A 72,089-nucleotide genomic window follows, 5' to 3' on the forward strand; every position below is an offset into this window, starting at 1 on the left:
CTCTGATCCTCAGGGTTTTCTGTTGTTGTAAAACCAAAGGGTTGCCAGGCTGAGTAGGACAATCAGAACATGGTACTCTTTTGAAATATTGTTTGCACGTTTGTGATTCTTCCGAAACACTTTCTAAAAATATGCAGTTCTAGGTTTGCAAATTGCGGTCGCCAGCCTCCAAGTAGAGCAGTAGATAGGGCTGATCTTTTGAGGAAAGGATGGGGTGTAACTTCTGTGACGTCAGAAGGCTAGATAATGAAAGACATTATGGCTCCCACTTTGCGATTGCCTGGATCACTCATCAATGAGAGGCAGCCACCATGTCATGAACACTCCAGCAGCCTTATGTAAAGGAAACGGGGTGAGAAACTGGGGCCTCCTGCCAATAGTAAGTCCTGTCTGGCCAGTGATTGAGTGCACTACCTTGGAATCCGATCCTCTGGATTTCATCAAGCCTCCACATGATGCAGTCCCAGCCACCATATTTGCATGCCACCTCATGAGAGACCTCCATCCACAATCACCCAGCTAAGGCACTCGGGAATTCCTGAGTTCCAACAACTGTGTGAGAGAAATCTTTAAAGCTCTTAGAAACAAACAACAAAGGGTCAGATGGATCCCAAGGCTTTGCAGCGGCGTTCAGGCCCTCATGGTTTAGTGGATTGTGTGTGAGGGTATTGACTGGCTTGGGTCCCACTCTCTTCCCCGCTCTTAAACCACAGCAGCTCTGCCTTCTGGTTTATAGATTGAGGGTCCATGGAGGACTCTTTCAAAGAAAGAAGTCTGCAGCCAAAACTAAATTGCAAAACACTAGATTAGATGGCCTCTAACACTCAATGATTTCATCCATCAGTACAAAAAAATACTTCCTGCAAACACATAGGCAGTATTTTCTTTCTTTTGGGGAGGGCGGGTACAGGAGAGACAGAGAATCTTAAGCAATGCCTATGCCCAGTGCAAGCCAGATGTGGAGCTTGATCTCAACACCTTGAGATCATGACCGGAGCTGAAATCAAGGGATGGACACTTAAATGACTGAGCCCCCCAGGTGCCTCAGCAGCATTTTCTTCAGGGCCTGCTCTTCTTGACAGGAAGCACAGTCCTTGAGCTTGGAAACAAGAGCACACAGTGTGCTGTTTACAGATAAGTGTGTCAGGTGCTGCCCTTTCTGTGTGTGAGGTCAACACAGCCAAGGGTGCAGAGGAAGCGCTGCTCTCTGGGCAGAGCCCCCATCCCCTGGGCACCAGCTGCCCTGCTGAGTGATCCGTTGCCAACATTCACTGGGAAGAATAATGGCAAGCAGGTCCTGAGTGCTGTGGGCAAAGCCCAGGATAGGGGCTGCCCATTCCACAGCTGGTCTCATCCCTGTTACCCCTAGGAGTTGGGCACCTTGTCACCTGGGGAAATAGAGAAGGAAGGCTAACCAGCTCGCCTGAATCGCAGATTAGGGCGAGGAGAGCTGCAAGACCATGTTCTTCTGCATCTGTGAAACCCTTTGCCTCCTTCATGTATTCCGGGCCACAATTCAAACCTGAGCAGCCCCTCTTCGGGTCTGAAGTACACTGATTTGATACCAAGAGGTTGTCATAGTTGCTATTAAGAAAAGCTCTTTGGGATGCCTGGGTGGCTCAGGGGCTAGGTGTCTGCCTTTGGCCCAGGGTGTGATCCTGGGGTCCTGGGATCAAGTTCCACATTGGGCTCCCTGCGAGGAGCCTGCTTCTCCCTCTGCCTATGTCTCTGCCTGTGTCTCTCATGAATAAATAAAATCTTTAAAAAAAAGAAAGAAAAGCTCATCATTGATTTGGTCACTCGTTCACACAAACGGCATCATTGAGAACCTGCCCTGTGCCCCAGCACTGTTTGAGGCACTGCAGATAGAAGCAAAGGGAAGCAGACTGATGCTCCCTGTGGCCCAGGCTGGGGCATTGTGTGGCTGGAGGAGGGCCTGGGAAGCCATCAGTTGTTTCCACTGCTTTAGCCAAACTCTAGGAAGGCGAGGGGAGGGGAGGTTCCTTCAGGATCCTGAAGACCCAGATCCCCTGGGAATACAGCTAGAAAATGCCTTCCAGGGTCAAAAAGACAGGTGTGACCTGGACCCAGATCCCAGAGAGCCATGAACCGCAAAAGTAGTCCCTGCTGTCCGGCTAGGGAGCCTCCTGCAATTGGACCCAGGCCTAAGCCTGCTGCCCTTGGCTGGGCACCTCCCACGGGTGTGCCTGGGAGCACAGACCTTGCCCAAAAATAGCTCGCTCGGCAACTACCACACGGAGCAGGGCTCAGCGTTGACCAACGGAGCGGTCTGAAGTCAGGTCTGCATTGTTCAGCAAGATTGTCGACAGCAGGTCTTAAACGCCTAAGTGATTCAATTAAATTTAGTTTTGCCTTTCAGGGGGTCTCATTATCTTATTAACAAGTCTGTTCTTTGGCTGGGATTTTGTCTTGGTGAAAGTCCAACTATTTTGTGAATGTCACTGGGAGGCCCCAGCAGCTGGTCAAGGCGGGATGCCGGGCTATGGTGTAAGTTCCACGGCCTCAGCCCCCGGGAGCCACGTTATTCAGGCCCAGGAGTCCACGGGAGAGCGGAGGCTGGATTGGAACCCACCCCCCTCACCCAGGAATGTGCAGGGGCGTGGGGGTCTTAACTCCACACGGGGGAGGTGGAGGGGGCTCCACACTAGGAAGGCATGGCCCGAGTATACAAAGACCCCGAGGGACCTGGGAGTCTGTCTGCGCCGCCTGGGATCAGTCCTCTGCGGGATGAAGCAGGCCCCCAAGGCTGGCCTCACTGCTCCTTCATGCCACCTCTCAGTGCCCCTGGCCCCAGGGCCACTGACAGCCACACACACCCCTTTTTTTGATCTTCAAAATGCAGAACAACTTTAATCCAGAGGCTTGAATTCTCCTCCCCTCTCACAGGCCAGGCGAGGCTCCTTCTCAGGGATAGGCTCTTAGCTATAACCGGAGTCTCCGCTTCGGAGGAGGGAACGAGGCTAGAACAGGGCCTTTTGACTTTTTTGTGTTTCCAGCCTGACTTTCAAATTATCTTATTTCGGTAGCTTTTCCTTTTTTTTTTTTTCTTAAAGATTTTATTTATTCATGAGAGGCAGAGAGAAAGAGAAAGAGAGAGAGAGAGAGGCAGAGACACAGGTAGAGGGAGAAGTAGGCTCCATGCAGGGAGCCCGACGTGGGACTCAATCCTGGTCTCCAGGATCACGCCCTGGGCCAAAGACAGGCGCTAAACCGCTTAGCCACCTGGGCTGCCCGGTAGCTTTTTTAAAGCAGGGCTCCAGCACACTGGCATCAGGCTGGAATTCCTATAAGCGGTCGGTCACCTCAAAGTTTTTTCCAAAGTGTGTTAAAGCCAGCCCTGGGCTAATTGGAGAAATAAGGTGGGGACGAGGTCAGAGCTTATTTGGTTCAGTTTACAGTAAAACGGTAGGGTGCTCTAGATGATTTAGAGAGTGACTGCAGAGATTTGCAGCCTAACCTGGGGTAAGGCGGGACTCACCTATCTGGTAGGGGAAAGCGGACCGCCGTGAGGAGCAGGTGCCAGGGAGACGGGCCCAGGCCTAGAGCTGGAGGCTGTGGGCAGCAGTGAGGGCTGGGTTCAGAGTCCCCATCTGGCCTAAACTCTGCCATGCGGGGGCACCAGCAGCCACTGTGGCCCAATGATCTAAAACCTTGGAGGTAGGGCTTACCTGCAGATCACCTGCAACGCAGGGAGGATCACCTAACCGGGGCTCCGGCCACCCAGTAATACTCAGCTGCAAAGCCATTATCTCCATGAAACCCCAAGTTCACTCTTGCCCGGCTCATCCCATTCCCAGCCTTTGTCAATTTAATTCCCACAAAGAAAATGTTACTAATAAAAACAAGCAGCAGCGTCCGTAGAATCAAACACAGACCTTTACTGGTACGAGCCTATTTCCAGCATGCCTCTGTCCAAGTCACACGAACACATGGCAAGAAGGGGACTGTCCATGCCACAGGAAGAGGGCTCTCACCAGAACCAGACCCGGTGGGTCCTGACCTGATTTCCAGCCTCTAGAACTGTGAAAAGTTAATGTACTGACCCCACTCAGTGTACAGTATTTTGTTAAAGCAGTCAGCACTCACCTGGATGCCGTCCGCCGATGCTGCTCTTCCCGGAGTCTAGATGATGAGCCTCATGAAAGCAGTTTTTTGTCAACAGTTCTCTGTAAACAATGATGCTTGGCAAACATAGGATTTTGGTCTTCGCAGGTAGGAGGAACAAGAAGGGACCTTGTGAAGTTCCAAATGGGCTTCAGTCCTCTCTCGGGTCTAACACACTGGCTATCAGCCTTGGCTGGGCCTGCAAACCTCCATGGCCTGGGGACACCCGGGGCCAAGTAGATGGGTCCCTGGGGTGAGGGCCAGACATTAGCAGCATTTAAGGCTCTCCAGGTGACTCGAATGCGCACCCACCCCAAAGCTAAATGGATGAAATCCCAGGGTGAGGGGTCCCCGGCTAGAGGGGAAGAGGTCAGGTATTCAGTCTTCTTGCCCAGCTGAGTGGTCTGCTTTATAGGCATGATGGGACGAAGGCTGAGGGACACAGAAGGTGCTGTGTTTCAATAAATCAAAATAAAACCAACAGCATCAGGTTCACAAAATAACTCTTTATTATTTCAGGCAAGAAGTCTGGATGAAAGGGCTACCGTTCCCGGTAGTCAAAATCCAGGTGTTAGTGGCACTATTTCAACTTTATAGATTCAACTTAGTCAGAAAAGGGTGCCAGGGTCCTACATTCCCCAGCTGGACAAGAAGAAGGGCAAAACTGGAAGAGACTCTAAACTGCTGATACTGCTCTTGAGACCCAACACTTCACAGGCCCGTCAGCAGGTCACGGACCCAACACCGAGGGGCAGAGGCCACTCTACGCTACATACGGGAGGAGGGACGTTGGGCACCTGGGCGGAGAGGCACCGACAGCTTCAGAACTCCTCAGTGAATGGATAGTCCTTGTGGGAGGCACAGCTGTCAGGAGAAAAGGAGGGACACGTCAGCTTTTCAGAGAAGGGATGTTGACATGACCAAGTACAAAAAGCAGTGGTGTCTCATTAGAGGCAGGAACACAGGCCTCAGGGGCATGCCAGTTCAGATGCACAGCCCTCCAGGCTCGTCAGCTGGCACAGGCGTGATGGACACCATCCTCCCCATGTGCCCAGCACTGTGCCTGAAGCGCATGGGGTGCCAAGACACGATTCCTGCTCCCTGGTCACTCGGTCTAAGTGGCAGGACCGAAGAGCATCCCACAGTCTAAGACTGTAAGAAGGTGACGAGAGAGGTCAGGCGTCCATCTATGTGAGAGCCGGTGCTCCGGGGACACAGAGGGAGCACGGGGCCCTCTGGAAGCTGCCTGGTGTCAGCTGGGTCACATGTGGGACACAGGAAGCAGGGGAGGAAGGAGGCTGGGTGCTGACCCAGGGGCAGAGGTGCGGGTGTGTGTCAACAGGCCCACAGGCCCACCCAGTTGGGCCAGCAGCTCGTGTAAGGAATGTTCTGGCTCTCATGCTGGGAAGACTGGCTGGGCACAACATGAAAGGCCCAGGGTGAGCCCAGCACAGGGCAGAGGACTCTCAAACCACCTGAAACATCCCCAGAGTCTGGCCCTCATTCTTGCGTTCCCTCAGACGGGGGTAGCATCACCCTGCCCCCAGCGACAGAGGCTCTGTAGAGCAAGAACTTCCAGAAAGCAGCCATGTACAAGTGTGTCAGCAGGAAAGCTTCTCAGGTGACCTGGGAATGCAGCGGCCAGTCTCTCCATCCCCCGCTAAACACCAGCAGCCCCCAGAATCACCCGACAGCGGTTCCTGGAGCAACACTGAACAGTGTATAGGGACCCACTGGAAAACCACTGTGGTGTCAGCCCTGATGCTCCAACATACCAGGTCAGCAGTGGGAAGGGCTCAGGGAATGAATGAATGACAGAGAGACTCTTAACAGACAACAGAGGTTACCTGGAAGATAACTCTCTACTCTCTCCCTCACCCACTCGGTCCCAAACTGGTATTAAAGCCTACAGGTTAAGCACCAGTGACACGAGTGCAGAGAGGGCCTGGTGTGCCAGCCCCACGCTCACAGACATGGTGACACCTGGTGCATGGGGGCGGGGCGGCTAGAGGAGGAGCAGGGGTGGAAGGCGGGGGGAGAGAAGGAGAGGGAGAGAGAAGGCTGGCCCCTGCCCCAGCTGAGGGCAAGTCCAAACCTGGCTCGGGAGACTATCTACCCCGGGAGACGGAGAAGAAACAGAGGCCCCACACATGGAGACAGGCGGCCCCAGGCCCGCCACACATGGAGACAGGAGGTTTCTCCTGGAAAGCAGGGAATGACTTTTAAACTTTAGTTACTGCACTGTAGGAGAAGGGAGGGAGAAAAAAAAAAAAAAAACCAGCAACACCTTCCCTGTCACCTCCCTCCAATTCCAAATTATAAGCGGCAGGGAATACAAGCAGCCAGTGAAGGGGCGCCGGGGCGGGGGGGGGGGGGGGGGACGGGGCATCGAGAGCTTTCCTCAGCGCGTGCACCAGTCTCCCCACTGAACCCCTTCTATTAAGTCAGTGTAAGGAAGACTCATGTGCGAATTCTTCTGGGAAGGTGGCACAGGAGCCACATGGGATCAGCGGATTTCAGAAGAGCCTCAAAGATTTGAAAATTAATGCTAAAAATAGAGAGTTGCTGCCAGTTGGGCCGACCATGTCCCTGGGCTGGGGAAGGTACCCAAGAGCACATGTCCTGGCATCTTCCCCACAGCCATGAGTGGCTCAGCTGACACGGGCTGCAGTGTTTCCTGCGGCACGTGGACGGGACCCCAACACCACGGCCTCCCCCAGCAGGCCCTCCCCCAGGCCTCACTCACCTCACCAAGGCACAGACCCTCCAGTTCCGGTTGTAGCTGAGTAAGGTGGTCATGTCCACACTACTCAGCTCAAAGTCAAAGACCTCAAAAGAAAAAAAAAAATCCAGTAAGTTCTTCAAAGAAAGGTCAGGCACAGAATACCCAAGTGTCCAACGGTTCTGCACAGGGCCATCGAGGAGACGCCGCCCTGCGTGGGAAGCCACAGTGAGGAAGACACAGCAGTGGGACTGACTGGGGTGCCCTTTGGAGAAGGCACAGCACAGGCCGGGTACCACAGCGAATGGGGAGAGACCCCTGCGCTTCAGGAGCTCCCGGCAAATGGTACTGTTAGTCCCACTGAGTCACTGTGGAAACCAGAGAATGCAGCACTTCCGTGACAAGTGCTGGTCGGGGGGAAAAGAATGGATCACAAGGGTTTCTGCCTCAGTTTACAGGGAGGCAACATGAAGAGAAAGATCAACGACTCCAACAGAAGCAATGAGTGCACAGCATGAGGGAGATGCCACAAAAAGCACTGAGGCTCCCAGAGGAATTGGGAACGGAGCCCAACTGGGGAGCTGCAGGATACAGAGGACGGTATGTGAGATGGGTCTATACTGCCAAGTAACAGCTGGACAGAGAGGACGACAAAGGTCCGTCAGGAAGGGGGGGCTCCCAAGAGGTCAGCAGGCAGGCCCAAGGCAGCACCCGGCGACACAAGGAGGGCCGTGGGGTTAGAATGTGCAGAGGGCAGCCTGCTGTCCACTCCATGCTCTCACACCTATGGGCATGTGTGCAAAGACTACACAGGTGTGGACACAGGCTGGCTCCCTGCGAGGTGACAGGAAGCTGGGGGTGCCACACCGTACAATCCAGGCACGACAGGAGGCCCTGTCCCCTTCTCCACTGAGAACAACTAGGCCAGCCAGCCAGGGTCTCACCTGAAAGTTCTCAGCAATGCGTTCGGGTGTCACGGACTTGGGAATCACGACCAAATTCCTCTGCATGGGGAACCGGATCAGAACCTGCGAACAGACGTGCCAAGTGTTCGTCTACGTTACTATATATAATCTTCTATGTGGTTGGGTCACTCAGTCTTATACGGCCACTCTCCAAAGAGGGAAGTTCCAGAACTTCACATGGGAGAAAACGGAGGCTCAGAGATGTCAGGGTCATCCCACCTACGTCAGCAAATGCTGCCCTTTCGGGTGGCCTGTAGAGGTAGTCGGAGGATGCTACCCTCCCCATCAACGGCAATCTGCTGGCTTCCTTGTCTGTGCCGCTTTCTACCACATACTCCAGGGCCTTGAGCTACACTTCCAAGGAGCCATGGCTAGGCTTGGTCGCCTCTCCCTCCCCACCGTGAATGCAGGGAATTCTGGGAACAGTCACGGGCACCTGCAGAGGACAGTACCTGGGCTGTTGTTTTATTGTGCTTGGCTGCGATCGCTTTGATCCGGGGATCCTCCAACAGGGAAGGGTCCTCAGGCTTGGCCCTGGAGACAAAGATGGCCCATGTGAGCAACCACCATCGCTTTCACTCAAGGCAGCTGGCAATTAACTGCCATTGACCTTAGAGGGCAGCCCTGCACGCCCTTCCTGATTTGAAGTTCAGGTACAAACTCCCAACCCGCTGGGAAAAGAGCAGACATCCTGCTACTAGAAATACCACCCAGGAAACCCAACAAGAGGCTCTGGGGTAGGTTTGCAAACGAGTGCCGGAAACATGTTCCTCGATGCTGAGTTTTTCTTTCTAGCATTTCTAACCTTCACCAACGGACAAGAGAACACGATCTGCTAGGAACCTCACCAGGGCCTGTCGGGGGAGCCAAGGGGACTATAGGCGGTCACCACGATGCCTTTGGCTTGGCAGTACTGGATTAACTTCTCCTGAGTGAGGTACGGGTGGCACTCGATCTGCAAATGCAAACACGGACAGATGCTGGCCTGTGGGCACAGGTGTCGGGACACACAGAAGTGCCCCCTCCACAGACAGAAAATGATGTCCAAACAACATAGTGTCTCCCTGATGAGCTAGAACAGCTGTCTACACTTCCCAGCTCCTGTCCTCAACAGGAATAACAATGATGTGCTCATGGATGTACTGTGGCCGTGGGCCCTAAGGGTTTATTTTGGCTTTGGCCATTTATCAACTGTGACGGGTCTCAGGATCTCAACGTCTGCAGGCTGATACTCTGGGAGGCCCTGAGTCATCACAAGCCAGTCTCAAAGCCTGTGTCTCCTGCAAGTTCGGCTCCCAGACAGGTTGTCATCATGCTCTGTCCCAAATCAGGACCTGCCTCCTGGCTGCTCCCTGGGTGACATGGACCTTAAGTAACTGCCAGGTTCAGACAGTAACAAAGCAGGCTCCCGGGCACACCCTTCCCTCAGGATGTTTACCTGGTTAACAGCAGGCTTATATTTTAAGCCAGGTTTGTTTAAGATCTTCTCAATTTGGAGATGGTTGAAGTTGGAGACTCCGATGGCTTTCACCAGCCCTTCATCCACCAGCTGTTCCATGGCCTAACAACAGAAGAGCGTGCATGTGCTGCTCACACGTGCCCAAGAGGACAAAGACAGGAAAAGCATCTCTGGCTCTGGTTTAACAGGTCCTACCCTTACTAACCGGAGCCACTGAATGAGATCTTTGAGAAGCCCAGAGACACCAAGACACAAGTCAGGCTGGCTTTACTAACACAGGGAGAACAGAGAACAGAGACGGTGACCAAATACTTGAATGCAGTGAAAGACAAGGCAGGGCAGAGCAGATCACTCACAGAAGAACGAGAACCAGAGAGGAAGGAGAAGACCGAGTCAGGGACTGCCTTACCTCCCACGTGTCCACAAAACTGGTGTCACTGGGAATCACATTGCCTTCCCCATCCAATGGGAAATATTCCTTCCCGGCCTGTTATAACAACAATCAGTCAATGACAGCCTTCCACAGACCTAAGTCTTTGAAAGCAAAGTCCAAAAAGAAAAAAAAAAAAAAAATCACTCTTAAGTACCAAGTTTTCCGAATGTAACCAAGGGCAAACCCATGGGCCAGCAGGGAGAAGAAAAGAGGCCCCAGACACTTGTCCTTTCAGATGGTTGCAGCTGGCGGTCAGAGGGAACCAGCACAACAAAACGGGGCTGGCTACAGGATAAACACTATGTGCCTTCACTCTGGCTGACAAAGCACACAATGGACCCTATGGCCAGAAAGAAGGCAAAGGATGTGATAACCCATTTCTTTGAGCAGAGACTCAGGCTCTGCCAGGGAACAGGTATGAGGCTTCCCCAGGATGGGGCCTGTGTGCGGAATGCATGACCGTACCCACGTGCATCAGGTCTTTGGGGCCCTGGCAGCTTATCACCTGGGCCACGTGTGTGGTCACAGTTTGCAACAGGACCACCAGCAAATGACAAAGCACAGTGCTTCTCAAATTCTGTAATGGGCAAATGCGTCTGTGGTTCACATTCAGCAGACCTGGGGGGCGGGGGGGGGGATTTCTAACAAGGGTAATGCCACTGGCTGCTGCTCCAGGACACACACACACACAGGGTGTGTTGCCCGGCTGTACCCGAGCAGAGGAGGACCTAACACATCACAGGCTGCACGGAGGGAGCACCCCCTGCCGCTTACCTTGAAGCCCGTGGGCCAGTGAATAAGGTAGAGGTCCAGGTAGTCGAGCTTCAGGTCGCTGAGCGTCTTCTGGCAGGCCCCCTTCACCATGCTCTTCTCGTGGTATGTACACCACAGCTGGAGCCAGTGAGAGAGCATGTCTTAGCTTGCGCGCAGGAGGCTGTATCCCAGCCGGGAGCCAAAGAGCTCCAAGACACAACCCACCCCTTTCACTGTGATGCTATGATGGCGGTGGGCGAGTTTCCATTGCATGCAGTGCATCCTAACTTTCCAAAGGCAGGCCAGATAATTAGGTCAGGGAAACTGCTCAGAGGGACCAAAGTGAAGGCATGATATAGAATGGACAGGTCGGGAAGGCCCTGGCCCGAAACACGAGCTCTCAGGGCCACTTTCCTACACGGCTGGTCCGTGGGGCCAGCCTCATCCTCCAACCCGGTGTTCCTTTGGGCCAATAACAGCCTCCAGGTGAAAGATGGTGCCAGCAGTGGAGGTCGTCTCCAGATGGAAACCAAGTTCCGTCTTCAAAGATAACTCCCTGGAAAGGGAGGCCCAACCCACCCACAATCGAAGTCTCATCAACAAGAGGCTCTAGCCAACAGTGCTACACAGAATGACCATCCCATAAAGAACAGGTGACCGGTGGAGCCTCTGGTCAACCCCCTGCCCCAGAAGAGTGGCCTCCTGAGCAATAACCATAGCATATTCAGTGGCCCCAGAGGATGGCTTCGGCACCTAAGCCGACGCTGCCACTGGACAGGTATGGAGTTCGAAGCCTATGGCCCAGGCTGCCCTGCAGAGTAGCACCTTGCTGACGATGAAGAGGTCCTCACGCTTCACCACCTGCTCCTTGAGCTTCTCCTGGATGGCCAAGCCCACCTCATTCTCATTCTGGTACACGTGAGCGCAGTCGATGTGGCGGTACCCAAGGTCAATCGCGACCTTCACAGCATCGGTCACTTTGCCGGGAGGGGACTGAAAGGAAGAGGAACAGGAGGCATGCCGTTAAAATAAAAAACGAAGCAGCCCAGGCAGCGTGAACTCCACACTATTCACTGAAGCTCCCACCCGTCTCCAGTGGCCTGTGGATATCTGTGGCTTAAGCAGCTTCCTAAACCATTCGCTCTCAAACGAGCTGGGGAACCGAGGTGCAATGCCGCGTGGTGTCACATTAGGATATCCTGGCCACCACGCAGCGGCAGCCTACACCACCTTCAAGAGATGTGCCAATGTGGTCTCGATTGCTTCTTTCCATCTGTTGATTTACAAACCATGGTATAAGAAAAAACCCCTACCTGCATCTACTGGGTTTCCAAGACAGTGAGGGGCACCGGCACGGTTTCCTCCAAATAGCTCAGAGCCTTTTACCAACTGCTGTACACATTAACCCACTGCCCCTCCGGTGTCTGAGCTGGCCCTGAACGCCCATGCTTTACTTCTCCTTTTGGGTGTAGATCCTGACATTGGCAATCACTCATTCTTAGGTGGTTCTGGGGGATCACAGTAAAGTCAAGCACGTTACTGATACAGATTCAGAGGCCCAGATCTAGTGAGACTCTGCCGTGAGAGGCAGGGGTGGGACAGGCCCCTCTGAGACATCAGCACAGATATGAGTCAACAGGAAAGGGAAACAGGAGTCGATAGTTTTTGGGCAGAGCCACACAGGGACTGCACAGCTGTCAGTGCCCAAGCCAGCTGCCGGCTCTGTCACCAGGACGGGACACAGGTTCCCAGGACAGACCTCCTGGGAGTGGGAGGAGGTGCTTGGGAGCTTTCAAGCTCTGCCCGCACCCAGACTGACCACCTGGAGGTTTACTCCGTCTCCTCACTGATCCTCTCAGACCACAGATGTGACAAATACACACGTGTGCAACAGACTGTGCAGTGAACACAGCGCATTCCTCCAGGGAGCTGGGGGAGAAGAGAATGGAAAGGAAAACTGCCCGGGGCCATGGGCAGCTGCACATGTTCACGGGTTTGGCACCAGCTGTTGGGAATGGGCACAAGGGGTAGGAAGGGGGACAGGGCACCAGTGGGAATGAGCGTCTGGCCAGAGCTGCCGGGATGTTGAGGCTCAGCCCCAAGGCGGGAGCAGGGCACATTCCCCAGGTACCTGCCACTGCAGCTGGCACACAGGCAGAGGCATGACCCAAGCCAGGCCCAGGAGACTCAGTCTCGGGAACCACCAGGCCAAGCTTCCATTCTGTGGGGGGTCTCCATGCTGGGAGAATGGGAGCCTGGAGCTGCTTGCAAGACAGTGGGGCTAGAGATAGCAGGATCCAGAGAGATTGCTCCTGGTGGCATCACGAGTAGCCCTGGCTGGTATGCCCATGGGCATCTCCTAAGTCCATGAATCCCCACCTCAAACGCACTGTTTTTTTTTTTTTCAAACGTACTTTTTTGTGTGCCGAAGATTAAGTTGGTTATTCGGTTGCTTGGAACCAGAAAACTGCACGCTAGGATAATCAAGGCTGCTGAGAGAGTGGCACAAAACTGGGAAAAAGTTCATGTTGTGTTTTCATAGAGAAGCCAAGGACAGAAATGACTCCGGAGATCAGCTAGGGACACATGTACTGGGAAGATGGCCACACTGCTATCCAAGGGAGAGAAAAACAAAAGCAAGAACTGTTTGGCATTTTATAAATTCAATTTGTAGAAAGAAGTTGTAGCAATTTGTGACAAGACTCCTGAGAATGGAAACTGTGTGCCAGCCTCCCCTTTTGGGGACACCTGTGCCATACGGGCCACATGCTCTGCCAAGGGAGGACTGACTGGTCTGCCCTGGGCTGGCCCTGAACAGGCCTTTTGGTTACCAGAAGGCATTGGCCTGGGCCGATCATGTCACTGAATGCAACCCAACCAGTGCGGTGTTCGGTACACACTGGCTCAAACTGAAAATATGGACGTTTTCACTAGTTTCAAACATGTTAGTACGCTGAATCTTTATCACAACCCCCGGCAGGTCCTGTTATCTCTATAGATAAGGGAAGTATGGCACGGAAAAGTGATGCAAGTGGCCCACAATCACAGTCAGTCAAAGAGGTCAGGACTCAAACCTTGGCAAAGGACCTGAGAGCCATGCTCTGCCAAGAGGTCTGTCCTCCTGTGTGCACCCCGAGAGGCACAGAGACATCAGTCACTGAGAGGACAAATCTGCTGGGCTTGCAGAAGCCATTCTCTGCAATGAAAATATGCCAGAATCCACAAACTACCTTCAATCATTAATCATCTCAATCTAACCCTTCCCAGAAACTGCTCTTATCACTAATGAATCAGCCAATTTAAGATTTGGTTAAAAAAAAAATTAAATTTAAATTAAAAAAAATCCCACAATAAACTTGGTAATGCTATGACGTGATTACACTATCTCTCCGTTTCATGTCTGCACTTAAAAACTCACACAGAAGGGAGCAGTCCAAACTGAAACTTTGAAAAGGAAATAAATCATGATATATTTCCAGACATCTCACTGCAGATCTGCAGAAAATCCTTCTAGGAAATGCTCAAATCACAAACGACCAAACTGTTTAAATCCTGTAGACTAAATCATGTTTTAACTCGATTCTGCCAACAATCCACCCTGTGACTTAGGCAAATCCATGCATGCCCAAGTCTCCTGGACCTTACAGCTCCAGAGCACTAGCTCAGGCACCAACCTGACTGTCTAGGCCGACGGCATCAAGGGAAGACAGTGAGAACTCCTGGCCCCGGCCCCCATCACCTCCACAAGACAGGCCTCCCTGGCTCCTCACTTTCTAACACCAGCAGCCAGCCAATACCAACTGAGACCATTATATTAGCGCCCTTCCCCTTAACATCCGCGCACTTTCAAAACCTCATCATCTTCCCTTTGCACGTAGCCCTGACCTGTCACTTTAAGATAATAATCCTCCCTCTATTCCTTCTGCAAGGTTCAACTCCAAAGGTTCTAAAGTGGGGTCAGTGGCAAAAAGATAAAGTATTTCAGACTGAATATCCCTTGCAGTATTAGCCATGGGGATTTCTGGCCAGAGGGGATTGTGCTCTTTCTGATGCATTTTTTTAGAAATTGCCTCTAGTTTGCAGGTATTACTTTTGCAATGAAAGTGGGGGTGGAGAACAAAGGGAACTTTACTTTGGGGAAAAAAAAAATCCCAGGTAAGATGTATGAGAAGTGTCCCAAAATAATCCTAGAGTAAGGAATAAGAAACCGTAACTTCTGACGCGAACTTAGATTTAATAAAGAAACAGGGTCATCGACCTCTGAAGCCTTTAAAAGTACCATGATCACAGAAAAGCTGTCCCCAAGAACATCATTTAACTTCTTCCACCTAAAGCAGCTTTTCATTACAGAAACTCAACCTGCATCTAAGAGAAACTCATCTTATTTTCTATTACTAAGCTAGTTTAAATACTAGTGGTCTCTCAATATAATTTTCTATTTTAAGTGTTCATTTAAGTGTAAGTCATTTCAACCAAATTCAAGTGTAACAGGCATTTGTGACTTCTCAGAATGTATGCCAAGTTCCAAAGAATTCGCTTAGAATCTTCTGGAACAGGACCTGGCAAACTTTTTCTTAAGATGCCAGACATAATATTTTAGGCTTTGTGGGCCAAATGGTTGGTCACAACCCTTCCACTGCATTGCTGCAGCACAGAAGTGGTCACAAATAATACATACGCATGAGATCCATTCTAATAAAACTTTATTAACAAAAAACAGGCTGGGGGTTGTAGTTTACCAACCCCTTTCTATGTCAGAAGAGCATACAAAGAAATGGGAATTAGGCAAGAGGCCCAAGCCTATTCGCAAATAAAATTTCTGGTGTCCGATTCCACATCGGGATAACAGAAAGTTAGGTATTCTGATACTGAACGTGGGTGTTTTGGGAGCTAAGAGGGTTTAGTCCTTGTTCTAATTTAGCCAGTTGACAACATAGTGTCAATCATATTTAATCATATTAAATACATGTCAATTATATATGGATTTTAGTTGATTTCAGGTAAATTTGAGCAAGCTGGCCTGCTCACTCTGTGTGGCACAATGCTCCCTCTCTGCACAAATGGGAGACTGCAGATCTAGTAGTAGTTTTGTAGAACACCAAGGCTTAAAACCTGCCACAGCCTTAGGACTCCAACAGACCAAGCATGGGGGAGAATCCAGAGGACCACTACAACTTGCTACCTTTCAGCCAATCTACAGTCAATAGAAAGTGCACTTTCCACTGTTTGGTGCAGATAAGTCAACCCCACTGGGCTCCCCATCAGGATGTCCGCATCATTTTACAGTTCCATACAAATAAGGAGTTGACTGCGCTTTTCATTTGCCTTATCACATAAAATCAGGCAATCTGGCTACTATTTTGCATCAAAGCTCATAATCTGGCTTGGCAATAAACACAAACTAATAAAACTGAAATAAACTTCCTCGTGCTCAACTCAAATCAGTCTCTGCTGAATTCTAAGACACGGAGCTCCCCACTTGGTTGAGACGGGGATGGACAGGCCCTGCTTGGGGAAGACTTATTTAAAGATGTTTGATCTTGAAGTGTGCCAGTCGAGGCCTGCAGGGGGACGAGGCAGGTGAAGGGTAAAACCAAGTTATTGTCGCAGCTCTGATGCCAGCACGGCTACCCTCTCCCCGAACCTGGGATCTTGGGGCCATTACAAGCTCGCTCCACTCTGGGAATGTGGCAGGAAAGTCTTTCTCAGCACATTTTCTTCTACTTCATATGTTCATGAAGGGGGAGATATCACCCTGGCAAAAAGTGGTTCAGTGGGAGCAAAATAATTCACTTATTTATTAATTAAATCTTAGCTTACACAATGGTTTGTGGCCCTTTGAAGGGCCCATACTTTTTCCCCCCAAAGTAAAGTTCCCTTTGTTCTCCACCCCCCTTTCATTGCAAAATACTTGCAAACTAGAGACAATTTCCAAAAAAAAAAAAAAACAAAAAAAAAAAAAACAACATCAGAAAGAGCACTGCCCCGTCTTGCCAGAAATCCCCATGGCGAATACTACAAGGGATTCAGTCTGAAATACTTTGTCTTTTTACCACTGACACCACTTTAGAACCTTTAGGGTTGAGCCTTGAAGGTGGAATAGAGGGAGGATTATTATCTTTTTTTTTTTTAATTTTTTTTATTTATTTATGATAGTCACAGAGAGAGAGAGAGAGAGAGAGAGGCAGAGACACAGGCAGAGGGAGAAGCAGGCTCCATGCACCGGGAGCCCGACGTGGGATTCGATCCCGGGTCTCCAAGATCGCGCCCTGGGCCAAAGGCAGGCGCCAAACCCATGCGCCACCCAGGAATCCGGATTATTATCTTAAAGTGACAGGTAAGAGCTACGTGCAAGGGGGATGATGATGAGGTTTTGAAAGTGTGTGTATATAAAGGGGAGGGGCACTAATATGATGATCTCAGTTGGTATGTTACATTTTATGTGGGGGGCAAGTAGGGAAAAACGTATCCAATGTTCCCGGGTGAAGGCAAGTAGGGAAAAACGTGTCCAATGTTCTAAGCTATTTAGAAGAGATAATGCAAAAGGGGTTAAGAGAAACACAGTTGTACTCCACTTCTCGGTTTGGAGTATGTAGGTGCATTATAATGACCATATCACCAACAATTTTTCAGCTAGATCAGAGCGTTTACTAGCAACAGGACTGCGGCTGGTGTCAGAAGTAATCTCTGCTTTAACAGATTCCTGGCAACACAGTGTTGGTAGATGTACTTCCTGTCTAATGGGGAAGGCAAGCTTCCCGGGGAGAGGGGAGAAACACTCGCTAAGCCGCACGGGGTCTGAGGCAGAGATGCTCACCCGTCTGCCTGAAAGCCTCCCCTCCAAAGACAGAAGGGCAAATTTAAGGACCTTTGATGCAAAAGCAGAGGAGACCACTAGAGCCCTGTGAAGGGTCTGGATGGTGCAACAGACGTCATGACAGGAGAGATCCACAAGAATAAGGAACCAGCTAGCCCCTTGCAGAGCCACCCTCACTTCTCACAAAGATAAGCAAATGCTACTTAGATCACTCCTTCTTTTGCCCAGCATCTGTGAAGAAATATGTACACACACATATGGGGGAAAAGGGAATAGCCACTCTCTATAGAACTGTTATACTTGGGGATCCCTGGGTGGCTCAGTGGTTTCGCACCTGCCTTCGGCCCAGGGTGCGATCCTGGTTGGACTCCCGACGCATGGAGCCTGCTTCTCCCTCTGCCTGTGTGTCTCTGCCTCTCTCTCTCTCTATGTCTATCACAAATAAATAAGAACTTAGTCTGCCAGAATGAATGACTTAAGTGTAGATTTTTATGATGCTATTTTAAATAAATATGTAGCACCTCAGGGCATTAAGTGCTGAGGTGCAGGATTTAAAACTCTCTTTATGAAGCACCTCAGTGGCTCAGTTGGTTAAGAGCCTGACTCTTGACTTCAGGAGAGTGAGATCAGGCTCTGCCCTCCGCGTGGAGACTGCTTAAGAATCTCTCTCCCCCTCTCCCTCTGTACCCACCCATCCAGCTTTCACGCACGCTCTCTAAAAGAGAAATAAAACATAGGGGCGCCTGGGTGGCTCGGGCGGTTAAGTGTTCAGATCTTGGTTTCAGCTCAGGTCACGAGTTCAGAGCCCTGGGCCTGAGAGCCCCGTATCAGGCTCTGAGCTCAACGTGGAGTCCGCTTGAGGATTCTTGCTCTCTTCCTCTGCCCTTGTTCGTGTGCTCCCTCTTTCTCGCTAAATAAATCTAAGATAATAAACAGAATCTTTTAAAAAATGTTAAGACCCTCTTTTTAACAACTTTATTCCTTATTCACCCTAGAGCAGTAGTTTTCAAACAATGGGCTATGGTCTGGCACATAACTTCTGAAACCACAAAACAGAATAAAGGTATCAGAATTCATCCCACCTAGCAATGTTTTGTGGATCTTTTGTTCCAGTTTTAGGTATATATCTGCATGTTGCCTGCATCAGTATATAAACTGTAATGATGGACTATTGCCACGAAAGTGTGTTTTTCACATCCATTCCAAGAGAAAAACCCTCAACAGATGAGATTCAACTCAGTATCCCAGTCATAATTTAATTATGCCTCCAGAGCCAACCATGCATCATTGGGCTTTTTGAAGGAAAACACAAATTATACATACGCTGATTACTTTGGCCAAGAAACACTTTGTGCGTGAAGCATCTCTAGGACCCTTATTTGCAAATTTTCATCTGCAGCTTTTAAGGGTAGAGGTAAACGGCACCCTCTGCTCTACATCAATTCTTTAACGGTGCACTTGACCCTTGGTCTCTCCTGTCCTTGTCCGTGTGTACATATCCAATGCCCAGGTCCTCATTCAAAGTTCCTGCAAAAACCTGGGTCATCACTACAGAATGTAATACCCCAAAGCTAACTTCTAAGGAGCTGTTATTTCTAAGATTTCTAAAAATGTACTCATGAGAGACAGAGCGAGGCAGAGACACTGCAGGAGGCGGGGCAGGCTCCCTGGGGCTCCCTCCCCAGGGGAGGGGGGGGCTGGGATCAGGACGGAGTGGAAGGCAGGCAGATGCGCACCTGCCGAGCCACCCAGGTGCCCCTCGGGAGAGCTTAAAAACACTGGGGTCCGTTCCAGCGCCCAGAACACCCCCGCGCTGTGCTGCCTACTTCGCAGATAACCCGGCCAGCCCTTTCATTCCTCACGAGGTCTCAACGCGCGGCGGGAAGATTCCGGCGTTGCTCGGCCCCCGAGTCCCCGCTCCCCGCCAGCCACACTCCCCGGGCAGCGACCACCGCGCGCCTGCGACACCCGCGCCCCGAGGCGGTCCGCGCCGCGTCGGGGCCCGGAGATGGGTGCATCGGGGCAAGCTCGTGGCGGCCAATTCAATTACCTGCAGTCGCCGCGCTCAGTGAGCGCTTATTCCTGAGAGCAAGAGCGGAAACAAAGACAAACTATTCGGGAGGGAGACGGGCGCGCGGGGCCGCCGGGGCGGCTGGGCCGAGGCTGGGCCGAGGCGGGCGCCCCCCACATCCGCTGCGGCCCGCGCCCGCCCCCGCCCGGGCTCCTCGCGGCTCCGCAGCCGCGGGGCTCGGCGCTCTTGGTCTTGGTCTTCCGGCCGGGGCCGGGGTCGCTTCCCAGTGCGGCCCGGGAGGGGGTCCCTGCCCCCTGCCCCCTGCGCCCCCCCGCGGCCCCCGCCCCCGCCCCCGCCCGCCGCCCCGAGGCCAGGCCCGGCCCGGCCGAGGACCGCTCCACCGAGGCCCGGGCGTGCCGGGCGGGGGCCGTGCCGGGCGGGGGCCGCGCCGGGTCACCGCGGGTCCCTTCCGCCCCAGGCCGCGCCGCGCCGCGCCCGCCGCGCCCCGCGGCTCCTACCTTCCAGGTGCCCAGCCCCAGGACCGGCATCTTTGCGCCGTTGCAGAGCACGAGGTGGCTGGCCATGGCCGTCTAGCTCCGCGGACCGCGCCCGAGGACCACGCGGCGCCGCCCGGCGCAGACCTTTAAATAGCCGCTGCGGCGGGCAGAAGGGGCGGGGCCGCCGGGCGCGCGGATCCGCAATGGCGGCTTCTGATTGGCCGACCTGGGGCGCCGCGCCGGCTCCTCCCGGACGCCTCTTCCGCTGGGTCCCAGAGGGGCCGTATTCTTTCCGCTCGGCTGGCTCGCCCCCGCCCCCGCCCCCGCCCCCGCCCGCCGCGGTGGAGACCTGCCAAGCCCGGGGCGCGCGCTGACCGCCCTGCTGCACCAAAGTGGCGGAGGTCCGTGCAGAAGTCGACTGGGAAGGAGCTCGGCTTTCGTGGTTTTGTTTGTTTGTTTGTTTGGTTTGTTTGTTTGTTTGTTTGTTAAGGAGCCCAGCAGGATACGTGTGTCTAATGCCCAAGCCTATAGCCGTGCTCTTTGACAATTGGACCGATGTCCCAGCTCTAACCTACAGGAATCATACCGACAAGTAGGGCTTAGCGCATTTTGCTTTCGGAAGGTACACACCAGGGAGATCTTGCAGCCTCGTTGCAGAGCACCTTCTGGAGGCCGCAGTTGACGCAGCCCGTGTGTGGCGGCCTGGGGCGATTGGGCATCCCACTGCCGCGGCGAGCGCGGTTGAACGGGTCTTCCCCAAAAGCCGGCGTCCCTTGAGGTTAGGCATCCCTGATGGGCTCGGTCCAGAATACACAGGAGAAGACGTTCGGTCTTCAGAAAACAAGACTCTTATCAAAACGGCAAGTTTCTGACTTTCAATAGGATAACTTAGCAGAACTCTCTAGAAGAGTGAATAGAAACCCGCCAAAGAAAAGTTCACTTTAATACTATAGCTTCTAGCATTTCAAAAACAGGAGATGCTCAATAATAGGTTGACTAGCTTAAATTGTCAGGTAAGAAGACATTATTTTCCAATATGCCCAAAAGAAAGTTACTGGAAGAACTTGGAAGATAATTTGGATTTCTTTTCAACAACCTCTCTCCATGATTCTCTATCCTACCCCAAAACGGCTCTTTCTGCTCCATCACCCTCTAATCTTTCCTAAGTATGCAAGATTGAGACCACATCTGCAGGGGACAATGACTCAGGAACCAGGGCTCACTAAACTCCATTCTGGTGATTTTCCACTTGGCGACTTCTAAAAAGTCGAAAAATTTACACACAACGGGTTAGCCCAGATACTTTTCCATTTGACTTTTATAAAAACTTGTTAGTTGGCAAATTCTGACCCTACTTGTCCCCAAACAATAGAATTTTAATTAGGACCTTCGGCTGGGGACTTGGTTTGTAATAAAACAGCAGTAGACCAATACTCTTCATTCATAACATTTCTGTTGATGGATTATATCCAAAGGATTTTTTTTTCCCAAAGGGCTAGTCCCTTGGGAAAATGACACACCTTAAATGATCAGGTTGGTATGCATGGAGGGGTCATCTGTAGAGACATGGACCCAATATGAACGTCTTACTGTTTCTGTGATGATTGAGGATGAAAGCTGACTGCATGAAGATATAGCTAAAGTTCTGACTTTATTCTGTGTGGGTTATGCAAATGTGAAAACTCATACCTGGGCATCTTCTGTAGCAACAATAGTACTATCATTGGCACGTATTGAAATAGTCTTCTAAGTGCCCCACTGCCTGTGTCGTCTCTGTAAAATGCCATAGTGCACGCATTAAAATTATGCTTCAAAAAACCTTCAGTGGAATCCTTCCAAGAAACATTCTAGTACTTCATATCAAGATCAGAATCTTCGGGATCCCTGGGTGGCGCAGCGGTTTGGCGCCTGCCTTTGGCCCAGGGCGCGATCCTGGAGACCCGGGATCGAATCCCACATCGGGCTCCCGGTGCATGGAGCCTGCTTCTCCTTCTGCCTGTGTCTCTGCCTCTCTCTCTCTCTCTCTGTGACTATCATAAATAATTAAAAATTAAAAAAAAAAAAAAAAAACATTTTAAAAAAAAAAAAAAAAAAAAAAAAAAAAAAAAGATCAGAATCTTCATGTTCTGAACCAGTAATCCCATCATGAGAACCACTAATCTCATCCAGAGGAAATCATGTAAAAGAAGCATATTTGCGAGTGCAAATACACGGTAGAGCCCTGAGACTAGGGTGAGGAAAGTGAGCTATCATTCAGATACAGCCTGGATGTGGGCATCTCCTTAGGCATGACTCCCTGAGCACTTTACTTGCTTTGTGTGTGTGTGTGTGTGTGTGTGTGTGTGTGTATGTGTGTGTGTATGTGTATGTGTGAAAAACAGTTCTAACCACATAAAGTAAAACTGTTAAGTGTCCAACTATAATAGACATGATATAGCCATTGAAAATGAACACCATATGTAAAGTGAGCCTGAAATAATACGAATGTGAAAGTAGAGAACAAAATGTAAATATGGCCTCATTTTAAGCATGAAAAAGAAACCCACGTAACATATAAAGTTAGGAAGAAGCCAAAGGAAATGGGAATACTGTATGTCAAACTATCATTAATCAAACGTGTTTTGCAACTACAAGACACTCTCCAATTAACTCTCCAATTCCCGTAGGATGCAACTTAAACTCCTTACCCTGGCATTCAAGGTCCTGTGAAATATGACATAACTGAATATATGAAAAATCACCAAATCATATACTTTAGTAGGGTGAGTATTATGGCACATGACTCCAGAAAGGTGTTATGAACAAACATACAAAGCTTACATGTGATCTGTGCAACACAGGCCAGAGAGTAGGTTCTGCTTCACAGTGTCACTCAAGGCCCTAGACTACAGGTTCTACTACACTATTTCCCTGCTGTCCCAATCCAAGTCTTCAGGCTTTGCCTTGGGAAAGCCAAAGAGCATGAGAGAGTCTCAAATGATCATTCAATGATGTGGGCCTGGAAGTGGGACCCTTCACTTCTCTCCACAGCCTACTAGCCACACCTGTTTACAGGGTCCTGCCTGTCTTCACTGGGATGGGGAAAGGCCACCTTTTTGCGTGCCAGAAAGGAGAGGAGAACAGAATGTAGAATACAGTAGGCACCAGAAGTCTCTTCCACCATGACAACCAGCCATTGAGTCTTTATTATATTTCAGGCACTGTCTTAGGCACTTTACATACATTATAGGAAGATGCGGCCTGCTGCTGGTAATAATATAATAGCTCACATCTGTTGAGCTTGCTAGTCTATAAACATTGTATGTATCAAATCACTTAATTCTCATAGCTGCACTTTGCAGTGGGTGCTATTATTAATTCACTTTACATATAAGGAAACAGAGGTGCAGAGAAGAGAGGTAAATTGCTAAGGTCTCAGAGAGAGTAATGGCATTGTCAAGATTTAAACCCAAGGAGTTGGACTAAAGCACCCAAATTCTTAACCATTGCACTGGTGGCTTTCAAATTATTTTACTGTGACTCATGTGACACAGCACACATGTAGGTAGATAGAAGAGAAACAAAACATTGACAAGGTAATTCTTATCCTTATTAGGTGTGGCATATTCTGCTGTTGCACATTCCAGATTATTCTCATGCTGGTCTCAATAATGGTTCACTCATAGTTCCATGATTGACAATTTCATGATCCGCTAGCAGATTGTGGCTTGCAATTGGAAAAACCTCTGCCCTCCATCCACTCTGTGGTCTTGCCACACAACTCCTCATCTCAGGCAGCAGGAAATCTATGAGAAACTCATGTCAGGGATGTGATGCCAGCTCCAGGAGAAATCCACAGCATGAGCCTTTCTACCCTGCCCGCAAAGCTGTCTCTCTCCCCACCTCGGCCCACTCCATTCTTCTGTGCCCTCTGCCAAGCAGTCGTAACTGTAGAAAGAGGACTGAGACTGGTCCTTTAGTAGCTAGAAGCAGGGAGAGGTAATGAGGCAGGAGAGAAAAAGTGTGGAAGCCTTAAGAACAGGACAGAAGCCTTAACCCCTGCCAGGGAAGGAGGTTGGCTTTAAAACCCCAGGGTGTCAATATTTATCCATAGTTGTTTGCAAGGGGAACTTTAGATGGCAAACATCATTGAGAGAGTTGTCAATATTAACTTTCCTCATAGATACTGGAGGATGATAGCAACACCAACAAAAAAAAAAAAGAAAAAAGAAAAAAAAGAAAAAAGAGAAGATGGAGAAAAAAATGAAAAACATGCTGTCCCTTTTAGCATAGCTACTCAATACATTCTTGCGAATAATAACATCTACTATTTTCTGGGTGCCTTCCACGCCTGAGACATTTCAAACACATTGCTTGACTTTATCCTTGCAAACTCCCGGCAAAGGCATGACCCTATGTCTGACGTTTTTCAGATTGAAGAAACTGAGATTTGTTAGTTATTGACTTGCCCAAGACCAAAAAGTTAGTAAGTAGCCATTCTTTAAAAGTTTCATATTTTGTTCATCATGGATTCTTCTTGTGTTTAGATTTTTAAGATACTGCATTAAAATAATTTATTTTGTTTTTTTGTTTTTTGTTTGTTTGTTTGAGAGGGAGAGAGAGAGAGAGAGAGAGCATGAGCAGGGGAGGGGCATAGGGAAAGGGAGAGAGAATTGGGAGCACGCTCCATGTGGGGCTCCAATCTCACGACCCTGAGACCACCAACCTGAGCTGAAATCAAGAGTGGGATGTTTAACCTACTGAGCCTCTCAGGTGCCCCTAGTTTACTTTAATTACTGATACTTGGGGTGCTCTCCCTCCCTTAAATTCTGCAGTGAGGCAAATGTCTCATTTGCAATCGCTTTCCACACTGCGGGGATCTGTAACCGCCCCGCTCTTCTGAGTGCAGGCAGGAGGACAAGTGTGAGCATCTCTGTGCTTCTGCACAATTCCCAGCTCCTACAGCAGTGACTCCACCCCCCCTTTTCTCCCAGTGGCTGAGACTCTCCTGTACCTGTGCCTTCTCCTTCCCCAGTGAGGGGACTTAGGATACTGGGTGGCCAGAAGGGAAACATATCTATACATCATTGAGGGGGGAGGGGAGAGGCGGAATAGGCCTTGCAGTGCAAATAAGTAAGTCTCCTGCACTCCAATCTAGGAATAGGTTACTGGTGAGATTGAGGGGTCTCCTTGTTTAACTGGGGTCCTGGTTTCGGTGGCAGTGGGGGGTAGATGGAGGGCAGTGAAACTACAGAATTGCAGACACAGGCTCTGGTATTTTAAGCAGTACACAGGAGCAGCTGGTCATTCTCATCAGCGTGGATTTGCATGAGGCCATAGATAACTTCTTGGTTGCTAGCTCCAATTTCATCTGTAACGGCCAGATCCACAGCTTTGCTAGGAAAATCTACTGTAAGAAAAGATCTCTGTGCACACGCAAAGTGCATGTGGTATTATAAAATTTGGCACCTGTATTCATTCAACAAATGCATTCATTTATCCAACAAATACTTACTGAATATTTAATACTACCAAGTACTGCTTTAGGTGCTGGGATTACAGAGATAAAGAGAAAAGTCTCTGATCACATGAAGCTTCCTTTCTAGAGGAAGAGATGGCTAGTAAACCAGCTAAAAATGAGTCAATGTAATTTCTGGCCAGATAATGATAAAGTGTATGAAGAAAACAAAGATGATGAGGACGAAGATGAGTACAGGGTTGGAGAGGGAGCATGAACCCCTGATGCATACCCAGAGAGACACATTCCAGTAGGCAAGAAGGGTTCTGTATGGACCTTAAGGGTAGAATGAGTTGAGCGGTGTGTGTATGGGACCTGAGGGCAGGGGGCGTGCAGGGGGAGCGGTGGGAGAAGCAAGGACATTTCTGTGGGTAAAGCAGAGAGAGTGAGCTGCAGGTTCCTAGGAAATGAAATTGGAGCTGAAATGGGGGAGGTAGGCACAGATCAGATTATCTAGAGCCTTAAAGGGCCATCACATAACAATTTGGTTTTATTTTGAATGTGATGAGAAGCCATTGGGAAGGTTTTTAACAGGGGAATGCCACAATCTGATGTTCACTTTTTTTTATATATTTTATTTATTTATTTGTGATAGACACACAGAGAGAGAGAGGCAAAGACACAGGCAGAGGGAGAGACAGGCTCCATGCCAGGAGCCCAACGTGGGACTCGATCCTGGGGTCCCAGGATCGCGCCCTGGGCCAAAGACAGGCGCTAAACCGCTGAGCCACCCAGGGATCCCTGATGTTCACTTTAGAAGGCACAAGATGCATCACCGCCTCCCAAAACCTAGGCAATAGTCAGAGCTTACAATTTAATGGGACTCTTGCTGTATCTGCTGGCAAATGTGACTTCATTCTGGGAGTGGCAAGATGCAATACTCTGTCTTTTCCTTTGCTTGGTTGAAATGTCCCAGAATGCCCCAACCACAGGACCCCCCCAAAAGTCTTACTGATGTGATATGCATCCTGAGTTACGGTAGGGTTTATCTCCCACCCTCTGGGAGGCATATTTATTTCCTAAGTCCCCAATGTATTAGCCCTTTCTTGCTCAGACAGTCCAATTAGCATGATGCCATTGATATAGTGGATCAATGTGGGATGTCCAGTTTTCAACTATGACAAAGGACAAGACAGGTTAACTTAGCCGGGGGGCACATCTGTAATTTGTGTTCTGTCTGAAGGCAAATTTTCTCTCTGATCCTCTTTATTGATGAGAACAGAAAACATTCATTTGCCAGCTACACAGAAATGCAAGGAGTAATTATTGGAATAGACCATGGAATCTAAGCTGGCTAAAGAGGAAACTGAGGATGAGAAGACGTTGACTGTCTAGGAAAGTGGTGATAAGAGAGTGAAACGAGATGAGGTTAGCGGGTTAGGGGTCTTTACGGTGTCAAGGAACTGATGAAGTCTGAGGGTTAGAGGAAATGAGATAGGGTAAGAGGTATTGGGGAGGATGCTAAAATTTGAGATTTAATTGTTGTAGATGTATTGGTAATGGCAGTAAAGACAAGAAAAAGTTTGTAGCAAGTGAGAAAGCCAGTGAACAGACATCAGAGGCACCAAGAATTAGAAGGATATTGTAAGTCACCAAGAATGATTACAGAGGGGGTAGTGGAAAGTAGTAAAATCTCTGACAACCAAGCCAGAGTGACCCTGAGGTCAGTGGAAGGGAAGATGGGGCACATAATGAGATGCCATGAACTTCCAAGTATTGGGATGTCGAGAGAAGAAATGGGATGAGATCTGCAGGATCCAATGGGGATATTTTCCTTACTTTTAGGCTCACTGGTATGAGGATGGACAGAGGAACACACCAGTGGCCTCTGTAGAGAGCAGAGGGGGAAAGCACTGTCCTTCTTGGAGCTCACACTTTCGCTTTCACTTATTTACAGCAAGTTCCTGAAATGAACATGGATATGCGATAATAATAGCCCAAGGCATCTGGGTGATGAGGTTTGTTGGCAGGGTCTGAGCATAAATGTGTGACAACCTTTATTTGTTTTGGGGGATGGGAGTGAGGGGTGGAATTCTGATTTGTAGTCATTATCAATTTCTCTGTAGTAGGTACTTTCCCCCACCCTCAACCCGGTTTTAAGCTGCCCCACCTGGGAGAGAGGGGGGGGGCAAGATCAAGGTGAGTCAAGTGAAGCCATCGCCTCAGGCTCAAAATTGAATGTACAGCCGAAACCCCCCTCAGTTACCATAGAAATAAGATTTTAATGCAATATTTTGAAAAGGAATGAATTCATTACATGAGTGGAAACCATGATTCCACTTAGGGGAAACAATATTGAAAGAGTTAAAACAGGGTAACTGAGTGGGGAGTGCTTGGGAGTAGGGGAGGGGCTCCTTTGGTCTCTGAGGCGGCTCCACATTTCCTTAGAGATTTTCAAGTACTCTGCGAAAATCCTGAAAGAAGTCTTGTTTGCTCCTGCAGGCCTCATCAGTTTCATCAGAATCAGGGCTTTGAGTCACCGTTGGAATCACAAGATTTTAGCTAGAAATGGGAGCACACTCCAACTCACTGACTTTGCAGAGGCCTTCTGGAGGCACATGATCAAACTTCAGGCAGTTTTTTCCCTTTTGTTAAGAGGAAAGGAAAGCCCATTGTCAAAACAATTTGCCAAGCTTGAACATTTATGAGAATGAAGGAGTCATTAATTATCGTATATATTTTTAAATATTAGTTCTGTGAAGGAAATGCATTTTCAACGCAATAAAAAAAATCCATGATTGTACAATTTGGAGGATGTTTTTATTGCATTTTTCCAGGAAGGAGTTCAGAGCTTTCTTTCAGATCCTCATATGAATTTTTGACCTCCCAAAAGTTAAGATGATCAGAGAGCAGCTTCCGTAAAATGTAGATGATAAAAATACACACTATAAACCCACAGATTGCCAATGGCTAAGTGACCGTCCAAATTGAACAGTAAGACTGTCAGCAAATCTTTAATACTGCTTGGGGAAAACATGTCTTTTGAGACTATATGATCAGTTCTGATTTTTAATGCAGAAAAAATCCCTAGCAAGTTTTATAGGAGGTAAAATTATAGTTGAGAAAATGTTCTAATTCCACGCTAAACAAGCAAAGGGAATTACGTTTTCTAGGAGAAGATTTCTTGGTAAACTTAGTGGCTGTGAAAGGGTTATACCAGCCCTTCTTTGTCTCTTTCTTTCTGCTGCCTGGAATGTAGATATAATGGCTGGAAATCAAGCAGCCCATTGGAATGGTGAGACAGCAAGACAAAAAGAACCTGGATTCTTTAAATGGTGCAGCTGCCATATTGGACCTGGATTGTTCTTCCTTGATAGAACAAAAATAAAAAAAATAAAAAATAAAAAAAGAAAGAAAGAAAAAAAAGAAAGGAAAAAAAAAGAAAACTTCCTTCTTATTTATGCTACTGCTTGCTGAAAACTGCGCACATGACCTACTTACACATCGTAATCACCCAAAGAGGTATATACTATTATACTATTATACCAGTTTTATAGATGAGGAAGCCAAGACCCACAGAAGCTGAGTAGGTGACAGGTTGAGTTAGACAGTCTGGCCCCAGAACCAGTGTTTTAACTCCATGTCATTCATTTTCCTAAGCACTTAACAAAATTTAACTTAAATAATCCCCACCAGGGAAGTGCTTGGGTGGCTCAGTGGGTTGAGCATCTACCTTCAACTCAGGTCATGATCTCAGAGTCCTGGGATTGAGCCCCACCTGAGGCTCCCTGATCAGCGGGGAACCTGCTTCTCCTTCTCCCTCTGCCTGCTGCTCCCTGACTTATGCTCTCTCTCTGTCAAGTGAATAAATTAAATCTTCTAAAAAAAAATAATAATCCCCACCGGAAACTTAGAAGATAGTTGCTGTTATCTCCCTGGCCAATTTGTAAAAGAGGCAGTCTAAGCATGTACCACATAAAAAGTAAAAAGTACCATATCACAGTGAGTAAGGTACGCCCTGGGTTTAAGCCAGGGCTCTGAGTCTGGGTGGGGTTCTCTGTCTGGCAGTCTGTGATACGGCCTTTCTCAGAGGCAGCGATGAGCTCTGTGCCCTGAAGGACCATTATCTGGTAAATGTTTATGAGCTGCTTTTGTCTGATGAACAGATACCTATCATTGGTGTAAACCCTGGTCAAGCACCTTGATTTAAATCTGGTACTGAAGAGGCATTGAAGAGGCATCAATCTGGTGGCATTGCTAAAGGCAAAACTATATACTCACACTGCTTTTAGAGGCAGAAACAAAAGTTAATATTTGCAAAAGCTCTCTTCCATGTCCATTATAACAAATGTCAGAGAGCTAGCCTTTGGAGCAAAGCTTTGAAAAATATTTACCCAAATCATAAACTGATTTAATGCCCTCACACACTAAAGTTAGATTTCTCTATTTTAAGAATATCAGAGCTTGCTTGGCAAACAAAAACAAAAACAATACATTTATGTGATGTTTAAAAAATGCCATAATATATGTTCCTAGCCTGGAAATCTCTGGGCAACCGAAAGTCAGAGTCATAGTCAACACGTGTCAGTCATGTTCTGTTGGAGTTTGAGAGGGACTGCTCTCCTTTTCCTGAGTTTGAGAACACACTGAATAACAGACACAAGAATTAGGCATATGGAAACCCAAATACCAGCTTTGTTTCTGACAGGGCTGAATTGGAAAATATGGTTTGAACTTTGTTGACAGGCTTGATAACATGCCCGCTGGGATTGAACATGCCCACCAGGGTCAGGCAAAGCTGGACTTCTGTGTCTGCCTCTCAGAGGCAGGTCATTGACCGGGTGTAAAATGTATGTAACGTGAAGACAGGGAGACCAATGAGCAAATCCAGAAAAGGCTGTGCCAGTCATGCTCAATTCAAATTCAGGAAAAGACCAGAATTCACCAAATAAGTAATTCGACTGTTCTTAAAGAAGAGTGAGGGGATGGGTGAAAGGGGATGAATGTTATCTTCTAAAGGAGTTCCCTGAGAACACAATGTCCTACTGTCCTACCTCACTGGGGCAGCAGAAAATCTACAGGAATATAACCAAGAGGTCCTGCTAAGATGACTCATGTGAAAGATGATGTGCTAAGTGTTTTACACAGCAAGGTGACAGGTAATGAAGTAGTCTGACTCCAAGACCCCAGACAGAACCTCCACACTGCCTGGGCATTTCCAGTCACAAACAGCCAGCTTGGCTCAGAAAGCCCATTCATTGAAGGAGTGTCACGGGTAATTCACTCTTCGATTGTAAATGGAATCCTCTCCTCTGTGCAGCCTACTTACATCCAGGCTTTATTATTCTACCTTGTAAGTGGGCATATCCTACAGGTGAATTTTTTACAGTTAAGAGGGATTAGGTAGCTTGCCCAAAACCATATAGAGCCAAAAAGAGGATGGAGAATCAATACCTTTAGAAAGCCCCTTCATTTTTTCCCTTTATTTCATTGCCAAAGAGAAAATTATCCCCCAAAAGCATGAACCAGGTTGAGGTATGTTATTTGCTAATCGACACCATAAGATTTCTTGGTAGGAGGGGTTGTAAGATCTATAAATAGAGAAGGGCCATGGTGAGAGCTAGCCTTTGGAGCAAAGGCTATGAAAGTTCATAAGTATGGGACACTCTTAAATACCACGTAGCAGAGATAATACATATCTGTCAGTTATAAATCTCAACAACTTTTTTTTGAGATATGAACTTGGAGGTTTTGTGTTTCACAGTTTACATTTCTTTTTTTTTAAAGATTTTATTTATTTTATTTGAGACAGAGAGAGAGCACAAAAGCAAGCACACAAGCAGGGGGAGGGGGAGGGGAGAGGGAGAAGCAGACTCTCCACTGAGCAGGGAGCCCGATGCGGGGCTGGATGATCCCAGGACCATGAATCACGACCTGAGCCAAAGGCAAACCCTTAACTGACTGAGTTACCCAGACACTCCCACAATTACAGGTTCCTGAGGGTCAAAAAGGATTGAGGAGGAGAAGCTCTGTCCAGCTGGAAGATATAACGAGATGTCTCTCAATGGAAGATGAACATGGATGTCACTTGGTAGGACATGGGAGTGGCAGTCCTTTAATTTCTTTATTTATTTAAAAATAAACAGAGTAACACTAAAGTAACTAATGGTTTATTAATTTCATCAAGAGTTATTCTTTTATAGAAAGAAGGAAGCACATGCATTGCCAGTTTTGCAAGGCTTTGTTCATATATCCTCCCATTTAATCCTCATAAATCCCTGCAAAAGGAGGCAAAATCTCTCTCTCTTTCTCTTTCACCTTTTGACCTTTAGCATATGAAGATCCTTGGGCTCAACAAGATTAAGTAACCTAAGTACACAGATCCAAAACCAATGCTCCTTTCAACATGAAGTAGCTGATAAAGAGCAGAGCTGAAATTCAAATGCACGTTTCTGACATCTAGTCTCAAGCCCTAACCAGTACACTGCCCCACTGAAATCTGAGAAACATTCCTTTTCACCCGCAGGAAGCCGTTTGATTTGAGTCATGACTTCATAGACAGAACAAAGCTGGCTGCCTAATGACAGATCTGCGGTTCATATGCTCAGACTTTAAAAAAATCTACAAAGTAATTACCATTATCTTTTTATAAAAATATTTATTTATTTATTTATTTATTTATTTATTTATTTATTTGAGGGGGGAGGGACAGAGAGGGGCAGAGGGAGATGAAGAGAGAATCCCAAGCAGCAGGGAGCCAGATACAGCCTCCATCTCACCACCCTGAGATCATAATGTGAGCTGAAATCAAGAGTCAGATGCTTAACCAACTGAGCCACCCAGGTGCCCCCCAACATCATCTTTGAAGCATCCTTTAGGTACAATTATGGATTGCAGCTTCACAGTGTGTTATGAAAGGTAACTTTACTAACTTCACAGAACCTTCAGTATCCATCCCTGTTTTAGCCAGGATTCTCTAGATAATGGAACCAATACACAAAAATATAAATATAAATAGATACATAATAGATATATAATAAATAGATTATAGGTACATGATAATATAATATAGATATTACAATCTTTATCTCTCTTTCTCTTGAGATATATCATAAGGAATTGGCTCATGTGGTTATGGACTGTACAGATCTGTAGTTAGCAGCCAGCGAGATGGAGACCCAGGGGAGCCAGTGACATAAATTCTGCTTAGAGAGCAGAAGAAGACTGATGTCTCAGCTCCAGTATTCAGGTAGGCAAAATTCCCTCTTGCTAAGCCTTTTTTTTTTTTTCTTTTTTATTCAGGTCTTTAACTGATTGGATGAGCTCCCTCCCACCCACCAGGAAAGACAATCAACCTTACTTAGTCTAGTGATACAGATGTAATCATCCCTACAGACAGACCAGAAATAATGGTTTGATCAAATGTCTAGGTACCCTATGGCCCAGACAAGTTAACATATTAAACTAACCATCACAATCACTAATGAATGACATTGACATTAAGGAAGATCATCAGGATCTTCCACCACATATACCTCATTGCCTTTAAGAAAGGCAATATGTGCAGATAACTGGACAGTCATATTTGTAAAGTCTAGAAGTTTGCACCAGTTCTGTAACTTTTCTTTCTCTCTCACTTTTAATAACTGTTCTCTTCACATGCCTCCTGTTTTAAGCTGTTTCCTAATTCCATCACTAGCACTTGTCCATCAAAAAATAGGTTTTCACCAACAATGAAAGTTAGCATGGTATGGAAGCACAGAAGGCTGGGACCCAGAAGATTTAGATTTGGACTCCACTTCTGCATCTTACTAGCTAATGTAAGATTGAACAGAAAGAGAAAGAAAGAAAGAAAGAAAGAAAGAAAGAAAGAAAGAAAGAAAGAAAGAGAAAGAAAAAAGAAAAAAAAAGGAAAGAAAAGAAAATTCAGCATTTTGAAATGCAAAATGTCAGTTTCATGTCATTTAACCTAATAATGGTGGTCAGACTAAGTGTGTGATACATGTTATTTCATGTAGCTCTCACAAAGCCATTGTGAAATAGGTTTCTCATTACCTGTGTTTTACTGATGAAGAAATGGAGGTTCATAGTAGGGCCACAAGCTATTGTGCAGCTAAATTGAAAATCTACAGGTCCTCTGTTTCTATAGTCAACAGTCTCGTTTATGACATGAGTCACTTAGCTGACATCATTTCTTCTATTTATCATCTGCAAGGACAAACTCAAGATTCTCTTTTTTCCATTAGTTATTATCAAAGGGAAAAAAAACCTTGAAAATTGACAGAATTCATAAATAATAGAATAAAGATAAAAAGAGATCAAGACAACAAGTAAAAAGATAAAATTAAAGTGTCAGATCTGGATACATGTAATAATATAGTATCATGAGGGAAAGTAAAAGTGATTAATATGAATGTGTGATACCAAAAAAACCATGTGATACCTTCTGAACTTAAGATTCCTTTAAGATATATTTTGTTCCTACATTAGGTCTCATTCATTTGGGGAATATAAAAAATATTGAAAGGGAATAAAGGGAAAAGGAGAAAAAATGAGTGGGAAATATCAGAAAGAGAGACAGAACATGAAAGACTCCTAACTCTGGGAAATGAACTAGGAGTGGTGGAAGGGGAGGTGGGCGGGGGGTGGGGGTAACTGGGTGACGGGCACTGAGGGGGGCACTTGATGGGATGAGCATTGGGGTGTTATGCTATATGTTGGCAAATTGAACACCAATAAAAAATAAATTTATAAAAAAAGATATATTTTGTTCCTTATTAAAAAGGAGTGTGCTTCAACCAACTATGACAGTGTGTAAATTTTTATAATCAACACAGACAAACAATGGATTTCTTTCTAGATCATTGTTTAGCTTTTGCCTTATCCAGATTGCAAGCTTTCCTACCCAGGTAGGAAATGGGGCCAAGGACAAATTGTCCCCCTCTTATTTCTTTGAAGAAAGAATTTCAGAAGGCACTGGGTATAACATAAGATGGAGCCCTCAGTAGGGAAGGGTTTCTATCCTTTCTGGGATCCAAGGCTTAGATAATCCCAATGAAGACCCACCTATGCTGTGGTGGGTCTATGGGTTCTTCTACCTGTGGGTTAGGAGGGAAATGGGGGGCCCTATCTCCAGTCCCACGTCTGCTATAGCCAAGACAAAACACTGTTAAAAGTGTTCCCCAGACCCTCTCACAGGGCTGTCCATCCATGGCAGCTGCATTGTCAGGTGATACTTGATATGCATATCAGCTAAGGGACCTTCAGGCTGTACCCATCATAAGCACTAAGTTAAGAGCTCAGGAAAGCAGGCAGGAGTTCTCAAAGATGATGGGGGAAATGAAAATCATGACAAAAAATATTTGTATTTTTTCATGATAAGGAACACTATTATCAGCCTACTAGATCTTCTTGCTTGACGTGCCCTCCCAACCCCAGTCAGCTATCTGGAAGGAAAGGGAAGAGAGCCATTCATGGGTCTCAGGCCACATAAAATGGAATCTTCACTCCTTCCTTGAATTAATTCCTAACATCCAGGATCCATTGTCTCTAGGTGGGGAGGTGGTTATACTTTAGATGAAGAAAAAAAAAAGAGTAATATTTAAAAATAACTGTTTTTTAAAGGTAAAATTCTATTTGCCTCCTGCTGGGAAACCAAAAGCAAGAGAAAAATAACTCCAACAAGGAGTAGTTCTGTTAAATTTTTTGAGTGTTCTCACATTTCTTCCATTTTTCCTATGTGCCTGCTCGCCCTGAAATGCAGTAAGAAAACCATGATGGGGGTTAAAGTATAGTAAAACCATTGAAGTGTACAAAGTGGCAGGCTTAAATAAAGTTAGATTAAACCAAACCAAGTCAAATCAGTATGGTTCAACCAACAGCATGTTGCACCGTGCACCAGCCAGCAAGGCCTCAAAGGAGGTCATAACCTGGCATAGAGCAGACGACTAGAATTAACTGTGAGATGGCAGGGCAAGGGCAATAGAAATGCAGAGATAGGAGGATGGGAAAGTTTACACAGAGGGGGGGTCCTATTCACACTTGGCCTTGAAGTTGGGCTACATTACCAAGAGTGTTTGGGGAGGTGGTTATGACAAGAAGTGGTTATGACAAGAAGCAAGGCACCTCCACATGAGTAAATATGCTGGGGTCAGGAAATGCCCAGGACCTTGGTACAGATGGTCAGGGAGGTCCTGGGGAAAGAGAAGGGACATAGAATGTGGCCAGAAAAGTAGACTGGTCCAGACCTCGTAGGTCTTGAGTGTCAGGCAAAGGGAGATTTAACTTCATCTTGTGGACTGTTCTGGGGATTATCTTGGGAAATCAGAGTGTGTACATGGCTAAGCAGTGATTAAAGAAGTATTAGCAATGCTGTCTTAAAGAAACAACCATGGAATTTTCACTAAGTAAATGGATGGTTCTGTTTGCTCAGCACTGATTGTTGTGAGTGGACATACCATTGGTTATTGCAGATGTCATTCTTCTGTTTGAATGTTGGGGTTATTTCTTTGTGCACTTCTCTCAGCGTTTTCTTAGTAGCTAGCAATAATTTCTAAAATTCTTGCCTAACTTAGCTACGCCCAGGAATTGAAAAGAAAGGATATTTTTGTTCCAACTTGGGCTGGAATTGTAAACTGTACTCCGGGAAATCTGGCCTGATGGTGACAAAGGCATAAAATGTTGGAGCCCAAAAAGGAAGGAGGAGCCTGGGGGACAGAATCAGGCTGCTTGACAGCTTCTCCTCCCTACATGGAGTTTTTTCATGCATTTACCCCATAAATATTTATAAGCATGTTTATTTTTATAATTTACATTGTTTATATATATATGTTCAGAATAAATAACTTCGTAAAATATTTATATATGAGGCATCCTTTTCTCTACAAAGATTGTGTTCTTTTTAAAAAGATTTATTTATTTATTTATTTATTTATTTATTATTTATTATTACTTTTTTTATTTATTTGAGAGAGAGAGAGAGCATGAGAGAGCATGAGCAGTGGGGAGGGACAGAGAGAGAAGGAGGAGCAGACTCTATGCTGAGCATGGGGCCCGATCTGGGGCTTGATCTCAGGACTCCAAGATCATGACCTGAGCTGAAGGCAGATGCTTAACTGACTAAGCCACCCAGGCTCCCCACGTTGTGTTCTTTTATTAAGAAGCATACTCAGAACTGAAACCATCTATTCCACATGACTATGGTCTACATTAAATGAGTTTATTTTCTTCATTAAATTACTTCTTAAGGAAATTCTTGCCCTGGAAGATAAAAATAGCAGAAAACTATAGTGTTCATTTCAGGAGCTTCCTAAAGGACCCACCAACTCTTTAATACTAAGCAGCAAATGACTGTTTACCCCAAGAATCTTTGAAGACTGTCCTCAAAATCTTTACCTGGTGGGACCCACCAAACCTAGTCTATTCTCCCATAATTTTTCCTGAGTTCTAACCTCGTGCCAATCACCATCCCTTCCTCCTTCAAAAGATCAGACTCAACATTTCAATAAATATCCCAACTTTGCCTTGTCTCCCCTCTGAGATTCTAACAAGACTCCATAGGTACCATTCCGTTCTGGAAGCCTAGTTGTTTGGTGTGATTTGGGGGACCCAACATTCCAAAGAAGCCTTTCTGTGAAATTTGCAGAAATGTGAAGGTTTGTGTTGGAAAACTTTATGGGGAAAAAAATTTAAAGAATTGAATTACTGAAGTGCAGTCTTAACTAAGAATTAGATCACCAAATAATGATTGGTGATCTATGATCACCAATGATTTTTCTCATCAAATAGTGAGAAAAGTCAGATGACTAGGTGAGAAAACCATGTGAGAGATACAGAGAAACTGGTAAACCAGGTAATTGTTAGCAATACATGATAAAAAGCAAAATGAGTGTAGAGAGTTGGATCTTTTAGGAAAATGATGAGAAAGCTTCATTTTTTACTAAACAAATATTGAATTATCCAGTTACTAAGAATAAGCTGTGGATTAGACCATATACTTGACTTATTTTGAGAATAATCTAAATACCATAGCATCACGAAAATGTAAGGAAATGGATTTTGCTGGATATTGGGCTTTTGTAATATGATACCACAAAAACAACTATTTAGACAAGTCAATTTAATAGTTTCAGTGGCAATAAGCTTTTATTGTTTATAAATTAGCCCAACATTTTTTAAAGGATATTTTTTTTAAATTTTATTTATTTATTCATGAGAGATACAGAGAGAGAGAGAGGCAGAGGTACAGGCAGAGGGAGAAGCAGGCTCCCTGCAGGGAGCCTGACATGGGACTTGATCCCAGGTCTCCAGGATCATGCCCTGGAAAGAAGACGGTGCTAAACCACTGAGCCACCTGTAGCCCAACATTTTGATCTTGATCTGCCTGAAGCTTAACATAATGTACAAGGACATGTTTTTGCAAGCTTATAAAAATATAAATTTGACTATGTAGAAGCAAATGGATTCTGATAAATATGATCCAAAGATTTTTAGTGTTGTGAAAGCATGTAAATTTAAATTTAGCTGAAAAAATTCAGTGTAAGTTGGAGTTTCTTCCTCTTCAACTGTAAACATGTTTGAGCACAGTTACAATAAAGCTTATGCAGAACTGAGAAAACAGTGATGATTACTTATAAATTAAACATTGCTTTTAGATTTCTGAATTGAGAAATTACTTTTTGGACAACTTGGAATTTAAATTTCCTCATAGATATATCAACGTTGACATGACCCAGTTAGGAAATTTATCAAGATGGTTGCTTTGCAGGTGAATCATTTAAATCCACAATAGCCAACAATACGACACTATCAAGAGTGTTGAACTACTTCTACTAGTTAAAAATTTTGTTATGTCTTGATATGGAAAAAAAATAATGAATGATCTTTTTGGATTTTGATGAATTCATATGTTGATGCTTTCTTCCAAAGAATTCTCCCACCGGAAAGGGAGAGCCTGGCTTATTCATGTAGTATTGTTTGTTCTATAAATTGGAACAAAATTAAAAAGAATAAAGGTCTCAAACTAATAACCTCAGTTTCCACCTTAAAAAAGTTAAAAAAAATCAGTGAAACGAAGAGAGAAAAGGAAAGAAATAATAAAGTTTAGAACAGAAATAGATGAAATAGAAGACAGGAAAATAATAGAAAAATATCAGAGTTCAAAAAATATATTTTTAAGCAAATCAATAAAATTGATTAATCTCTAGCCAGACTCATCAGGTGAAAAAAAGAGAAGACACAGATTACCAATATTAGAATGAGAAATGTGACATCACTACACATTCTGTAGATATTAAAAGATAATAAAGGAATGTAATGAGCAATATTCTGTCAATAAATATGGTGACATAGATGAAATGAGTAAATTCCTTGAAAGACACAAACTCTCAAATCTCACTCAAGAGGCCCCAGATCACCTGAATAGCCCCACACTTACTAAAGAAATTGAATCTAGTCCTTTCTCCTAAAAAACCCTCTAGTTCCATATGGCATTAACGTTGCATTCCACCAAACATTTAAGGAAGAAATAATATCCATTCTTCACAAATTCATTCAGTAAAGTGAAGAAGAGACAATATTTCTCAACTCTTTTTATGAAGCTAGCGTTGTCCTGATACCTTGATATCTTGATAGAATCAAATATATTATAGGAACAGAAAACTATAGACCAATATCTCCTAAGAACATGGATACAAAAATTCTAAACAAAATTGTAGCATAAAATTCAACAACATATAAAAAATATAAAATCCCATTCTGATGGTGTGAGGTGCTATCTCATTGTGGATTTGATTTGTATTTCCCTGATGCTTAGTAATGTGGAGCATTTTTTCACGTTGCCCATGTGTAGGTCTTTGGAGAAATGTCTATTCATGTCTTCTGACCATTTCTTGACTGGATTATTGGTTTTGGTGTGTTGTTTGAGAAGTTCTTAATAGATTTTTGGATACTAGCCCTTTATCTAATAAGACATTTGCAAATATCTTCTCCCATTCTGTTGGTTGTTTTTTGGTTTTGTCGACTGTTTGCTGTGTAGAAGCTTTTTTTTTTTTTTAAAGATTTATTTATTCATTTATGATAGACATAGAGAGAGAGAGAGAGGCAGAGACACAGGAGGAGGGAGAAGCAGGTTCCATGCCAGGAGCCCGACGCGGGACTTGATCCCGGGACTCCAGGATCTGCCCTGGGCCAAAGGCAGGCGCTAAACCGCTGAGCCACCCAGGGATCCCCTGTGCAGAAGCTTTTTATCTTGATGAAGTCCCAATAGTTCATTAATCTTTGGTTTCCCTTGACTTTGAAGACTTGTCTAGCAAGAAGTTGCTGTGGCCAGAGGGCAGGTGGGTGGAGGGATGACATAACTGGGTGATGGGCATTAAGGAGGGCACTTGATGAATGAACTTTGAACTTTGGGTGTTACTTATTTGCAACTAAGATATCACTAAATGCTACTTCTGAAACAACAACAAAAAAAAGGGGGGGGGGGAGAAAACCCCATGATCAAGATGGGTTTATCCCAGGAACGCAAACTTGCTTTAACATTTGAAAATCAGTTAATTTGCATTTTAACAACCTAAAAAAGAAATAAAGGTATAATCATGTCAATAGCTGGAAGCACTTTTGACAAAATTCAACATCCATTCTTGATTAGACACTCTTGCCAAAACACCTTCAATTTTTACTTCTAACCTCTTCCTCCAAAGGGGCTCAAACCCACCCATCCTGGAGGAGGTAGGTGGTGGGAGCAAGTAAGGGTGGGGAGGACAGGGAGTAATACCTTACTTGATCGGTTGCCTCTGAAAAGCAAGTACCCTGATCCAAAATAAGAAAATCCTACCCTCTTCTTTAACTCCAAACAAAAAAACACTCGCTCCTAGAATTGTATAAATTTGCTTAATAATCTTAGAATTTGTGAACTCTCTCTATTTTGTCTTGGTCAATGATCATCCCTTTTCCACGTCTGGTGAGGCTTTTGGAAGCATACTCATGGAATGATATAATATCTATTCCTTTCTACTCTGATTTGCACCTGAATATTCTCCGAGGCTCAACAATATTTATTGTTCGGGGGGGAAAGTCTTGTGATGCAGGAACCCCTACTGTCTCAGGCTAGAAGGGACAGTTGGTTGCCCTAGCAAGAGTTAGTTATTCCTGACAAGTGACCTTATCACATCCACTTAAGAATTTTACCCTCATCTCTCCTTTGCTCCTCTTGTTATTTTTGCCCCCTTCACCATATCCAGTGTTACTAATTTCTCTATCAGTTTCCTCCTTCCTTTCCAAATTCCAAGCAGGAGAATCCTTTATAGTTGGAAGGCAACTTAGATGTTATCTGGTCAAACTCATTGATCTCTAGGTCATCAAACAGGCTAGAGAGAGGGGACCAGCTAAATGACACATCTAAATACTGAAGTGGTTATGCATTGCAATAACAGTATCTGTAATAATAATAGTGACCAATGTGCCTATGCTGTCAAGTCTTCCTAATTGCTAGGGACAACCTGTCCTTCAAAATTAAATAAAAATGTCCTCAAGTTCAGATCTCATTTATGACAAGCAACTTGGCTTCTTTCCCAATGTCTTGGTTCTTGGTGTTCTCAGTCTTGCTGGATACTTCTAGCTCCAGGCCCTGTCCCTGCTGATTTTCTGATGCCCAATCTGCTTTCATTTTCCACACAATGTTGTTGGGGCTTCATTGCTTGGGACATTAGCAGCTGGGGGCCTCATTTCCCTTCTAAAGTCTCTCCTTCCAAAGTTGACCATTACCACAGGCCATCACCATGCTCACCAGGGTCTTCCTCCAACCAGTGTTAAAATTCTTACTGAATTTCGCCACTTAGGTTCTTAAAAACGATCTTTCTTTAGCTCACCCATCAGGGCCATATGAGCCCTGGTCTTCTATAACTTGGAGCTAGTTTGTTGGTCTAGGGTAGAGGCCATCTTGAGAGGTCCCACAGGAAACATTCCTTCCACTCAACCACACGTCTGATACCTAACCAAAGTGTCCCTGAGCTTTGGTACTTCAAATCACTTCTACCTCAGAAAAATTGCCCATCTACCCAACATGCTGCCCAAGATGAGGAGGGGTCTTTCTTTCTTTATTCACACCTGAGTCAGAGTTCTTGGTTACAGGCTATGGTTCCTATTCTGGCTTTGTCCAGGGGATGGATCATAACTCCATGCAAAGGGGCTCCTAAGGTGCCCCCAGCATTTATGTGGGTCCCCAGATGTGGAAATCACACCTTTTCAGGTCCGCATTACATTTGAATATATATAATAATTCCCAAGACCCTAGCTCAGTGGCCCAAATACAATTTTCATAGTATGGTATGAAGATAGAGCAATTTCTACCTCAAGTCTTTTTTTTTTAGATTTAATTAATTAATTAATTTATTTATGAGATACAGAGAGAGAGAGGGGGGAAAAAGGGAGAGAGAGAGAGAGAGAGAGAGAGAGAGAGGCAGAGGGAGAAGCAGGCTCCATGCAGGGAGCCCAACATGGGACTGGATCCCGGGTGCCCAGGACCAGGCCCTGGGCTGAAGGCGGCGCTAAACTGCTGAACCACTGGGCTGCCCTCTACTTCAAGTCTTAATCTGGTTTTGCTCGTCTAATCTCTGTGGTTATATAAAGATGACTAAATAGATGCTGGAATTACAGAAACGTGCTGCATTGAGTATTTGCTTATCCTTCTGAAAGAAAGTGGGAGAGAAAAATCAACTGCTTCTTTATTCTGCAATAGACATGGGATCATTTTGACATCTCAACTCTTGCTTTTCTGTTAACTTCTGTCAGTTTTCTGCTAATCATCTCAGATTGGGTCGGGCCTGACCTGAGGAGCCAGCTCAGTGAGCTGCAGGGGCAGCTGGGAGGACGGAGGATTTCTCTTCCCTTTCCCTGTGGCCTTAACACTCACAGCTAGTGTGGGCCCAAGCTTTGAGACTTTATTCTGCACCTCAAACAGTCTCTAGGAAATGGAACACAGTAATCTTCTGGGGACAGTGTGTCCCTAGGGCAGGCTGAGCCAGGCCAATCTCTGTCTCCTGGGGAGGAGGCAGTCGGCACAGCCTGACAGTCACACATAGCCTGCATCCTGAAGGAAACAGATTTTCTTAAAAAGCAACGGTTGTGGGGCTGCTGCGTGGCTCAGTCAGTTGGGCATCTCTCTTTAGCTCAGGTCATGATCCCAGGGTCCTGGGATAGAGCCCCGAATTGGGTTCCCTGCTCAGCGGGGAGCCTGCTCCTCCCTCTGCCCCGCCCCTTCCCTCCATTCTCCACTCCCACCCTCTCTTTTTCTTTCAAATAAATAAACAAAATCTTTATTAAAAAAAAAACCATATATACCTCAGGTACTTTTGCTATTGAAGAATCGCCAGTTGGGTGCCTTGCTAGCATCTTCCCAGTTCTTTTCTCTAAAGCCCTTAAATAAAGATCAGTGGGAAAGGGGTCTGTGGTCTCATTGTCACCGGTGTCTGCCAAGGAAACTGTATCCATTCATTTACTAATTCATTGACTCCACTGAATGATATTCACTGTCTTGTTGCAGTGGGTGCTGGTGCTGGGAGAGGGTCGTGTGCTTCCTTCCTGCTCTCAGGAAGCTTCGGAAGGACGAGTGCAAGACAGGCCAAGCTTACCTAACTTACTGTTGGTTTGGGTGGTCTGAGTGCAGCCCGAAGACAGCACAAAGGAGACAGTGGCTTCCGCCTGGAGGGGTGAGAAGGGCTTCCCAGGGGAGGGGACATGGACCTAGATGGGCGGGAGAACCGGGCCGGGCAGGAAAGGCCAAGATTGGTGTCAAGATGGAGACCTCACCTGTGCGGGGACAGTCACTATTCATGGCCCAGGCGGCGTCTGACCTCAAACTTACTGGAGTGCTGTGAACACGCGAGTGGTGCCCAGGAACTGCTTCCCCTGCCCCACTCCCCTGGCTGGCAGGCATTTTCTTTTACACATGTGGTTTCCTCCACTTACCCCTTAAGAGCCACTACCTGGAGAATATAGAAAGCAGAAGATTTGGGGTTCGCTCATGCCACAAGGATCTGCCCTTCCTATATGCATGGCACTGTCCCGGGCCCTCTGGGGGAAACAAAGAAGCATAAGGCACAGTGCGTGCTTGAGAATTGCTTATCATCTTATTGGGAGCTATTCAAAAACAATGCCAAGTTCTAAGTGTGAGTCATAGAAACAAAGGTTGTGAGTTTGCCGTGAGTGCTGGCACCTTCCATATTTTATGGAATGCAATACTGAATACCACAGACCCTAAAAATGGTTTTTCTATCTTCTCTCTAATATTCTTTAGGGAATTAAGCTTAATCTGTTTGTAAGACGTGTGCTCACACTGACAAAAGCTTGTTAGTTCAGAAATTCAATGTTGAGAGCTGTATTGCTGATGGCGATGCACACCAGCATCAAGTAACCAACCATCTCTGGTGTCCTATCAATAATCCAACGTCCCTGACTTCAGTCATCTCCTATTTCTATTTTTCCAAGAACCCACCGTTACCACCATGACTCTAAGTTGATGGAAACTATATGTTTCCTTTCATATTTCATTTGAAGTATAGGGATGCGTGCCAACCCCAGGCCCAGCACTTTCCCAGGTGGGAAAATTCAAAAGTAGAGGACATAGTAAGAGGTAAACACGCATGAAGTGAGGGATGTACTTAGCCAGGATACACTAGACCTTGGGATCTAGCCTTCTCTCTGGATAAACTAACAGAACTCCTCACCTCTCAGACCTTCTCTACCAATTCACTCACAAGATTTCAGCCCCAATCTAAGCTTTTAAATGCAAATATCCTGAAGGAGGTAGTTCTTGGAGCCAGGAAGGGTCCTTTCTGGCTCACTGTGAATAGGTTTTCAAAGGGTTTATTATGAAAAAAGGAGCAGCACCCCAGTGTTTATAGCAGCAATGTCCACAATAGCCAAACTGTGGAAGGAGCCCCAATGTCCTTCAACAGAGGAATGAATAAAGAAGATGTGGTCTACGTATGCAATGGGATATCACTCAGCCATTAGAAATGACAAATACCCACCATTTGCTTCAACGTGGATGGAACTGGAGGGTATTATGCTGAGTGAAATAAGTCAATCAGAGAAGGACAATCATCATATGGTTTCATTCATACGTGGAATGTAAGAAATAGTGAAAGGGACCATAAGGGAAAGGAGGGGAACTGAGTGGGAAAATCAGAGAGGGAGACAAACCATGAGAGACTCTTAACTCTGGGAAACAAAGGGTTGCAGAAGGGGAGGTGGGTGGGGGGATGGGGATGGGGATGGGCACTGAGGAGGGCACGTGATGGGTGCTATACTATATGTTGGCAACTTGAATTTAAATAAAATATTAAAAAAAAGACCTATGAGGACTGGGTCTGGGCTCTGAAGCCCTGAAGCCCTGAAGTGAGGGATCGGGGAAAGTGACACATTAGGGCAGGCCCTGTGAGTATCATAAGCTTATATTCCAATTGCTTCTTAGCAGACAGGAAACAAGAAAGTGCCACGTGTGAGTGAGCAGGGACACAGAGAAAGAGAAAAAGAGAAGGAAAGGAAAGAGGGAAGGAAGGCAGGGAGGGAGGGAGGGAAGGAGGCGGTAGAGAAAACAATTAGCAGGTGACCTAGTTCATGGACACCTCCACTTCTAGCCTGGGGCAGGCAGTTACCAATTCCTCCCCTTCTCCTGCCTGTAACCCTTTAAGGATGGGGATTAGGGGATTTACACAATTTCTTCACACCTTCTACTCTTTCCTTCCACCTGTAAGGGAGAAGTGAACTAGGGGAAAACTTAAGGCAGGGCTGAGAGGAGTGAGGAGGAATCCCTGGAGAGACATCAGCAGGCCCTTGCCTAAAGGACCGGTTATCTGAGCACAGAGCGTCTGGCCTCCCGGGGCGACTCCAGTCCCGTGGTGCTTCCAGAAAGGCTGCCAGTTTTCCAGGCCAGCACCATGCGCCCTGCATTCACACATCATCCTCGCGAGCTCCCGAGGTGACAGCCCTCCTTCCCAAAGGGCCTGTCACACAGCCTTGGGGCCAGGCACCTACCTCCACGGACCCATCGGAGGGTCCTGGGAAAGCCTTGTCTCTCCAAAAGAAAGCAGAGGCTCCTACGCAAACCCTCGGTCTGCAGAAAGACAACTATCACTGGAAGGAGCTCCTGGCCGGAGCCCACCCCCCAGGGGAAACTTGCTTAATGTTTGCTTTCTCCTCAACAGCACGCTGACGGCGGCCTCCCTGCCAGAAAGTAGGATTTGACAGGAAGAGGAATCTTCTGGACCCATGTCCTTTCTCAAAGAGGCATGCGGCATCCAGGGAGAAGCCTGAGGCATGAGATACACAGTGGTGACGTCTCGTGCCGTCAGAGGACCGAGTGCTGCCTTGTTTCTCTTCGCTGGTTCAAAGGCTACCAAGTGCTCATCACTAAAGCAGAAATTTCGTACTCCAAAGCCCTACGCTTCTATATTTATTTGAACCAACTCTGGACTGTGGGCTGTGGGGATTAGTCAGTTTTTAATCTCTTTGGGCTGCTTGCCCCAGTGTTCCCTGGCTCAGCAGCTGCCCAAAGACAAATATAGCCGGATGGTCGGAAGCATCCTTGGAAGTCCCCGAGAGGCCCGGACAGGAAGTCTCAGGCCACACGAATGGCCCTGCTGTGCTAGGCCTGGGACCAGCAGCAAAGCTCTCCTGCAGTGCTGTGGGGTGCGTGCAGCCGAGGTGTAGGGAGAGGCTGGGGACAGGGAACAGGGAGGTTTCTGGGTGGCACGAGTCTGTAGAGAAGGGGTGGTGACGCTAGTGTGTTTGAGACTTCAACTGTGAACACAACCTGGGGATCTTGTGGCAATGCGAATTCTGACTCAGTGGGTCTGGGGAAGGGCCTGAAATGCTACATAGCAGACAAACGCCTAGTTCTGGGTGATGCTGCCAGCCCCCCCCCCCCTCCGCCCCATACTTTGAGAAGCGAAAGGGGAACACAGCAGGAAACCGTGAGGGTTCAAAGACAACACTGCCTTGGTCTAGCTCTGGCCCCGGGCTTGGGTTTCAGATTGTGTTCCAAACGTCTTTTAATTGTATCTGCCCTAGTAGACTTGTTGAATAAGGCTAATTTCACAGATTCCTCTGGAAAGCCCGGTGCCTAGGCGTGTGCTGCCCCCTGCTGGTCGTCCTCTGACACGCGGTCGGCCTCTGGGCTTTTCTGTCACACCTGGAAACTGTGGAGTCCTAGAAAGGCATTTAGAACTATTCCTTTGAGCACTGGGTGTTATACTATATGTTGGTAAAATGAATTTAAATAAAAATAAAATAAAATAAACTGTATCCATTTCTGGGAAAAATAAAAAAAATAAAATAAAGATGTGAAAGGAAAAAAAAATAAAAAGAATTATTCCTTCTGCCTTGCAGGTTAATTCCATCACACACCCTCAGACATCCACATTTTCTGAACTTTAATGCAGGTTTCTATCACACAGCTAGCTCTCCAGGTTGGGAGTTAGGTCTGTCAGGGGCATTCACGGCAGTGGGGGTGTCAGAGCGACTTTGGAGTTATTTTCACAAGAGACAAGGAAGAATTATGCATGCCTGGAAGGCATCCCAAGCTATTCTGATAGGCAGCCCCCTCTCTGCCGAGAGCCACCAGAGTGGTGTCATTTTTCTGAGCCTGGCCTGGTAAGTGATAGGCCACGATGGGGGGTGGGGTAGAGCTGGTGCATGCTGCCTCACCCAGGACTCCCAGGTCAGCCTCTGCATAGGATGTGGCAAGTCTCCTTTGAGTCTAGGATGCGTAGGGACGCCTGGGTGGCTCAGTGGTTGAGCATCTTGGCTCAGGTTGTGATCCTGGAGTCCCAGGATTGAGTCCCGCATGGGGCTCCCTGCATGGAGCCTGCTTCTCTCTCTCTGCCTGTGTCTCTGCTTCTCTCTTTGTCTTTTATGAGTAAAAAAATAAAATCTTTTAAAAATATTTTTAAAAATGTTTAGGGTGGGTGACTGGTCAGGGCTTTCACCACATCCTGTCCAGCAAGTCAGTTTGGTCAAAATAGCTTCTTGATCAGAAGGAGGGGAGAAGGAAGCAGGGCAGCCCCTGCTTATGGTTGTTAGCACAACTGTAGCTTGTGTGCGGGCTTCCTTCCTCAAGGACAATGCTAGTGATGACCCGGAGGGAGAAACCCTAGGAAGCCACGCTGGGACTTTTAGCCTCAGGCTTTTTCTTCAAAGGAGGTGGGGATGGAAGGGGATCATGAAGAAGCCACATTCCTCTTAAAGAATACATGCAGTATCCTAACAGTTTCTGCCCGACGCCTCTGCTGTGATCCTAGGGTTTGTGCGTGTAACCCAATGAACAGAGGGATTTACCAGCAGAGAGTACAGAGAGTGGCAACTAGTGGTGGGGCAAGGGTCAAAGAGGAAAGCACAAGACAACGTGGCTGTGACTGGCCAAAGAGAAAAGAGGAGGAGGGAAAAAAAAGGAAAAAAAAAAAAAGGTAGGTGGGGAAAAAAATCCAAGAGGCCAATTCAGTTGTGTGCTCCTCACTATCTACCTTTCTCTGAAACCTTTTTAAGGCCTTCTCCTTCCTCCTGACATCACCAGCGCTTTACCTTCGAGTTTAGCCACTGATGTCTTTGCGTGTTTGGAGGCAATGATGCACAGAGAAAATGGACGAGGCCTACTTTGCAGCGAGGTCCACCACCGGCCCGTCCTCTGCTGTCCTGCACCCGCAGGAAGCTTCCCTCCTGCTGTAACAGGAGGTACAACTGTGGTCCTAGTGAGGCCTTTCTCAGGAGTGAGGGAGCAAGAAGACTGAGGCAATCCGTTCCCAGGTCCTCATGGAGCTGCCTATATGCCTCACTTGGGGCCTCTTTTATCCTACTGAATCATGTGGACTTCCTTGCTACCAGCCAGCCCCAGTGCCAGACTCCTGGGTGGGGGTGGGGGGAGGCTCACCAACCCTAAGGGCTAATCATGCATACCATCGCCGCGGGAAGGACATCTCTTGTTTCAGTGAGACAGCAGAGGATCATGCCAGGCCTCCTGGAATTAACAACTTGTCCCCCACTGTCTCCCTACCACAATCCAAGGCCAAAGCCTTTTTACAACCAACCAGTCACTCCCAGCTTGACAGTATTTACTGGTCTCATGACATTGCCTCATCAGATAGACCTTGAAATGTTCGTACAGATTCCAGACGTTTCCAGCAGCCAGGGAGGGGTTGGCTTAGATTTAAACAGATAGCCGAAGCAATCCAGTAATTCTGCCACAAACCATCTCATGTTTTTGTAGTAACTTTACAAATCTTTTGCCTCCCTGATCCATAGCTGTCTGCACTACATGCTATCCATATGTTGGGTAATTAAGAACCGTGTAAGTGGGGGTTCCTGGGGGGCTCGGTCGGTTAAGCATTTGCCTTTCCACTCAGGTCACGATTCCAGGGTTCTGGGATCAAGCCCTGACTCTGGGAACTAAGAACCTTATGGTCACAGGAAATAAAACATATTAAAGATTTTAATTTAGGGTTATTTCTGCTACAGAGAACCATGACACAGTGAATGGATAAAAAGCCCTTCAAGCATAAAAAGGCACTACATTAGGACAAAATTCTGTGAGTGTGGTTAAGCTGGACTTACAAGTTAAACGAGAAAAAGGCAAGATGTAAAGTTTCTAAATGTTAAATAAACTCCTATGTTTAGGAGTTATTTTCCAATGTCAACACTGCTGATGTACTGCAATTAGAGTCTTTGCAACTATTTCAAAAATTACATATTTTGCAACATTTCTTCTCATAAAAATATTAGATTTCCACATAGTGTGAGGAGTACACAGTTTTTCCAAATCCTTTTTGAGCACATGTGCAAACAACTTGAAGATGTTTCCCTGAAGAGATTTACCGAGGTACATTTGAAGTACTGTCAAAATTTTTTACAGTTGCATTTTCAAAATAGCTATACATACATGTATATGTATGTGAATGACCCAAATGTGTATTAGTGGGATTGACCCTTGACATGAGCAAATGTTATGCAACAGGAAATGTACACCTGGACGTGGTCCAGGTCAGTGGTAGGCCATCCATAGCTCTCTGGCCACACTTGGCCTGCCACCTCTTTTGTAAACAAAATGTTACAAAGTGTTTTATACCCATTTCCATATTGTTTAAGGCTGCTGTCATGCTACCACAGCACAGTCGAATTTTCCTGACAGCTTGCATGGTCTGCAAGCAGCCCTTTGTGCTCTTCTTACAGGAAAGAGGCAAAAGTAGTTTGCTCTTTTGATTTGTTTTAACTTTGTATTTGTATTCAACTTTGTATGAGAGAGAGGGAGAGCGAGAGAGCCAACACAAGCGGGAGGGACAGAGGGAGGAGAGAGACTCTCAAGCCAGGATTGAGCGCAGAGGCCACTGTGGGGCTCCATCTCACAACCCTGAGACCATGACCTGAGCAGAAACTGAGAGTCCAGAGCTTAACTGACTGCACCACCCAGGTGCCTCAAGTTCTGGCTTTTTATAGAAAAAGTTTCATTCCCTGTGGTTTAGTTCATCAGCTGCATGGCGGGTCCATAAGCATCTTTTGTAATATTCTTTAATCTAGTAATCCATTGTCTTTATTCTTCTGTCAGTATGAGATGTGATAGACATTTTAAAATTAAAATGTCAAAGAATACTTTCTATTTTCATATACTGTCAGAAGCTAAGTGTGTAGAAGAGCCCCCTGGACTACTAGAACATAGTTTTTGAAAAATAAGTTTTCTTTAGTATTGTTTCTTATAGTATGCTCTGTAGCTCACTCATCTTGAGGGTGATCTACTGACAAAGAAGGATAAGAGTGGGAGGATAGTGCTCCATGATCCAAAAAGCTTAGAAAAACCACATATTATACCTCCACTTCAAGATGCATAATACACATGCTTAGTGTATTAAAGGCTCTGATGAGTCCTGCAGTAAAAGAGACCTATTTAAATTAATTTAACCCAGAGTTTTCCAGACTTTTTTGAATCCATCCATTTGTGTGTGTATGTTTCTTTTCCCCCCACACAACAGCTATTTCATGGACCACACTTTTGGAAGTCCTCTCACACGATCTGATGGCAGTGGGTAAGAGGTAGAATGGGCCAAAGGGAAGCAAAGGGCCATAGCAATGGCCTCGGCTGATTCTATATCATTCTGAACTGAAGTGCAGGCTGTAGAACAAAAGGGTGTGAATTGAAATAGGAAACATTTTAAAAGGAAGGGTCAATAATGCTAGAACTGTATTTGGGAATGAGGTGGGAAGCAGGGAGATACAGCAGGATCATCGTATGCGTTTTAATAGTGGAGTGACTGGGGACAGCTAAAATAGGAAAGAGTGGAGGTAAAGTCTGGGCCAGTTAATCAGTTGGGTAGACTATGTGGCTGTTTGTAGACCTCATGAGACTGCCTGCATGTGCTCTTCCCATTCATGGAAAGGTGGGGGAGTAGCTGGCCTAGAACTGCCTCGGTCCATGGGAGTTTGTTGCAGAGTAAAGCAACCATGATTCTCTTCACTCAGGAGAGAAGGCAAAATTAATTTGTTCTTTTGATAAACGTGTCATAAAACCTATCAGTAAGCATGCTCGACCTTGCTTCATGACATTTTACTAATTGGTTTTTATTACATAATGGAGTGGCCAAGAAATTTCTCTTAAATGTCCTGTGTTTTACGGTGTGAGATGAGGTGAAGGTTGGTATTTGTTCAAAATGTGTAATGAGGGGTTTGCATCTGCTAGGTTTTGTCCTTTATTTTTGAGCAGAATGTTGAAAGGAAGGAAGGGAGCATTCTTCGGTTGTTGGGCTCTGGCAAAGCTTTGATAATGTCAAGTGAGTCAGGTCCCCAGAGCAAGGTCAGGGGATAAGATAAGGACAAAAGTATGAGAGAGGAGAAAGTGAATCTGGCACTTTGGTCTGGGAGGGGAGGAGGGGGAGCAGAGGATGCCTGTGACCACGGCTACTGGCAATACTCTGACAGCATTTCCGGGGTCCAGGCCCCTCCTGCCCTTGGGATGATCACGAGTGACCCTACTGCAGACTGGTGGTATCCTGTGGGCAGTCTACTTGTTCACAACCCAGTCCAATCTCCTAAATATACCCTTCTGACTTATATTCCTCTGCTCTCAGGAAGATTTTCCCTGAACCATTTCATGAAGAATTCCTGCTTTTGAGATTCTTAACTAAATGATATCTTAGATTCACGCTTTCATTTGACGAACATACACCTAAACTGTAACCTACACCACGCAATCTGCATCCCAAGGCCTCCCCAGCCCAAGGGTGTGTGTGAGCACCATCACAACAAACATGACCACCCCACTGCTCCTGTCCTTAGATTCCTGGACCTGCTCAGCACACACAGCCTGCTTGTCTCCATCCCCCGGCGCCCTTGGTCCCCATCCTGTCCAGACTGGGCTGCTCTGTGAGGATGCCGCCCTGCCCCTGATGTAGGAACAAGGTAGGGCCAGACGGGGCTAGCCAGGGATAGATAAGGGAAAGGCCCAGAGTCAGGATCCCAGGAATCTGTGGGCTCCCATAAACCCCAAGAACACTGTAAGGCCCGAGAGTCCGGCTCCTACCCATTCCAAAAAAAAAAAAAAACAGAGATAAGACAGTAAAAACAAAAAATAAACCTGGCTCCCTGGCTCCAAAATGTAAGGGAGTATCCCCCCTTTAATGCCACTAAGTAATCACAGAAATCCCAGATGTAGGAAATGTTGTGGAGGAGATATTAACCTGAGAGAAGGGAACACCCTGTCCCGGCTCATGATATTTACTAAAAAAAATCTTGTTTGGTATCAGGAAGGTTACAAGTCCACCATGTTTGTTCTAAATATAGAATGATATTTACCAACCCACCTTGATATTGATAAGAAATTTACCAAGTTCCCTGGTCAGTTTCCTATAAAAGACAGACCCTAAAAGCCCTCAATGACCACCCTGTTGGGACCCCTCCCTTCTGAGAGCTTTCTCTGTATCTCTCTGCTTAATGAACTTTTATGGCTTTGCTCACTATGGTCCTTGAGATTCATTCTTCGATTCTGTGAGATAAGAACCAAGTTCTCCCGTATCACCCCCACAGCTCTCCTGCTCACCGGCACCCAGCCCTGGAGGTGACAAAGCTGTACCGTGGTCCATGCTGGGAGATGGACCTGGAGCCCCTCATCCCTTTCCCAACCTGAGCCTGACACCATGCCCTCCTGGGGCCAGGGACTGCGGCCCAGCACTGAGCACAGTGCTTGGCACACAGTGGACACTTAATGGCTTCATAAACATTTCTCCCTCGACGGTGAATGGGTGAGAGTCACAGATTCAGTTGTGCTTCATCACCCCTCTGCCTGTCCTGTCTCTCACGGGGTGAGCAGAGAAGGATCAGAAGGGAGAGATGGGGAAAGGTGAGAGTCTGGTGGGAGTGTGCCCCCCTCCTAGCTCCCTGTGTGGCCTTGAAGATTGTGATTCTGATAAAGCACCTTTTCTTCTGCAGTGAAAACAGCATCAAATTAAATGGACGTTTATAATGCAATGAGATTATCTGAGGGCTGGCAGGAATTAGGAGGGAGCAGGGGCAGGAAGGAGACTGGTGATTGTTATAGAAAAGCCCTGATGCCCACACACCTGTCATTGTACATTCTCACAAGGTGGGAACAAGGGCTTTTGTAGAGGGAACCAAGGGGACTGATTTCTTCAAAGGGGCAGCCCTCGTGCTAAGGGCTCTACTTTACTTCATCTGAGAGGAAACTTTCCTTCATTGAACACAGTCCACAAAGAGAATATTTGATCATTGCCCAAAATGTTGGCGGGCATCATGTTGATCCCTTGTCAGCACATCTTGCTATTGCCTGGTGACTTCAAGGCCAATGCTCCTTGATAATGAGGGGATGGAACCGAATTGGTAGGGATGTGCTATTGCCTTGCCTGTGCTATTTCTCCCACCCTAGTCTTCTTCAGGAATCATACGATAGCTGCCAAGGCTCCTTCTGACCTCTGGCCATGCTGCCCCAGCTCTGGAGTTGGTGCTATTGGGGTGTCAGGGTTCTGGAGGGATAGACCAAGCCACCAGCATCTAGGCATGGACTTAGCTTCCTCCTCCTAGGCTGGAGCTGTTCCTTAGTTCTTCTTGCATAGAGCCTGCAGGAGGGCTATTTCCAAATCCCTATTTATTTATTTATTTATTTATTTATTTATTTATTTTATTATTTTTCTAATATATTTTTTATTTAAGTTCGATTTGCCAACATATAGCATAACACCCAGTGCTCATCCCATCAAGTGCCCCCCTCAGTGCCCGTTCCCCAGTCACCCCATCCCCCCCACCCACCTCCCTTTCCATTACCCCTTGTTCGTTTCCCAGAGTTAGGAATCTCTCATGTTTTGTCTCCCTTCCTGATTTTTCCCACTCATTTTCCCTCCTTTCCCCTATAATTCAAATCCCCATTTAATACTGCAGTGCCCTCTGAGGGTTTTGGGAGCCCTGTCCTGGGGCCCTGTCACTCTTTCAACACCCCCTGCTCCCAGCCACTGGACCATAGACTTTTCTCTCCTTTAGCCTGTTAATACATAATCTAAGAATGGGATTCCTTTGATTGTAAGGTTAACTTCTTTTAAAATGGTGTTAGATTCTGTATTTTAATACCATGGGTTTATTACCCAATAATAGATTTTACACCAATATCCCTTAGTGGATTGGCTTGTATCTTTCTTCCTCTTGCAATTTTATTGAAACATAATTGATATACAATGCATTATATGTTTAAAGTGCACAGCATAACGACTTGACACACGTATATATTGTGAAACAATTGCCATGGTAAGTTTAGTTAACACATATAGGAACAAAAACACTTTTTTTCTCTTATGATAAGGGTTTTTAGGCTCTACTTAGCAACTTTCAAATATACCACATAGCATTGCTAACTATAGTCATGGTGTTGTGCATTTTACATGCACTAGGACTCACAACTGAAAATTTGTACCTTTTGACCCACCTTCATCCAATTCCCCACCACCCTTCATCCCCTGCCTCTGGCAACCACACACACCTCTGTTTTTCTGAGTTTGGTCTTTTTCAGAGTCCACATGCAAGTGGGACTGTACAGGATTTGTCTTTCTCTGTCTGACATAATTCACATCAAGGGATGCCCTCAAGGTCCATCCACATAGTGCAGAGCCTGTGATTTTCTCTTAGAGAACTGACTCTGTGGTTTTGGTAATAGTGTCTCAACCAACTCTTGGGAGAAACTCTGGAGGTTTTCTTCCTTCTCTGGTTCTGGAAGCTGAAAACATAGGGGAGTTATTCATTTGTTAAAGGTTTGATGTGAATTCGCCTATAAACCCCTTTGGACCTGTCACTTTTTTTAGGAGCTTGGGAGCAAAGGAGTTACTGTTCTTTGACAAATTTCTCATTTTCTCCATAGTTATTTATAGGGTTGGGTTCCCTATTCCTTTTTAAGTACATTTTAGCAACCTATACATACACACACATCACAATTTAACATGGACTAGTATGGAATCATGTAAAATAATTTCAGAAATTGTAGAACTTCCTCTGTACTTCTAGTTATTTTTGCTTATTTATTTTGAGGTAAGCATTTGCCACTCCCTTGTTGATTCTTCATTAATCAAGTGAGAGGTATTGCCTTTTTTTTTTTTTAATTTTTATTTATTTATGATAGTCACACACACAGAGAGAGAGAGAGAGAGGCAGAGACACAGGCAGAGGGAGAAGCAGGCTCCATGCACCGGGAGCCTGACATGGGATTCGATCCCGGGTCTCCAGGATCGCACCCTGGGCCAAAGGCAGGCGCCAAACCGCTGCGCCACCCAGGGATCCCGAGGTATTGCCTTTTTTTAAACTTAAAAAAATGTTTCTTTTTTTAAAAGGTATTATTCTTTGTTATCCTTGTTTGTCTCTTAAAAACATGTCATATAGATTTCTTTTTCACCCAGTTTGCTAGGCCTTGATCATGCACTGAATGAATCATACTTATTCCATATACTCCTCTTGAGCATAATCCTTAAGGGATGCCGGGTTTAGTGTTTCACAACTATTAACATAATTTCAGAAGGATTGTAAGCACTTGGTAAGGATTAGTCCGCCTAATAATAGTGAATAAGACAAGGTCCTTGCCCATATAAAGATGACAGTTTTTTAGTAGGTAATTCAAAATATTTATACCTATTCCAATAGAGATAAGTTTGATCAAATATCTGTTATTAACCTTATTTTCCTTTTGTCCTGTTTTCCTGACTTTTTCCGGGTTGAAAAACTTTCCTCTATTCCTGATGGTTCCTCTTTCTATTGGCTCGGATGTTCTACAATCCATTCATTCACCGAATATTTGCTTAATGAACGAAGGGAGTCTACGTGCAGTCGGCACTCTTGAATAGTTTTCACCTGCCTTTTATTTAACTAAAATGAGATTTTGCATGCTTGTGTAGCTATTTGGCTTAAGGCACATTCTCAGACAGTCATGTTTGAATGGGAAGTTTGCCAAATACTGGGGTCAAATGAGATGTTGTGACTTTTGCTTGGATCCTCCCTCCTTCACCTTTTATCTCAAATTTCTCCTCCAGGAACTTTCCACTATCAGCCGCCCTGGGTTAATAGCAACTGCATACAAAGAGGAAATAGCAGACCAAGCTTGCCAGGGTGGGGGTGGGGGCTGGTTAAATAGTTCCTATGGTCATGCTAAAGATAGATGACAAATAATGGATACAAAGTAAGCAGCAGGAAGACAGAGCTATTGGTTACTTTGTTTTTAAAGATTTTTATTTATTCATGAGAGACAAACACACACAGAGGCAGAGACATGGGCAGAGGGAGAAGCAGGCTCCATGCAGGGAGCCTGATGTGGGCCTCTATCCCAGGACTCCAGGATCATGCCCTGAGCTGAAGGTAGATGCACAACCACTGAGCCACCCAGGTGCCCCTGTTGGTTACTTAAAAAAAAAAAAATTGTACTGACTCAAACTTCTAGGTAATATTTCAGGCTATGGAGGCTACTCCCTTGATCATTCATGTAGTAAAAATTAAACACCTCCTGTGGACCAGGTACTCTCTCAGGCAATGGGGTGATGTGGTGAACAAGACAGACAAGATTCCTCCCACATGGAGTTTACGTTTTGTGATGGGAGAAAGAAATCAACAAGTAAACAAACATTAATTCAGATTATAAAACATTGATAAGAGAAATACACCGAATGTGAGGTAGAGAGTTGCTGTGGGGAGAAGGAAGGCTTGCGCCTTGACTCAGGCTGGTCAGGGAAGGAGGCATCCCCTTCAAGGGGACATTTGAGCTAGACTTGAGGGGAGAAATCAGCCCTGTGGAGAGCCAGTACCAGATTTCAAGGGGGGGGGGCGGAAAGCAAGTGCAAATGCCCTGGGGCAGGTAAGAACTTGTGTGGGACCCAGGAAATTTAACAAAATCCCCTACCCCTGGACAAGCAGAGCAGGACTGACTCTATTTTGTGCTGCACCTGCCTTGTGCTGACCTGCTTATTGCTTAGGGCACTGCCCCGCCCTAGTCAAAGACCAGGGCACACCCTAACCGGAAATCAGCTCAGTGATAGGCCAGTTCAAATGGATACTTTAGGGTAAAATGTAACTCAATCAGCCACCTGCGTGTGGACCGACATGACTCTGCAACTTTGTGCGTATCCCATGGGCCACTGGCCCCTATAAAGCTGCTGCGCCTCTCAGCCTCGGGGTCCCAGTCCCTGCTCCGCTGTGTCGGGTGCACTTGGACCCAAGCCCGAGCTTGTAAAGAAACCCTCGTGTGTTTGCATCCGTGTCGGCTCCTTGGTGGTTTCTCGGATTCACGATCTTGGGCACAACACTTGGACTCTTTGAGAGATGGCAAGCGAGTGTGACACGTGATAAGCAAAGGGAGAGTGGCCCAATTCGAGGTCAGAGAAGCAGTGAAAGAGCCAGAGAACACAGGCCTTAGAGGCTGTGTCCTGAAGTCTCCATTTTGCCGTAAGAACACTGGGAGCTCATTCATGGATTTTTAAGCAGAGGGAATGTGATTCATTTTAATTGTGAAAAGGGTGTAGTTTAGAGAATGACTTATAGCAGTGGTTTTCCATCTCTGGTACCGGTCAGAACCGCTGGGGGGCTGGGCCCCACACCCACTGTCTCTGAGTCCGGAGGTTTGGGGTAGGGCCTGAGAATGTGCCTTTCTGGCCATCTCCTGAGGGCTGTGGCCTGAACTGCATCCCTTCCAAATTCCTATGTAGGAATTGCCTTGCCCCCCAGTGTGATGGTACTAGGATCTGCGGCCTCTGGGAGGTAATTTGGTTTTGACGAGGGTCTAAGGATGGGGACCTCATGGTAGGAGAGGTGCCCTCGTACCTGTGCTCTCTCATTTTCTCTGCCATGTAAGGACACAGTTGTCTGAAAGCCAGGGAGCGAGTCTTACTAGAGCCCAGCCATGCTGGCAGCCTGATCTTGGATTTCTAGCCTCCAGAGCTGTAAGAAATTATTTCTGTGGTTTAAGCGCCCCCAGTCTGTAGTATTTTGTTATGGCAGCCTGAGCTCTGACAGCAGGTGATGCTGGTACTGGGCAGGGGCTTACAGGTTGGGAACCACTGCTCTAGACAGACTAGACAGATAGTTAGATAGTTAGACAAGCACCGAGATAGTTAGGAGCTATTTCAGAAGTCCAGGTGAAGTACACACATGATGCAGCATCTGTGGCCAGAGGGACGGTCAGAGAATCAAGTCAGCTGATCTGTAAATAGCATTTACAGTGAGACAAACAAGAAAAATTAATACACTTCCTAACTAAATTTTACTCTGGAGTCTACAAAAGATTTTTTTTTATTATTTTATTTATTAGTTTTTAAACATTTAATTGATTATTTTTGTTGGAGTTCAATTTGCCAACACATAGCATAACACCCAGTGCTCATCCCATCAAGTGCCCCACCTCCCTTTCCACCACCTCTTGTTCATTTCAAGAAATTCTTCTTTAAACATTATTCTGTTTTTCTTTTGAGTCTTTAAAAGTCACAAATTAAAAGGTTCAGATAGAGGGGTAAAACGGAGAACAGCTTGTCTTCACAGACTTAGGTGACAATCTCACAGTAGCGTTGTGGCAGCATAGGACGTCCCTCCTCTTGTCATCTGTTCTGTGGCAACTAATTAGGCATCCATCCATCCATGCACAAAAATACCTCCGTGGGAGCTGTGGGATCCAGCATTAGAAGCCAGGGACCCCAGGAGGCCTGTCGCCCACCTGTGCTTCTGGTAATAGGTAGACAGACCTCAGTTCCAGTTGTTGGACCCCCAGAGCTGGCGAACCTGCCCTCTCTCGGCTGTGGCCAGGGAGAAACCCAGAGAATGCTGATGTGGGCAAATACCCACAGATGAAAGAGAATTTGTATAAGTCCAGCTTTTCCAAGGGGAGATTCCAGCATGGCATTAGAGCGGAAGAAAAAAAGTGTACACGGTGGGAAGGGTAGGAGACACTTTGCCAGCACCACCCCTCCCCAAGACAACCTAGTGTGGGACTGAGCTAGGCCCAGCTCTGCGGGAAGAGGCTGGGGAAACCCATTTCTCTCCAGCAGCACCCAGAGTATTGATGCGGTCCTCTGTGACTAGGGAGGGGGGCAGGAAATGGGGAAAGGGGCACAGAAAGTCTTCCCTGAGTGTACTCAGGACTCCAGCAGGAAGCCCGTCCACAAGCTGCTGGGGAGATCTCACCTGGATCACCCGGTGGGCCCCAGTCACCCCAACACTCTATGTGGTAAACACACATCCCCACTCGACACCTGGATCCTTTTGCATGTTCCCAAGTATGGTAGGCAGAGTAAGTTTGGGAAAAGGGTGTGCTTTCAGAGAAACAGACCAGGATCTGCAGGCAAGGACAAAACCACAAGCTTGAACTATAGTATCACCTACGAAGAGGTTTGCAGCCACCAGCTGCTGAGTGTAAGAACCAGAGAAGACATAAATCTTAAGAGTGCTGCCATAGGAGGGAGCAAGAGGTGTGCAGCAGGGAGCTATACAGAAGCAGAGAGAAAGCCCCCGAAAGCAACAGTGTTCTTTTTTTTTTTTTTAATTTATTATTTTATGATAGTCACACACACACACAGAGAGAGAGAGAGAGAGGCAGAGACATAGGCAGAGAGAGAAGCAGGCTCCATGCACCGGGAGCCCGATGTGGGATTCGATCCTGGGTCTCCAGGATCGCGCCCTGGGCCAAAGGCAAGCGCTAAACCGCTGCGCCACCCAGGGATCCCAGCAACAGTATTCTGTGTCTGAAGGCAACTAGGAAAGATTTGAGGAGACGTCTGCGACTTCAAATGCAAAAGCAGCAATGCAAAACTGTAAGGATCATGAAGAATTAAGGGAACATATCTACACCAAAAGGTCATAATGATTCTCCAGCAACACAGCCAAGAGGCACAGAATCTTGCCATCTAGCTGATGAAGGATGAAAATGAGCTATTTTGAAGAAGCCCAATGGGCTATAAGAAAACACAGAAGGACAATTCAATGGTAGCTGGGGGAAAAAAAAACATGAACAACAAGGGACATTTCACCAAGAAATATAAATTATAAAGAAGAACTAAACAGAAATTCTGGAGCTGAAGAATTTGATGACTGAAATGAAAAATGCAATAGAAAGCACCTACTCCAGAGTAGATCTAATGGAAGATAGATTAAGTTATCTAGAGGACAGGAACTCTGACATAGCCCCATCAGAGGAGAACAAAGCAAAAAGAATGAAAGAGTGAAGAAAGCCTACATGATCTAGGGGACCCAATGACATGTTCCAATATTAGAATAATTGGGTTTCCAGAAGGAGTAGAGAGGCAGAGGGTTTATTTAAAGAAATAATAGCTGAGAACTTCCCTTTTCTATTATACAGGTAATCCCGGGCTCTGTAACTTGACCCAAGTCTATTTGCAGAAACGTCACTGACCAGAAATAATAGGCCCTCTCAAAGCTTGCTTCCCCATTTCCATCAGCATAACAACATGCACTGGAGAGCAATAAAGATGCCCTGTCCTAGGAAGTCCCAAGACTTGTCAGCAGGCTGGAGAAGAGTGTTGTGGTGGATGGGAGGTGGGAGCAAGCACACACTTTTCAGAGACTGCAGAGAGAACCACATGGGATTTTAGGTACCTTACCCCGGGTAGGCTGGATGTATAGAACTTAAATAAAAGGTTTCAGAAGAAAAATACTGTAAGAAGACAACCAAGAGCTACTCTTGCCAGATAGATGATCCAAGGTTGTGCCCTTTAGTATTTATTCAAATGATTTGGAAACCTGTGTCCACACAAAAACCTAGATGTGATTTTTATACCAGCTTTATTTGTGATTGCCCAAACTTGGAAGTGACCGAGATGCCTTTCAACAGGTGAATGGAGAGGCAAACTGGGGCATGTCCCTAAGATGGCTACTAGTCAGTGGGGGGAAAATTAAGCTACCAAGCCATAAAAAAAACATGGAGGAAACTTAAATGCATGTTACTAAGTGCAAGAAGCCAGTCTGAAAAGGCTACTTACTGTATGATTCCTATTATATGGTGTTCTGGAAAAGGCCAAACTGTGGAGACAATAAAGAGATCAGTGGTTGGCAGGGGCTAGGGAGGACAGGGATGGATGACTAGCACATGGAATTTGTAGGGCAGTGAAAATATGTATGATTTTTTAATGATTGATACGCATCATTATGCATGTACAACATAGTACATACAACACAAACAGTGGGGCCTAATGCAGACTATGGATAGTTGTTAATAATCTTTTTTTTAAGGTTTTACTTATTTATTTATTTATTCATGAGAGACACACAGAGAGAGGCAGAGACGTAGGCAGAGGAAGAAGTAGGCTCCCTGCAAGAACCCCATGCGGGGCTTGATCCCAGGATCCTAGGGTCACGCGCTGAGCTAAAGGCAGACGCTCAACCGCTGAGCCACCCAGGCACCCCTGGATGGTAGTTAATAATAATGCATCAATATTTTCTGTAAATCTAAAACTGCTCAAAAAATTAAAGCTTATTCCTGAAAAACATGCCATAAGAGAAGGCTGAGGTGGTCACATCTGGAAATGGGCTACAGGCAGGGGCTGCTGGAAGCTCTGTAGGTATGGCATCTATGATCCATTATACTTTTAAGAGACCCACAAAGATGTTTTAATTTCTTGCAAACTCAGAAGAAAAAAATATGAATATATTAACGCATATATAATCATAAACCCAGTCTTTATAGCCACGTAGTCATAAAGCATACTTTTGAATATTTTTATTGGAAGGAGGAAGTGGGGAGGGCAGTAAAGGTCCCAGCATGGCCCCTGCTATGTTAGTGAAACATAACGGCCAATGAAGTGAGGTGTGGGCCTGCCCCTGAGCTGTGGTTCAGCTGAAAAGACCTAAGAGTGGAGAAACATCTGCATGAGATGCATACTCTCTAGTCTAGAGAAGCATTTCTCAACCTCGGAGCACCTAAGGATCCCCCAGGGAGCTTTTTACAATGTGCACTGTTTTATCCTTGAATTCAGCAGTTCCACTCCCATGTAAATACCCACCAGAAATGTGAACATATATAGTCACAAAAAATACATACGAGAATGTATATAGCATTGCTACTTCATGATAGGCCCAGACTGGAAAGATCCCTCATACTTGCTCATCAATACTTGACGAAAAATATTGCAGTCTCATCATACTGTGGAATGCTAAACAACAGTTGGAATACACAGACTACAGCTATATCCAGCAACATGCATGGACCTTCCAAGCCACCTTCTCAGGGAAAGCAGCCAGACACAAAAGAATGCACAATGTATGGTTTCATTAAAACATTGAAGTAGAGTTCAAAACCAGGCACAACTGCCAGGTGGTATTAGAAGCCAGGAGTCTGGTTGTTCTAATGTGTCTGGGGAGTGACTGGGCCAGGGTCTCAAGGGGCCTCCTCTGTCTGTAGTGTTCGATTTCTTGTTCTGGGGGTGGTTACATGGCAGTGTTCATCCTGTGAATTCATCAACCTATGCTTAGATTCTGAGCACGTGACTGGGTGTATGTTATTATTAAACAAAATACCTAATTCAGACTTAAAAAAAAAGTCAGTGTTTGAGCCCTACTAGCCCAGTCCAAATAAATCTGAATCTTGTATGGATGTGGGTGTGGGCAGGCGGGAGGTCCCCAGCAACAATGGTCAGCCGTTCCCCCCATGATACTAATGTGCACATCTGCTCCATGAAAGCTCTTATTTTCCTTATTGGTTGTGTGACGTGACGTCAGGTCTTCTAGAGCCCAGAGGCTCTGTGACTAACTCTTGTGCTACTCTACTACCCTCAACCCCTGCTTCCTGAGTTGCTTTCTTGATCAACAAGTTTGGGATGATTGTATTCATTACAGCTAATACCTGCTGAGTGTGAGCTCAGAAAGTGCTGGCATCCTAAGCCCTTTGCATGTATTATTAACTCACTGAGTGCTCACTGCAGCCCCCAAACTGTTCCCCACCTCACACCGTTGTGAGAATAAATGAGGGTGATATGTGAAGGCACTTAGCTCCATGCTTGGCACCGGGCTTATTGTTAGCTATCATTTGGAGTTCATTCTGGCACCCTGATCCCTGCTTCCTGCCCTCCTCCCTGGCACATGGTTCGGGGCAGCTGGATGGAAGGTTGGGGTGAGGCACCTCCTTGTATGTTTCTAGCACCTTGTGGGGAGGGGTCTGAGGGAGCACAAAAGCATAGAACCACCAGAGAAGAACGCCTTCTAGGCCAGGGTTTAATTCCACATCCTCTCCTCTGTGCCGTTTTCTCTGCAGATTGTCTCATTTGGAGGATTATGGCTTCTGTACGGAATGTTAAAGTTGAATCTCCTGGTAAGATGACCCCACAGATTCTCTCTCTTCACTTCATTGAAGTGTAACTCTCTCTCCCAGAGTCCTACTTTTGCCAAACTTATCTGAAATCACACTGAGCCTGGCCCTCCCCTAGGCCAGGATCTAGGCAGCACTGTATGGAGATTGGTATGTTCAACCAGGAGCAGATTATCACAGGGGGATCTGTCTTAGGTAAAAAAATTACATGGGTTTCCCCTCCCCTGCCACCAACATGCATACACTTATCTGTTCCTATCACAGGGAATTCTCCTAACACCAAGGATCCAAAGATAAAAAGAATAAGCATTATAATAATAACCAAAATGGACTGAGTTTACAACGAGCCAACACTATTCAGAATGCTTTCCTCCCCACCCCCAAAGTGCTTTTTGTATGTGTTAACTCATTGAATCTTGCAACCACCCTGTGTTTATAAAATTTTTTTTTAATTTTTTATTTATTTATGATAGGCACACAGTGAGAGAGAGAGAAGCAGAGACACAGGCAGAGGGAGAAGCAGGCTCCATGCACCGGGAGCCCGATGTGGGATTCGATCCCAGGTCTCCAGGATCACGCCCTGGGCCAAAGGCAGGCGCTAAACCGCTGCGCCACCCAGGGATCCCCCACCCTGTGTTTATAGAAAAGCAAATGCAGGAATGGAGAGTCCAATGAACTTGTTCAAGGATGCCCAGGGTTGTGAGTGGCTGAACCAAGTTTCAAAGGCAAAAAGACTGGGAGTCCTCTCTGATTGGTCATCCCTGCTTCCCAAGCCTCTGGTACCTTCCCATCTCGCCTGTCCCTACTCTTCTTTCCTTATTCTCACACTCTGCCTTTTCGATGCCCTCACGCCTAAGAGTCAACTCCAGCAATTGGAATAGCTGGTAAGAACCACAGGGCTGCCACTCTTCTTTGAAGAAGAGTCATAGCCAGTCCTCAGGAGTGGGGGTGGAAAAGGAGGTGAGTCCGAACACAGAAAATGTTTGCTATTGCTATGAATCTGGAGTATTTCTCTTTTTTTCTATAATAATTTCTTTTTCTAAAAGGTTCCAATTATGTAGAAATGTACAGAGAGTAACATAATGAACATCTGGCCATGCAATTTATAAATTTAACAAATGCTAACATTTTGCCATATTGGCTTCAAACTTTAAAAAAAAATATTAATGAAATAAATGGTTACTTATACAGTTGAGGGTTGCTCTGTGCCCTCCCCTCACCATTCTCCTGACTCCTTTCCCAGAGGTTGTGCCCATCCTCAGGGTGGTGACACACTTCCACCCCTGCTACTGCTGCTCATTTGCTGGCCAGCTCCTAGCTCTTACCTTCTATTCCTCATGGAGGGGGGTGGGCTACAGACTATATTCCCCAGGCTTCCCAGCCACTTCTGCTGGGTTTGGTCAATGGGAGTTTCAGTCAGGTGATTGGAGGGCTGGAGGAAAGGGGAAGCTTGGTGTTTCTCCCTCTGTCTGCCTTGAGTGGCATCTCCAAAAGCAGTCTCATTTCCTCTGTGGTTCCAGCTCTTGCCAGGCAGCTTTCACTTTGATTCTCTCACCAGATGATGAGGTGGCTGGGATTAGGAGCATCACTTTCTTCTCTGTGCTCCATCCCTAGGACTGAGTCCTTTCCTGCTGCTCCTAACTCCTGAGTCACCTCACCGGCTCTTCTCCTGTTTCATATTCTGGCTCTTCCATTACCCAGGTAGCCAATTCTTCTAATTAAATATCCAGTGTTCAACAATCTTACAGTGCATTCTGTTCTTCTGTCTGGACCCTGACTGATACACTTCCTATCATGTCTTGATATTTTTACTATTTATTTACACATCCATAAACAATCTATGGGGATTGTTTTGTGTGCTTTTAAAATGGAGTAAAACTTTTTTCCTTCATGTGGTTATGATTTCCTTGATTAAAAAGCTTAGGTTATAGGATAAAAAGATTAGGTTCCTCCTAAAGAATTATATGACATTTTCGTTTCACTTTTCATTTAGCAAAACAGAGGTAAAAAAATAATCTGAAATGGAGTAAAGCTATATTCTACTAAAACCAACTTCCTGGTTATTCCTGGTTTTATTTTCCACATTTGCTTCTTAAGGAATGAGAAATTTGCAGGGCTCAGAGTCCCTAATATCACATTTCTAACAGAGTGAGTCCATCCTAAAATTTGTTTACTGTTTTTGGATTGCTGGAAATAAAGCCATTGTAGTCATCAACTAAATCTGCATCCATCCTGATGGAGAGTCTAAGGTATACACTCAGGTGTGTGTTAAATGAATTCTTTCCACTCTGTGAGGATGCAGTGAACTTGCCTTATGCAGAGAGAGGAAGAGGAGTAATTGGGGAAGAAGCGATCCAAGGCAGGATGTGGAAAATGAAGGGAGCTTATCATGGAAAGTGGTGGAGCCTCATGTTCCAAGTATGTCTCTCCTCCACCCACTATCTGGGATTGGACTGGAAACCGGGGTACCAGCTAACTGGAGTTCTAGGAGGCATTGCTACTGTCCTGAAGTTTCCGGGAAGTCTTGGGACTTAACCCCTCAATACGTAAGTGAGATCTAGGAAATGCCAGCCAGTGGATGCCAAACTACAGCTGGGACCCAGAGGGATTAGAAGTGCTCAGCCAGCCCCCATAATGCCCAGGGCAGCTTCAGTCATTCATTAAACTTGTAATAATTGCATTTTACATGATTAAACTTTTGGACACCACCTATTACATTATTGCAAGATTTCACTGTACATTATAGAGCAAAAGTGGTACTGATTAGTAGAGTCTCCTGTAGAAAGTAAGTTTCAGTAAAATTTGAAAAGACCATTTTAGTGAAGGTTGTTGGAAATAAATATTTTTTGGCTTCAGTATTGAGTATGCATGACTATAAAAATGCAAGCTCTGAAGATAAAAACTATGCAAAAATAATGGGCAGTAAAGAATCTTGGAAAAAACCATTTACCATGAATATGATGGAAAACGGATTCGTGATTTTCTTATGATGAAAGAGCTTTCTCAAATCATTAAGAAAAATCTAAGAGAAAGCAAAGTTGATGTACAAAACCTGGCCAATAAACAATGTGAAATGCTGTTCAGACTAATACCCCAAAATGCAAATTAGAGCAAGCTGTTTTAACTATCAAATCAACAAAGTTTGAAATAAAAGGAAAAATCTCTCTAGAAAGATAGAAATGTAAAGTTCTTTTTCCTATGTAGTCACAAGTGAATTTTGTTCTTATTATTTTACATAATTTTCAAGATTTCTACAATGGGAAATTCATTTTTACAATCAGAATTAGTAAGCCTTTGAAAAAATAACAAATAAGGATTCAGCTCAATTAAATATTTCATACACCTACGCTGTTGCTTCAAATTATTTTCATTCAATTGGCCTTTCAGCTCTAGAGAACAAATATTCTGAATGCACTACACAGTGGAATTTGATCCCATATTATTTTAAATTCTGCCCAGCTTGTGGATCCTCATTTGCTGTCAGTAGGGTAAATGTTTTCCCAGAAATTCCAGGGAATTGTCTCACCCTTCACTTCATAGTGCTGCCTGCATAAAGACCAACCCCCAGGTAAGTTGGGGAGAATTGCTGATGACCAAGAAGACTTTGACCATCATCAAAAAATAACACAAGATAGGCCTTTGCTACTCTAACTGCCTGGGATGTGCTCAGACATGGGGATGATTCTCTGCCCGATGTTCATCTGATCATGGCTCACTAACCATCCTCACAGTGAGGCCTTCCTATCACCCTACTTAAAATTAATTAATCTCCTCTAGCATTCTCTTTCCTTTCTCTGTTTTTTTTTTTCCACCATACCATTTATTTATCTAATATATTAGATATACCATTTATTGTTTGCTTGCTTGCTCTATTTCTACCCAATAGAATGTAAGCTCTATGACAGCAGGACTTCTGGTCTGTTCTGTTTGTTGCTGTTTCCTCTCTGTTCCTTAATCCTAGCTGTTGAACAAATGGATGGATGATTGAGTGGCAGGGTGGGTGGGTAGGTGGATGTAAGCTATTTTTACTCCTATTTTATGCATGAGAAAACTGAAATCAGGCCTCTTAATTTTTACACTTGATGGTTTCTAGTCACATACTCTGAAATGATTCTACAAATAACTCTACAACTAATTATAAATTTCAGGTGTACGACATTCTTTTTTTAAAGATTTATTTATTTGCTATTGCAGAGAAAGAGAGAGAGTGAGGGGGAGCAGGGCAGAGGGAGAGACAAAATCTCAAGAAGATTCTGCACTGAGTGCCGAGCCCCTCAGGGGGCTTTACCTCAGGATCCTGAGATCTGACCTGAGCCAAAACAAAGAGTTGAATGCTCAGCTGACTGAGCTAACCAGGTGCCCTGAACTCTATGGCATTCTTAAATTGGAATTGAGTTGATCATTTTGGAGTTAGGGATGACACCTGGAGAATGTCAGTTAATTCATGAGCAAATTTCTACTCCTGTCCTCACTTGGGTATAATAGTGAGGGCTAATGTAATACATGAGAAACGATTAATATTCTCTCCCTTTAGTCCTGTTTGCTTGACTCCACACTGGAAACAAGTGTGTTCCCCTTATTAGCAATTCCTTCCTAAGTGTGATTTTAATGGGGCTTGGTGATAGGCCCTCGTCCCAGGATCTGTTTCCACCAGGGCATAATCTCAGAAGGCCAGGCCAGGAGGCAGTGAGTGGAGGGGAAAGGCCCGACTACTATTCTCCATGAGTCAAGAGATGCTAACAGCTCAGGTGAGAAGCAGGGCCAAAGATGGCCTGTTTGTTGGCCTGCCCAGGGTCTTAAGCTGTCATAACTGGAAAAACTATACTGCACTGCCTCAACCTTGGGAGAATCCTGGAAATCCAAGAAAGATAATGGCTCTCTCATATTGCCTGATAAGCAGAATCCATAACTCTTGCTGTCTTCCTAGGAACAGAACAATTCTGATTATTCCAGTTTTTATTTCTTCCTTAGCACATGTATTGGTCTTCCCAGGGTGTGGCCATAACAAATTACCACAAACTTGGTGGCTTCATGCACCATAAACTTATTCTCACACAGCAGTCTAAATGCAAATCAAGGCCATCCTCCCTCTGACAGCTCTAGGGGAGAATCCTTCCCTGCCAGCAGCTTGAGCCTCCTTTCCTCATAGAGACATCATTCCCATCTCAGCCTCTGCCTTCCATAACTTTCTTATAAAAACACTAGTCACTGGATTTTTGACACACTGGAATCCAGTATTCCCTCATCTTAACTAATTATATCTACAAAGACCCTGTGGTCAAATAAGGCCACGTTTTGAGGTTCTGGGTAGACGCGGACTTTTGAAAGACACTAGTCAACCACATACAGCATCTGACACATTACCAATGTTTGTGGATGTCCGATATTGGTGATAATGCTTTTATAGACTTTCTTGGACAGAACTTTTCACATTAAACTGTTACCCAAATAGCTAAAATAGCATCTCGACACCACCTGAATCATACTTAGTCCTGTTTTTTTCTCAATTGCCTGCTGCTTCTGTGTCCATTCTCTTGGCTCTCTACCTGTATTATCTTATCCACGCTGAGACATTTTCAGCAGTGTTTGTTTTGGCATAAAGGTTGGCAGCTTCCCTAGTACCATGGTTTTGCATTTGCCAGCCTCTGTATTTCAACATGAATGTTCGGTCTCAGGAAGACACTTGCTGCTTTTACAGAAGAATCCAGTTGCCTGATACGACTGAAGAGATGTGCTGGGTCTTTATCCATCTAGCCTACCGGGTCTTTTTGTCTCCAGAGCTGGGCCCAGCAGGGGTCATGATAACAAAGTTAATGTGAGAACAAATGAATTTAACAGATTCCTTGGGGTCTCTAGCTGTTATCTATCTTAAGGTAGATGTAGAAGGCAGAATTCTAAGACAGCCTTCAATGACCCTCTCTCGTGTAATCTCCTTCCCTGGAGTGTGGAACTTGTGACTACGATAAGGTAGTACCCAAATATTGATGTGATATTGTATGGTAAAGGGGATTTTACAGATGTAACTGAGGTTCCAAATCAGCTGCCCTTGAAGCAGGGAGATCACTGGCATGGGCCTGACCTAATCACATGAGTTGAGTCCTTACTTGTGTTACTTCTGTTTATTAAGAGTGGCTGCACCATTAAACAATGACTTGCACTGAAAATGCCATAGAAGAAAGGGAAAAAAAGGGAAAGCCACAGTTCCTTTTCCTTTCAGTACATCTTTATTCATCTGTAAGCCAAATATAGAGCCAAATGTGGGAAAAATGCATGCATGTCAAGAAGTGAAATAAGAACAGTTGAGTTGGTTTTGTGCAATCTTTCCACTATTGTGGTGAAAAGGACATACACATGTGTGTATGAGCCCCAAAATATAGTTGTATAATGCTCGTGATTTTTCACATGAGTTAAATGCTCTAATATTTGCATTTAAAACTGCTATTGTGCAATATAAAGATGGACAGTAAAATTCATGTTAATAATTTCCAATTAAATTTTTTTCTACTTAAAATGACATGAAATAGCAAATAAAAAAACACTATGGTTGAGAGAGATGATGGGAAAAAAAGAAAAAAAACTTTAAAACAGCATTTTTTTTGTTCCTGCCAGGGGACAAGGGCTCTGCATTTTTCATTTTCCATTTGGTTCTGCAAATTATGTAGTCAGCCATGGAGTCAGATTTCCCATTGTAAGAGGTTACAACTATGAAAAGACACAAAACTAGAATGAATTCCATGGAATTGCATTAAGATAAGTGTGAATACATGGTTTCCCACATAGATAGGTTGGCATAGAAGATGTAAAGATCCATATAGCTATAGGTACATGTTTGCCATTCTCCATTAAAAGAAACTAGGTTACTTGGAGAACTGGCTGGCTCCAGGATTGCAGCAGGGAACAGATTTTTCCACCGGAAACTGAAGGAGTGCTCAGTGAATGATGAGGACCTGCCTAAAGGCACAGAGGCCAGCTCTATTAGAGCATAAAATTAATAATGACACTAATGGATTATGACCCATTGAATAAAAGAAGAATTCGTGGGACCACACTGAAATGAATAAACCAGGATGGAAAACTCTTCCTCACTGCATATTGTTAACTAATATGCAGAAGAAATAATGGAACTAGAAGACCACGATTTTAGCCACCATATTAATAATTAATCCATTCAAGAAATGTCTATTGATACTTAAAATAGTAAGTGGGTAAATACTTTATGAGGAATGGGATATATTTGTCTAGTCTCAAAGCACCTCTTTGCAAGATGCTTATTAACTACTATTATGGACTGAATGTCTCCCCACTCCCATCTCAAATTCATAAGTTGAAATCCTAACTCCCAATATGAGGTCTTAGGAGGTGGGACCTTTGGGAGGCAATTAAATTCATGAAGGTAGAAGCCTTATGAATAGTGTCAGTGCCTTTATAAGGAGAAGCTGGAGAGCTTGCTTCCTTTCTCTGCTCCCCACCATGGGATGGGGGTGGGTGTGGGTACAATGACAAGACGGCCATCTGCAAACCAGGAAGCGGGCTCACCAGACACCAGATCTACTCTCACCTGGGTCTTGGACCTCTCAGCCTCCACAACTGCAGTTACTGGTAATTTCTATTGCAGCTCAAGCTAAGACAATTACTCAGGAGGGAAGAGTTACTTACCAGTAGAGAAACCTGGGAGATACCTCTTATATCTGTTTTTCTACTGCTGTGTAACAAATTAACATAAACTTGACAGCTTGAAACACACCTGCTTATGATCTCATCTTTCTATAAATCAGAATCCAGGGTGGGGAGTGGCATTCAACTGGATTCTTTGCTTGGGATCCACCAAGGCTGAAATCAAGGTGTCTGGCCAGGCTAGACTCTTATCTGGAGGCAATGGGGAGTAATCTGCCTCCTAAGCTCATTCAGGTTGGCACAATTCAGTTTCTCAAAGCTATAGTACTGAAGTCCCCATTTCCTTGCTGTCAGCTGGGAGTCAGGAAAAGTCCCCCGTTGAGGTAGACCTTCCTAGAGTTTGAATCTCTATCACACTTCAAATTTCTCTGCCCTCTGCTTCTGCTACCAGCCAGAGAAAACTCTGGTTTTAAAGGGCTGAAGTGATTGGGTCCACCCAGCATAATTTCCCCTTTGTGATATAACATAGCATAATCACGAGAGTAACACCACTGGCCAAAGTCATAGCACCATTCTCAACTTATGCCTATCGTGCCACCTTAGTCAAGTGATGAATCTAATATTACCAGTAATGTGACAAATTGAAGTTGTGTAGCACCTGATAGATGCAATGAGAAGAAACAAGCATCACATCTGTGATATTCCTGCTGATGCATAATTAAATATAAACTTGAGGAAGCATCAGACAATCCCATTGTGAGAGACATTTGACAAAATTAGTGGTCTATAATCTTTAAAATAATCAATCATGAAAATCAGAAAAAGACTGAGAGAAATGGTTGAGATCAAGAAACACAAAAAGACACAAGAAATAAATGTGATATGTGATTCTGAGACCCAGTAATTCACTTTTTTTTTTTTTAGTACAGCTGACCCCTGAACAGGCCAGGTTTGAACTGTGCAGGTCCACATATGTGTGGACTTTTTACAGTACAGCTCTGCAAATGTAGTTTCTCTTCCTTATGATTTTAATAATACATATAAGATACAAAATATGTGTTCACCAACTGTATACATTACTATTAAGGCTTCCTGTCAACCTTATTGGTGGTTAAGGTTTGGGGAAATCAAAAGTTATATGTGTCTTTTCAACTGCTCAGGGGTTTGATGCCTCCTAACCCCTCCGCTATTTAGAGGCCAACAATATACAGAAGTACTAAGAGTTTTGTCATGGTCCTAGGCCACTCCTTGTGGTTGCAGAAAGACAATGACCTTCCTTTATGAAGCAATAAGCAGGGTTTATATTAGTTTCTTTGAATTACTATTTATTGATTATTTTTTACAAATATCCCCTGGAATTCAGCATGTAATAAAAATATAGGGACTAATCTTTGGTTTCTGTAAAAAAAAAAAGACAAAAACCAAAAAAACCAAAAAAACCAA

General features: G+C 45.5%; 1 protein-coding gene across 1 annotated transcript; it reads right to left on the reverse strand.

The window, feature by feature from the left end:
- Positions 1–4,611: 4,611 nt before the first annotated feature.
- Positions 4,612–19,951, reverse strand: AKR1B1 (aldo-keto reductase family 1 member B). The gene is made up of 10 exons (XM_041728320.1): positions 19,804–19,951; positions 11,283–11,450; positions 10,479–10,595; positions 9,681–9,758; positions 9,251–9,373; positions 8,661–8,767; positions 8,265–8,346; positions 7,792–7,875; positions 6,872–6,954; positions 4,612–4,989 (listed from the first exon to the last, which is right to left on the reverse strand). Exons 1-10 carry the CDS (start codon positions 19,867–19,869, stop codon positions 4,947–4,949), a joined length of 951 nt encoding a protein of 316 aa, XP_041584254.1. The 5' UTR covers positions 19,870–19,951; the 3' UTR covers positions 4,612–4,946.
- Positions 19,952–72,089: the final 52,138 nt, after the last annotated feature.

This window comes from Vulpes lagopus, chromosome 13, assembly GCF_018345385.1.
Source record: "Vulpes lagopus strain Blue_001 chromosome 13, ASM1834538v1, whole genome shotgun sequence".
Taxonomy (NCBI): Eukaryota; Metazoa; Chordata; class Mammalia; order Carnivora; family Canidae; genus Vulpes; species Vulpes lagopus.

What these genes read in the sequence shown, in the direction of transcription:
- AKR1B1 (XM_041728320.1), bottom strand. Translation starts at nt 19,869, where the DNA reads ATGGCCAGCCACCTCGTGCTCTGCAACGGCGCAAAGATGCCGGTCCTG. An exon ending in ACCTCTTCATCGTCAGCAAG is followed by an intron (nt 10,596 to 11,282) that starts GTGCTACTCTGC and finishes CACTGGCTCCAG; the next exon opens with CTGTGGTGTACATACCACGA. An exon ending in GGCTCCCCCGACAGGCCCTG is followed by an intron (nt 8,347 to 8,660) that starts GTGAGGTTCCTA and finishes CTTTGTCTCCAG; the next exon opens with GGCCAAGCCTGAGGACCCTT.